General features: G+C 44.2%; 1 long non-coding RNA gene across 1 annotated transcript; it reads right to left on the bottom strand.

Annotated features, from left to right (window-relative positions):
• Window positions 1-31800: 31800 nt before the first annotated feature.
• Window positions 31801-61579, bottom strand: LOC148514867 (uncharacterized). Its single transcript, XR_015879447.1, has 6 exons — window positions 61532-61579; window positions 58106-58173; window positions 50684-50738; window positions 50388-50451; window positions 50250-50311; window positions 31801-31873 (listed from the first exon to the last, which is right to left on the bottom strand). It is a non-coding gene; the product is annotated as an uncharacterized LOC148514867 (long non-coding RNA).
• Between the last annotated feature and the right edge of the window lie 10510 nt (window positions 61580-72089).

Raw genomic sequence — 72089 nt, 5'->3', positions numbered from 1 at the left:
TTGTAATAATCTTTGGTAATTCCTGGCAAAGGTGGGTGTTATATCCAGACACTTTGAAGGCTGTAACTTTGAACTGCTTTATAGAAAACATGTGAATGAAACCTTTCCACACTGCAGAACATGATGGAGAAATCCCTTGAAGTTCAGCACCTAGAGCATCTTTTTTTTTCATGTTATCTGAGGCCTCTCCTGACTGTGAAGAAAGATTCTCCACACTGTAGTCTTCCATTGTGACTTTTTAATGGTGATTTCAATATTGTCCACTGGCTGAGATCCATCTCATCTGAGGGTTGGGTTTTCCCCATGCAAATGAGACAATTCACATCCAGAAGGTGACTCTTATGTTTAGCCGTGGTGTCAGTCTCTCTTTTGGCAGAATTAGGCTGTAGTTTTTTACAAATATAGGCTTTAGTTTTTTAGAGCATATATAACTTTATAAGCTGTTATGAGAACATTTCTGCTATGTTTAAGATAAAAAAAAAACTTTTTGTAACCCAATAACTTAAAAAAAATGTTTTCATTGCAATATTCATGCAGCCCCTTGACAGACAGAAGCACAGCACCCCTGCGCAGCAATGCTGATGACAGGTGTGGCTGACATGCACAAATTTTTTTTTTATTTATTATTTTGGGCAGCAGCCCCTCAACAGACAGGAGCACAGCACCCCTGCACAGCTACGCCGATGACAGTGACAGCCAGGTGTAAAATTGATAATAAATTAATTAAAAAGCAATTCATTGGGTGCAGCCCCTGGCTGTTAAATTGATTATAAATTCATTTAAAAACAATTAATTGGGTGCAGCCCCTGGCTGTTAAATTGATCATAAATTAATTTAAAAATAAATCATTGGTTCCTAAACCAACCATAACATTAATTTAAAATGTCAGGCAGCAATGCCCCAACCAGCACATAATGGAAAGGAAAAAGGTGCAAGATGAAATAGTCCTTGGGCCCTCCCACCCACCCTTATGTTGTATATGAAACAGAACAGTTTAACAAACCAATCATTTCAGCAACAATGACTGGCAATTGTGGCTGAAATGATTGGTTTGTTTGGACCCCCCATAAGACAAGCTGTCTTTACATTACAAGTTGTCCTCGTCATCCCCATCAGTACATCCTCTCCTTCACACAATATTAATTCGTCCCCGCTGGAATTCACCATAGGTGCCTCTGTAATTTTTTGATGTAATTGTTGGTAGAGGTCTTCCTCATGGAATTTGTAATTAATTTTAATGAACATCATGTTTTCCACATTTTGAGGAAGTAACATCTTACGCCGATCACTGACAAGGTTGCCAGCTGCACTGAAAACTCTTTCGGAGTACACACTGGAGGGTGGGCAACTTAAGTAATGCAAAGCCAGTTTGTGTATGGGACTCCAAATTGCCTCTTTTTTCTGCCAGTACTGAAAGGGACTGTCTGACATGTCTAATAGGATGTTATCTCTGAAATAGTCCTCCACCATTCTGTGAATGGAAACCGTATCACACATAGTCACGGTAGAAGACATGTCACTAGTAGGCAGTTCTCTCAGGCCCGACCAGATGTAATTTTTTGGTGAACGATCTGCATGAACAACAGGCATTCTGTATGGAAAATTGAGTTTTTTCCTGACAGCTGCAGAAACTGAAGGAGATGATGGCGTTTCATGTGTGGCTGCAGCTGACAATTTTTTTACCAACAGCTCTTTGCATAGTTTTAGATATTGGTCTTTTGGAAAAAAAACTCAAAAGGTAAGACTTAAACCTAGGATCCAGAATGATGGCCAAAATATATTTTTCAGATTTCAATAGATTGATGACTCTTGGATCCTGGTGAAGTGAATCAAGGGCTTGATCCACCAGTCCGACATACTTTGCGCAATCGCTCCGTTTCAGCTCCTTCTTCAGTTTCTCCAGCTGTTTTTGCAAAAGTCTGATGAGGGGAATAACCTGACTCAAGCTGGCAGTGTCTGAACTAACTTCACGTGTGGCAAGTTCAAAGGGTATGAGAACCTTGCACAACACGGAAATTATTCTCCACTGCGCTTGAGTCAGGTGCATTCCCCCTCCACGGCCTATGTCATAGTTCATTGTATAGGCTTGGATGGCCTTTTGCTGTTCCTCCATCTGCTGAAGCATAGAGGGTAGAATTCCACCGAGTTACTACCTCTTGCTTCAGCTGATGGAAGGGCAAATTTAACAGTACCTGCTGGTCATGCAATCTTCGACAAGCGGTCGCCGAATGTCTAAAATGTCCGGATATTTTGCGGGCCACCGAGAGCATCTCCTGCACGACCGTGTCACTTTTTAAAAAACGTTGCACCACCAAATTAATTGTGTGAGCAAAACATGGGACGTGTTGGAATTCGCCCACATGTAATGCTCTAACAATATTGGAGGCATTGTCTGAAATCACAAATCCCGAGGAGAGTGCAGTGGGATAAGCCATTTAGCAATGATTTCCCTGAGTTTTTCTAAGAGGTTCTCAGCGGTATGCCTCTTAGTGAAACCAGATATACAAAGAGTAGCCTGCCTCCGTCTCAGCTGTCTTTTGGGAGATGTTGCTGCTGCTGTTGCTGTTGTAGGCAATACACCTACCCAGTGGGCTGTCACAGTCATGTAATCCTTAATTTGCCCTGTCCCACTTGTCCACATATCAGTGGTCAAGTAGACAGTGGGTACAACGGCATTTCTGAGGACATTAATAAGGTTTTTTTTAATGTCCTTGTACAGACTTGGAATTGCTGCTCTAGCGAAGTGGAATCTAGAAGGGATCTGGTAGCGAGGAAACAGGACCTTAATTAACTGTTGAAAACCCACTGCAGTAATGGCGGATACTGGACGCACATCTAATACCAGCATAGCTGTTATGGCGTCAGTAATCTGCTGTGCAAATGGGTGATTGCTGTCATACTTATTTGCCCTTGCAAACGATTGTTTGACAGTTAATTGGTTTTTGGAGGATACGCTACAAGTAGATTTCTTCCTGGTCCCCTTCTGGGATGAAGATCCACTGACAGCAACAGCAGCAGCAACAGTCATAGTCATCAAGGATCCTTCTGAGGAATCACGGATAGGAGAGGAGTCAATCATGCTTCGAATACCAACATTGGATGCAGCAGGACTACTTCCGATGATGAATGAGGATGTTGATGATGCAGGTGCTGGTGTTGGAGATTGAAGGCACTTGGATCTCACAGAGAGGGAGCAGGTAGGTGACACTGGACTTGTTACGTTTTGAGTTTTGGAACTTGGCGACATACACTTTGATATTTGATGAATGCGCTCCAAGTGACGTAACAAGGAGGAGGTTCCTAGATGGTTTAGGTCCCTCACTCTACTCACTCTTGTATGGCAACGGGCACATATGGCTTGACAACTGTTGTCTGGATCGGGATGAAAATAATTCCACACGTGAGAAGTAGGTTTTTTTGTCTTTTGTTCCGGCATGACAACAATGGGCTTTGCCTTTTTCAAACCATGGGCAACAGCTGTTGCCTTACTTACACAAAGGACATCCTCGTCATCAACATCCTCATCACCAACATCTTCTTCATCAACATCCTCATCATCCTTAGCGCCTTCAACTACCAAAATATCCTCCTCCTCCATGTGCAATTCCACAGAAGTATCCTCAATGACTACGTGTGCAAGATGTTGACTGCCTTTCCCCACATTTACAGAGAGCACACAAATGTTAGAACTTGGAGGATCCTCCAGTACACTAGTATTTAGGTCAGGCTTGCACTCTCCTTGGGGATTTGTGATTTCGATTTCTCAGGGCACAAAGTTGGTTTTCCCGGAGCTGTCTTAACAACTTTCATATTTTTAATTGGACCACCACCACGGGAGAAGCAGAAGGGCTATCAGCAATCTTCATAAAGAAAGGCCAAGGTCTTATCCTTTCCTTGCCACTTCGTGTAGTGAATGGCATATTGCCAATTTTTTGTTAATCTAAAGGCAAATATCCTTTCAATTTTTTTTTCTTAACTTCAGTAAAACTTGCTTTACCATATCGATGGCGTGACTTAAGCCCGGGGGCATGGGCCTTCATAAAGGACGAGGAAGTTGATGTCCTTGCACTGCTGGTGGCAGCTACATCATGTGTTTCTTGGCCTTGCTCTCCTGTCATGTGACAGCCCTCCATATTTTGTGCAGTCTTGGAGCAGTGTCACAATCACCAATAGTGTAGCCAAGGTGCGGTTACAAAATTCATACACGTGCAGTCGTGCGCACACACAAAAATATTAGAAAAAAAGACAAATGATGATTTTTATTTTTGTCAGCTCCAGAAGAACTTGGGCCCAGAGCACCGATTGATCACGACTGGAGTCGGGAAGCACAAGGTTGCAACTTGCGTTGCTGGCTGGCTCTTGTGCGCTACTGCAGTTAAGCCTAACACCCACTAGCACACACAGAAGAAAAAAATATAAGACACTTTTATTGGTTTTCTTTTGGAGCACGACTGTAGTCGGGCAGCACAAGGTTGTTGCAACGTGCGATGCTGGCTGGCTCCTGTGCACTACTGCGGTTAAGCCTAACACCCACGAGCACACACAGAAAAATATTAAAGACACTTTGATTTTTTTTTCTTACTTTTTTTTTTGTTTTGGAGTCCAGAACTTGGGCTCAGAGATGGACACAGCACAAGCTCAGGACACAGCAGACAGCCAAGATGGATTAGCAGACAGCACAGTGACAGCGACAGCACCGTGACCAGAGACCAGAATGGATCAGCAGAGAGCACAGTGATAGTGACAGCACCGTTACCAGAGACCAGAATGGATCAGCAGACAGCACAGTGACAGTGACAGCACCGTGACCAGAGACCAGAATGGATCAGCACCCAGAGCCGTAACTATACATTTTGGTGCCCTGTGCCAGAAAGAGCATTGGCGCCCCCCTCATTTTTCAAAGGGACATAATGCACCCAAAAAAGGCTTCATGGGGAAGGGCCTCTTATTTCATCCCCAGGAGATGCTGGGGATGAAATAAGAGGAAGCTACAAGCAATAATGATAATAAACAGGAATTTGACAGGCCCAAACAGCGCCCCCTGACCTGTGGTGCCCTGTGCGATAGCACCGGCCGCACTACCCTAGCTACGGCCCTGTCAGCACCAGCCCGGGACACAGCAGATAACACCAGCAGCTCTACCAGCCCTACACTACCCACCCTCCCTGTTCAGTGTCCACAGCTGGAGTGAAATGGCATCCGTCGCATGGTCCCTTATATACTAAATTGATCATAGAGACGAAAGCTTGCGAACGTTGAGATTTCAAACTCTATCGTTTTGACTTGGTTTCGAGATCCGAGTAAGGCGCGAAACTCTGAGTCTGCTTGGATCCGTCTCAGTTATGCTAAATTCGGGTGGGTTCGGAACTCTGGCTCATCTTTAACCCCTAGTAATAATGTTATGGTTATTCAATGAGGGTTTAAATTCTAAGCAATTCTCAGTTCCTATGATAATGAATAGGAATGTTATTACCCATTCCAACGTGAGGTAGGTCCACAGTCATGGTTGGGTGAACAATCGCAGTTTAATCAAATTGAGCTTTCTCCTAAAGATTACAAGTGTGAAGTGGCCACTTCATGTGGTCCTGATGTGCCAATATTTGAGACAAGGAGCCATCCGGCTGGACCAGAAAAAATGGGAGCCTGCATGGTATACAGCTACGTTATGATTTCAGGTCATACTTGCCGACAAACTGGCTGTCTCTTCCGTGAGGCAGCCAGCTCGGCACTGCAGTGGGGGGGAAAGGGGGGCGTGACCCGTTTTGGGGGGATGGAACAGGGGGCGTGGCAGTGTCTTCGTGTCATCGCAGCCCCGCCCCCACTTCACAACGCATATATTATTGGTGTTGTGTAGCCGGGGGCGGGGCCATGATGACACGATTCAGCTCAAATCGCGTCATCAGCTCTCCCGACCCAGCCACTTTAACCAGGTAAGTGGTGACGCCGGCGGGGGGGGGAGCGGACAGAAGCGGGGGGTGCAGGCAGGCTGCACCGACCGGGAGACTTTCCCCCTCTTCCGGGGGGTCAGGAGCAACACCCGATTTTCGGGAGGGTCCCGACCATTTCAGGAGGGAAGGCAGGTATGTTCCAGATACATGCCCTCTTGTAATGGTGCCAGTCTGGTGATTTCCTGCATGGTGCAACCTTGTGCTGATTCCACATTCTTGCCCACATGTGAAAGTGTAAGTTGGTATTGCAGAAGTACAACAGCAAATGAACTGCAGCAAATGTCTGGGATATTTGCACCTGTACCCTCATAATAATAATAATAATAATAATAATAATAATAATAATAATAATAAACAATGCGACAAGCCTCTGAAAAATGTTTTAATGCAAATATGGTTTGATAAATAGACCTCTAGGTCTGGACTCAGATTTCTTAAAACCTAGTTGTTGTTTCATGTAAATATCTTTCTTCAGCTCACCATGCAGGGAAGGTGTTTTGACTTCAAAATGTTTCACTTCCTTTTTTTTTGCTGCTGCAGCTACTGTATAAGCAAGACTTACAGCAAAATTTACTAAGTGGAAGGTTTTAAACCCCAACAGTTTGGTGGCGGTTTTGCTATCCACAGATTTACTAGGCCAAAACTACCGTCAAAGCACACTTTAGAATAGAACATAATTGAGTGCCTCATTTATCAACAAGTTTTGTTATTTACAACGAGTGATAAAACTGTTGCGTATGATAATGGTGCTCCAGCCAATTAGCTCCCAACATGATTAGCCTTAGACAGCATGATTTGCTGAAACAGTAAACAAATTAATTGAATTTGACAGGCAACAATTCAATTGACAGGACATAATCTAATTGGGCTATGGAAAACTAGGATGTATCTCACCAGACATAACTGGTCTTTGGAGATGTACTAAGCTCTAAAAAGTGATAAAGTGGAGAGTGACAAACCACCAGTCACTCAGCTGCTAACTGTCATGTTGGAGGTTGTGTTTAAAAAAATGACGGCATGTGGCGCGCTCCAGGTCATCGTGAACCGGATCACGCCATTTGCACTGCAGGGTTTCACGGGTTACTCCCGTGTTAAACCCTGCAAGTTACCTGGGTTGGATTGCTGGGTCACTAGACCCAGGAATCCAACCCTGTCCCCTTTTACACCAAGGAGCTACCCGGGTTAACCCTGCAATAACCCGGGTTTTAGCTCTGGTGTAAAAGGGGTATTACACTCCTCAAAAACCCACAAAGTGAGAGTAGCTGTCTGCCTGTTTCTATTATGTCAGGTGAATGTTATTTCTGTAAAAGCACCATTTAATGAATGTGAACAGAATTGCATCTGTTCCACAGTGGTCTATTTCTATGGTATTGGTTGAATACTGCTTTCTATAACAAATAGAGTAGAACAAGTAAATGAATATAAATAGAATAGCTTCTAATCTGTTTATATGATGTCAATTGAATGTTGTTTCTATGATAGCACTATTAAATGAATATGAATAGAAGAATAGCTTCTAATCTTCAGTGGTTTCAATAGAGAAACCACAGTGAAATAGAATAGAAACCACTTCCAAATAGAACACCCCACGGTGGGTTGTCATTTAAAAACCATCGGGGATCGATGGGGGTTCAGTTTAGACATCAAAACTGACCTTTAGTAAATGCTGTCCATTAGAAATAGATACCGCCGTCAATTGAGGGTGGTTTATGGTGACACCAAAACCGCCACTTAGTAAATGTAGCCCTATGTATTTGTTGCTTCCTGGTGCGGGTAATTTCTAAGAACCACACACGTTATTGTGCAGGAAATCAAGTGGTCTTAAAGCTCTGCTCTTACTTTTATTGAAAATAATGCAGCACTAACTTTTCATAAAGTAATTCCTGGATTAACTGGCACAGTAGTATATGATCCTTTGTCAGGTGAATGCAATTATTGTATCTGGGTGAGTGTTATCTATATATCTGTTCCTTTGTAGTGCTGAGATGATTCAGGCAGATGGCGCCGCACAGGGCAGAATCTGCCATGTTCTTCGGCCGCCGCTCAGGAAGTGTGTGTAGAGAGCCCTGCACAGCTGCTCGCAGTGCAAGAGAACCCCACCCTCCACCGACACCCTGGAGGTAATTGTATGCACTCCGTGGGCGGGGAGGGAGAGGAGGAGGCAGGCAGCGGCTATGCGGAACATGGTGCACTACCGTCCTGATACGGCGCTGGATTCAGATATTCATACCTTTTGATAATGGCTATCACCTTTCTTCTGTGAACCCTCTAGTATGCTATGCCGATGTTTTTGCAGTTGAGTGATTATCGGTCGTATACGCATGCATCAAGAAATATTACCGTAGTCGCTTGCAGCGAGTATTTATTCACAGTGTTATTGACAGTCAGGGAGCGTTTGGGGGTGGTAAAGGGAGTGTCGGCTAAAAATGCAGGTGTGTCACAACAATGTCTCAGACATGTCACATTCTGCGTCTGCGATCCCTTATGCAGTAAACATGGCTCTGGCGTCTCAATACCCATGGCCATTCTGTGCGACCATAGAGTTACCCTGGACTGCTAACATGGAATTGTCACAACTCTCGGATGGATAGTGGATGCGTCCTGTATTTAGGGAATTGGCTAGACCTATGCCTGAGACGCGGAGTCTAATGTGCCGGCGGTATTCACCAGGGACCCTCGCAAGAAGGTATGGACTTGGCTGCGTCCGACGCACAGGTCGCGGCCCTCAGGTTTGGCTCCCCTATACAGGTGCTGGTGAGTACTAGATGTAGCATAGAAGAATAACGTAGTCGACAGGCTAGGTCAATACCAAACAGATGAGACGGTACCAGGCAGCAGACGTGAATGGGTCACAGGGAGTAGCCGAGGTCAGAACCAGATATCAGGAGCAGTACAAGGGGCCAGACGAAATCGGGAGTCACAAACAAGCCAGGGTCAAGATCAGGATAACAGGTAAGTACTGGAACGCTGGAGTATGGTATGGAGCCTATACTCTGGCACCTGTCTGGTGCCAGAGACTCCCTCTTATAGGGAGAAGTACAAATCATGTTTGGCGTGCCTGTCCCTTTAAATTTCTTGCAGGTCAGCGCACACGCTTCTAGGAGAGCCACGGCCGCCTGTACTTGTGAGGGGGACCCGGAGCTGACCTCACGGCAGCGGGCGCCGGGGACTCTCTGCCCGCTCCCCACCGCCGTCGGAGGTTCCAGTGCTGCTGGACCCGGTAAGTAATAGCCGGTGTCCGGTGCACTGTGACAGGAATGGTCTGTGACCGATGCTGCATTTTTGTACGCAAATACTTGGATTTGCAAAGACGCTGGTGGGTGTCTCAATAAATATATCCCGGAGGTGTCTTGGGCATTTGCATATTTTCGCACAGCAGCTACGTACATGATCGCAGCTGCGGTGGCAATAGTATATAACTCTGAATCATGCCCCATGTGACAGACCCTTTCTCATAAGCTCCCACTGTGGGTGAAGCATACTAGATCTTAGGAATTCTGGATACATGGGTATACATGAGAGGGTATATTTACTAAAGTACAGGTTTTTATAAGTGGAGATGTTGCCCATAGCAACCAATCAGATTCTAGCTACTACCTCCTAGAAGGTGCTAGATGACTGTTAAGTAGACTCTGATTGGTTGCTATGGGCAACATCGTCATTTATAAAAACCAGCACTTTAGTAAATATACCCCGGAAGTGTACACAGGTGTTGTCCCGAGGTACAGTGCAATTGTTACAAAAAATGTTCGGTATCCATTTTGTGCAAAAATAAACTAATTTTATTTGTATTCCTTCCCCTCCAACACAGAAACCTTGACAGTTGCATAAAACAAGTTCAATATTAATGCTAAATTATAAATGTTACCTGCAGATTTAAATTTCTCAGATTAGTTCAGCACAATCCTTTAGTAGATAATAAATAATATTCCCTTAAAGCTCAGGGCCTGATTCAGAGCCGCATGTAAGCGGCCGCTCGTTCGCTCCGAGCGATGTTCGCACATCTGCGCATGCGTATGGGTTGTAATACGCATGCGCCAATCAGTCAGTGCGGTCGGAAATTGTGTGCTCACAAAATAGCGAATGCCTGCTAATTTGAGTGACAGGATGAGGCGTTTGTGGGTGGTAACAGGGGAAGGTGCTTGAAAACGGGGAGTGGAGATCCAAACGCAGGTGTGCCAAACGGTCAAAACGGGCGTTTTAAGGGTGTGCATAATTAACAAAGCAGCGTCATCAACCACGTCACTTTTTTGTCTTTTAGGCTGAACTGCTCGCATGATTGCGGTAGGAAAATGCTACCACAAGAATAGCGAGCAGTTCATACGCCGTTCGATGTACTCGATTAATCTAATAAATAGCGGAGATGACGTATGATGTGAGCGGCCAGGAGGCGTTTTTTCAAAATAGCGAGCGCATGTTTCGTTCGCACATTCAGGCATAGAGGCGTCAACAGACCGCAAAGAGCGAGCGCTTAATTTAAATAGCCGGCCCCTTTTTCAGAACGAGTGTCCGCAAATAGGGTCCGGCTCTGAATCAGGCCCTCAGTCTCCTCACCTAAAGCTGGGGACACACTAGACAATTTTTTCAGCACTTTGCCCGATTCCGACGGATCTGAACGACAAATCATCAAAATAGTCTAGTGTTTTTGGGTCCCGGTGAACCGGAGGCTGCCTCACTCCTGACTCCCTCTCACCTTCAATTTACCTTCTGTATATGGGATTACTGTGCCACAATGTTTGGATTACTTAATAACCTACCCCTCATGCCCCCTCTTTGAAATAACACTGTCATGCCCCCAGGCCAGGATCTCAAAGCCTATGCTCCGTGAATTATACACAAAGTTAAATTTCTATATTTTGGCCATAGCTGGCAGTGGAGACTAGCAAAGCTTTTCTGGCTAAAGATGGTGCTTGGAAATCGCTTGGTAAATCTGGCAGTTTCATGGTCCCCATAGACACCCAAATGCTTTTGAGATCAATAGCAGAGTGACCATAACAGATATCTACTGCTGCGGTACTCTCTTAACACATAGGTGTGAAACTTAATTCAGAAATCCTATGAAAATTACAGCATGGGGAGAACTTTTTGCAATTATTCTTTAATAAATAGTAGAGATGTGCAATTCGGTTTCCGTGGAAACCAAACACAACTGAACTCAGGGGTTCCAGGTTGAATCTAGCCCTGGCTCATGAATTCCCGCAAAGCTCGGATCCCAGAATGAGGTAAAACGTTGCCTTCCTGGTGCCGGATCTTGTGTGTTTTGGATTGCATATAAAAGTCCCTTCCTCGTAATCGGGCGCCAATTCACACAGGAGATCCAATGGAGAGGGTGTGGGAATGAAGCACTATGATGTGTTGTGATTTACTTAACTAACTTAGGGGCACTGTGTCATTTTGTGACTGTAGGCTGCAGCACTCAGATGCACTAAATGCCATTAGGAGGAGTGGACTAGTCGGACTTGAGCTGGAGCACTGTATGGTGTTTGTGAGACCAGTAAAGGCAGGGGACTGTGTTAATATGCCATTAGCAGCATTGGGGCACTGTGTGGGCACTGTAAATGAAAGAAAAATGCCATTTAGGTGCACTGTGTAACTTAAATGGGCATGGTGTCTTAAAAAAAAATCCCATAGAAGCACTGTGGACTGTGGGCTTTAGAACTGTAGTAAATGCCACCATTACTAGAAGCTCTGTGAATCGCAGTGTATTAACTAAAATAAATAAAACTTGTGTGTATTCAAGTTCAGGCACTGTGTTAAAAAAGTAACATTCAATATATGTTGTGCCACCATTACTAAGGAGAAAATAACACTTGTATGTGTTCAGCTTCAGGTACTGTGATAAAAAATAACGTTCAGTAAGTGTGCCACTATTATTAGAAGTGCTGTGAGTCGCAATGTGCTAAAATATATTGATATAACTTGTGTATGTTCAGGCACTTCTTTGTTAAAAAAATATAACATCATTAGGCTGCCACCCTTATACTAGGGGCATCCTGAGCTACTGTGTTATGTGTCCAGGCACTGTTATCAAAATAATGCAATTTTAAGACTTTTGTGGTAAAATATATAACATCATTAGGTTGTCACCCTTATACTAGCACTGTGAGTTTATATGGATCAGTTGATAGAAGAGCAGGAGCAGCAACCCAGTGCTAGTGCTGTGGCTGCTGCCAGCAGTCATGATAGTACTTCAACATTTACTAAAGGTGGTGCATTTAAGAAAGAGCAACTGAAATCTAAACAATATTTTGCAATGTAACAGAAAACATCACCTCTAATAATAAAAAGAAAATCTACTGTGGAAAAGTGTAAAATTGCCAAAATTCCATATACCACACATAGTGGCAAGGAAAAATTCAGGCCATGGCCTTCCTTTGCGAGAGGTGGTTCTGCTACTGCTATTTCATGCACTAGAATACCTATGGCAGAAGCCAGGGCAAAACACAGTTGGGCATCTTCTGAAACCTCACATGCATCTCCTTCTCACTTTAAGTCTACATGTGTCACCTATAAAATAGGCAAATCAGTTCACTAAAATAAAACTAAGGCTGAAGAACATACTGTGAGTTCACAAGCTTTACAAATCCATGAGGAGAGTCTAAGCATGTCCATAAGTGCTATATGTGAGTCTGACATTTCTGACACTGTGCTCCTAGTGAAGCCTCCTTCCACCATTTCCACACCCTCTGCAAATGTGGTGACGAGCAGCAGTAAAAGTAAAGCTTGTGACTTATAAATTGAGGATGATACTGTGGAAGTGCAACAGGATGAGCTGGATATTTGCGCATCTGACACTATTGAATATGTTTAATGATGAGGATGATTGTTTAAAAGTAAGTCAGCCACCAGTGGCAGCAGTTCTTACCCATGATAACAAGAAAGTCATTGTCATGCCTGGGCATAAGACCAAAAAAGCCAACTCTTTCATGTGGAATTTTTTTACCCAAATCTTGACATTTGTCAAGCAATCTGTATCATTTGTGAAGCTAAAGAAAATAGAGGTAGAGACGTTAACCATATAGGAACCTCCTCCCTGTTTCATTATTTGCAGCGAGTTCATGCAAATTATTTGGGAAACTCTGAAAAATACTGTAAAAAACACAAGCCGATCAGTATCAGCTCCCATAAGCATGGATAGATCACAGCACATGCAATCTCCATTGCCAAAACCTTCATCATCAAGCTCCACATTAATGATTGGAGGTAGTCCTCCTGCATCTAATTAGCAGAAGCTAACTAACTCCTTCTCTATACAGGATTCCAGAGAAGTATCCTTGTGCACTAGGCCTGCTGCTGCTGTAGTTTCAAACAACAACAATTGACTGTGATACAAACCTGTCAGGACCAGGGAGATTTTTGTACCCGGGATGGAATCAGGACTCGAGACAGGAACGGTCTTGTTAAACTGAAAGGCAACTGGTTTAATGGGAGTATTTGGATTCATGGGATTAACAAATATATAATACCGTAACAAATGTCCAAGGGTGAACTGAGGATAAATGTTTATTAACAAGTGTCTGATAATAAATCAACTCCAATTGATGAGAAGCAGAGAAACAGGTGTCTGGTAATGAAACAAATTCAATTGATGTGAGGTAGAGAAACAGGTGCCTGGTAATGAACTGACAGGAAAACAGTCCAATAGAGGTATGCTGAGGAGCAGAGGTCTGTAACCTGTGGTGGGTTCTGAGTGCATGCGGCTGGTCAGTTACAAGCGGAAGGTGAGATGTGGGGTATAGCTGATAGGTGCAGGAATCCTGGGAACTGCCTGGAATGCTAAAAGGAAGCCAGTGAGACACTGCTGAAACTGCAATATACCAAGGCCAGGGAGCACAGAGATCTCTCACACAGCAAGGCTGAGTACACGTTGCACTGGCAACTAGAGGGTGTGCTGAACACCCTTAAGTACCATGGGAAGGTGCAAGTTAGGCTGCTGAGAGTCACATGCAGAGGTTCCAACTTGATTGGCCCATTCAGGTCACATGCCCAAAACCAAGATGGCAGCACCCAGCAGTGTACAGCATGGAGAAGCTGCCAATCTAACCTGTACCAGCATGGCCTGTTCCCCCCGGGACCTCCTCGCACACCTTGCACCAACCTCCAGGAACCAGCACCCCCACCGGTAGGACCGCACAGGCAGAGACCGCGAGCCAGCAGGTAAGGACACTCTGGTCGTGACAAAACCTTTGCAAGAGGAAACAAGTATGAAAGCTGCCATCCAGTTGCACAGCGGACCACTCAAGCCATGACGGCTATGTTAGCATTAGATCTGCATCCAATAACTGGCATCAATGCATGTGATTTTAGACAGTTAATTGAAGTCCTGTGTCCCAGCTACCAAATTCCATCTCGATTCCATTTTACCAGAATAGCAATTCCTCGTCTGTACCGGGACATTTAAAAAAAAATATAGAAAATGTAATTGTACTCACTATCCACTAAACCACAGATATGTGGACAAGCTGTACTGGGCAAATTAAAGATTACATGATTGTGACAGCCCACTGGATGGGTGAATCACCTTTAGCAACACCAGCAGCATCTAACACACAATGGCAGCTCATTCACAGGCAGGCTACTCTCTGTATCACTGACTTCACTAAGAGGCATATCAGTGTCAACCTGTTAGAAAAACTCAGGGATGCCATAGGAAAATGGCTTACTTCTCTAGGACTGTCCTCAGGATTTGTCATTTCAGATACTGTAACATTGTGAGAGCATTACAAATGGGTGAACATGGACACACCTATGTTTTGCCCACATGATAAGCTTAGTACGTAAAATAAATAAATAAAAGGGACGTGCAGGAGCAAAAAATTTGGACAATTTCGCCATTCAGCAACTACATGTAGAAGATTGCAGTGGCTGCAAAAACAGTTCAATTTGCCATGCCACCAACTGAAATGAGCAGGTAAAATTACATCCTTTACATGCTTAAACGAAAGGAGTAACAGCAAGAAGCAATCCAAACCTACACAATAAGCCATGACATAGGGAGAGGAGGGGGAATATACCTTAGTCCAGCACACTTGTTTTATGCAAGCTACTGAAACCATTTGAAGTAGTAACTAATGAAGTGAGTTCAGACACTGCCAGCTTAAGTCAGGAGATTTACTTACTAAAACTACTGGAAAAGAAGCTAGAGAAATAGAAGGAAGAAATTAAACAAAGTGATTCTGCTAAGTATGTTGAACTTGTAGATTAACTTCTTTATTCGCTTCACCAGGATCAAATGGCTGTCAAACTATTGCAATTGGATCACTAAATTTTGGCAACCATTTTTGATCCGAGGTTTAAGACGTATGTAATATCTTTCCAACTGACACAGATCTTAAGAGAGGCAAAGAGCTCTTTGGCACATGACACGATGACATCTCCTGCTTCAGTTTCTCCTGCAAATGCTGCTACTAGGAAAAAACTGACCTTTTCCAAGAGACACACTGGGGGGTGTGGATGATGAGTCAACTCAGCGCACTAAAGTGAAATACCATTTTGACATCTGGTCAGGCTTAATAGATTTGCCTTCAATTATGACACCTTTACCGTGATCAATCTTATACACTTAGCAGCAATAGAATGGTGGAGGATTATTTTAATGACAATGTACAAATTAGCATGTCACACAGTCCTTTCCGCTACTGGGAGGAAAAAAAGGTGATTTACAGCCCCTTATACAAACTGGCTTTCATGTACGTAAGCTGCCCACCCTCTAGTGTATACTCAGAAAGAACAGTCGGGAACCTTCTGAGCAATTGGTGTAGGAGGCTACTTTCTCAAAATGTGGAATAGCTCATTAATAAAAATTAACTACAAATTCTATGAATAAGCCACCAAATGCAACAAAGTATAGAGACTTCTGTAACAGTGGATTCCAGTGGGGTTAGCTAATACTAATGAAGGTGAGGAGGATGTGGATGATAAAGACATCTTCCCAGTGTAGAGATGATTAAGAATGTTGTTAGCCACCTTATTAGTAGTTTGTTTTGTGGGGGCCCAAATAAACCATGCACTTCAGCCATAAAAGTGTCAGTCCCTGTTGCTAAAGTGATTGGTTTGTTAAACTGTGCATGTCCTTTTTAATATGCAACATAAGGGTGGGTGGAAGGGCCCAAGGACAATTCCATCATATCCTGTTTTCTTTTCATTTGCTGCAGAATATAATAACATCACTGAGGAAATGCCTTTCCTCCACTAACTCAAGCAAGAGGTAGTAACAAGGTGTAATTCCACCCTTTATATGCTTCTGCAAATGGAGGAACAGCAATAAGCCATACGAAACCTACACAACAAGCCATAATATAGGGAGATGAGGGGGAATGTACTTTAGACCAGCATAGTGGAGAATACTTTCTGTTTTATGCAATGTACATAAACCATTTGAAGTAGTAACCTATGAAGTGAGTTCAGACATTGCCAACTTGAGTCAGGTGATTCTCTTAATTAGAATAATGGAAAAGCAGCTTGAAAAACTGAAGGAGGAGATGAAACTTAGGTCCTGATTCAGAGGCGCTCATTATTTGGGAGCACTCGCTCTGAATCAGGGTGGATTTAAAAAAAAAAAAAATCCGCCTCCAGGCCGCTCGCATAGCTGTGGGTGACCCATCGGGCTTGCGACGAGACCCTTGTGGTAGGGTCTCATCCACCGCAAGCCCCAGTGAACTTCCTGCTCTAGTAGAGCAGGAAGTTCACTACTGACATCACATGTTATGTCAGTAGGGCCGCCCACAAGTGGCAGGCATTCCTTTGGGAATGCCTCCGTTTGTGCAGCCACCCCCCCGACACACCTACAAAATGGGGTGAGCTGTCGATCAACATCGACAGGTGCCCTGTTTTGCTGTGAGCCCCGAGCGAGTGAACTTCTCACTCGCTCCGGGGCTCGCACACGTGCAGTGCACACGCCGCGCATGCACACTGCCCAACCATCAACCCACTTGCAAGTGCTATGCACTCACGAGCGGGTCTGAAGTTTGTTGGTGAAGCAAATAAGATCAAGTTCTTAGTATTTGCTTTACCAGGACCAAATTTTGTCACTTGAACTTGAAATTCTATCACTACATTTTGGTGACCATACTTGATTTTAGGTTTAAGTCTTACATAATGTCTCTATTTCTTACTGACAGATTTTAAGATGCAAAGAGCTCCTTTTGAGCAAGTTGGCAGCTCAAGTAGCATATGAGGTTATGACGTCTCCTCCTTCAGTTTCTCCTGCAATTGTTGCTGCCAGGAAAAAACTGAGTTTTCTCAAGAGACCCACTGGTGATGAGGATGAGTCAACTCAACACACCTGAGTGACACAACATTTTGACATCTGATCAGTTTTGAAAGTATTGCTCAACATTATTTACACCTCTACCATGACTCAATCTGATATGGTAACCATCCATAGAATGGTGGAGGATTATTTAATGACAGTGTAAAAATATGCTTGCCTGAAAGAACCCCTCGACTACTAGGAGAAAACAAAGGCAATTTGGATCCCCATGTACCAACTTGCTATGCTTTACTTAGACTGCCCACTCTCCAGTTGGTACTCAAAAAGAGTGTTTAGCACAGTCGGGAAGCTTGTGAGCGATAGGAAGAATTTTTCCACCAATTACATCAAAGTACAAATATTGTAGTTCTATAATGGTGGATTCCAGCGGGGATGAGTTAATATTGTGTGATGATGATAATGAGATTATGTTAGCACTGATGATGATGAGAATGATAATGACATCATCTTCCCACTGTAGAGAAGAGATAATTTATAAAACAACACTGTTATCTATCTTAAGACCATTGGTAGTTTGTTTTGTGAGGGCCCAAACAAACCAAGCACTTCAACCACAAAAGTGGCAGTCCCTGTCGTTGAAGTGATTGGTTTGTTAAACTGTGCATGTCTTTTTTTTAATATACAACATAAGGGTGGGTCAGAGGCCCGAGGACAATCCCGCCATGTTCTTTTCTCTTCTCATTTGCTGCAATATATAATGTTGATTTTAATATAGTCCATGTCACAATTTTATTGTTTTACATTTATTGATTTGTTAATCAATCAATATTGTATTGTTTATACTTCATATTGTTTACTGTAAAATGTATAATGCTGTTTTTTGGGGGGTGCATTTGTGACGGTCTGCTGTCTCTTGCAAGGCCATTTCAATCTCTTGTACTGTCCGTACTCCTGAGGACTATGATTTGCTGCATGGACCAGTTTGCAATTGCATTAAATGAAAAGTAAACTCACAATTAGATGCTTGGTTTTTAAAAGTTTGCTCGACATCTCAAATTTAATTTTCTCAATCAATCAATCAATTATTTTCCTGCCTTCCACTAAATATGCCACCTCCATTTCCATGTACTGCCCTGAGGCCTCTGATCTAGATCTTGATTAATGAAAACATGCTTGGTTTCTATGGGGTCATATAGTATATTAAATGAATAAAAGAACTATGGGAGTGCGCCAAAAGGTGTGGGTACAAATATTATGACTAAGTAGTGTGTACAGGACTGCTGCTACCAAAGAGGTGCTGAACCTCACATTGGTAACTGGTAGAAAAAGAAAAAGAAAGGAAGCGCAGTACAACTGACAGGATGGATAGTAAAAGGATATTGAATAATATAAATTAAATAGGTGATCATATGGAGTCAGGTTCAGAAACCTATCAACAGTATTAAAAAATAATTAAAAATAAATAATAATAATATGGGAACAAATCAGGAAAAAAATAGATAGGTAGATAAACATACACAGCTCAAATAACCAAGGGTCAAAACCCTACACAAACAATAATATTGTAAATAACAGTATAACTGTGAAGACTGTGGAAATGCAGTATGAGTAATATAGATACTATGTAACTTGCAGTCTGACAGATAAAACGTGAAATAGATAACCACTGAATGTTACACTGAATCAAAATGTAGTCCCAGACACTGTTTGTGACAGATGGATAGTGTATAGCAGTCAGCACTGAATAACTGGCAATGTAGCAGCTCCCAGGACCTTCAATAAGTGGACCAGGTTCCTCTCATTGTAATAGTCTCAATGAGGAATAAACACATGTAATCGTCATGTGGTGTACTAAGTAAGGTACCTTACAACCGGGGGGTATCCGGACTTGACCGCCGGGGGTGGGGGATATTGCTGACGGCTTTTGTTGCCTCACTTTCCCCAATTGAGTGTGGAATACACCGCAAGTGTAGCCAAAAAACGTGGAGGTGTACAATAGTGTGTTGGCGCCGGAGCCAATAATATAATCTATCTCCAAATGGACAAGGGAGCAGGTAAGTGGATGGAATCCAAATGACACTGTTGAGACAGCCATGTCCCGGGGAAGTTAGCTGGAGGCTCTCCGCAGTATGTGGAGCCAGAGGCAGGGTGGCCACCGGAACTGATGTTAGAGCTGGTCGGCGTGTCTCGCTCTCAACAGTGTCATTTGGATTCCATCCACTTACCTGCTCCCGTGTCCATTTGGAGATAGATGATATTATCGGCGCTGGCGCCAACACACTATTGTACACCTCCACGTTTTTTGGCTACACTTGCGGTGTCCACCCACACTCAATTAGGGAAAGTGAGGTAACAAAAGCCGTCAGCAATATCCCCCACCCACGGCGGTCAAGTCTGGATACCCCCCGGTTGTAAGGTACATTACTTAGTACACCACTTGACAATTACATGTGTTTATTCCTCATTGAGACTATTACAATGAGAGGAACCCGGTCCACTTATTGAAGGTCCTGGGAGCTGCTACATTGCCAGTTATTCAGTGCTGACTGCTATACACTATCCATCTGTCACAAACAGTGTCTGGGACTACATTTTGATTCACTGTAACATTCAGTGGTTATCTATTTCAAGTTTTATCTGTCAGACTGCAAGTTATCTAGTATCTACAGTATATTACTCATACTGCATTTCCACAGTCTTCACAGTTATACTGTTATTTACAATATTATTGTTTGTGTAGTATATTATACTGCCATCCTGTCTGCCACTGCTGTGTGGCAATGTTTCATAGAGGTCCTATATTCTTTTAAACTGCACTGCATTTGTGCTGCTGCTCTGCCGCTTACTGTAATTTAGCCAGCCAGTTCGCTGGAGCCTTTGACCAATATTGGTGAAAACAATATGGTGAGCTGTAAGGTGGTCAAAATTTACAAGAAATTACTGCAAATTAATGTTATTGAAATTAACAATACTGTAGGAACAAAAACAGGCACAAATTACATGATTTTAGCTGTTTTTATTAAAAAAACAAAAACAAAATACAGATCCAAAACTAAAAGACGTGAGGGTGGTTTTGGCAAAATACAACTATGAATTAAAACCAAAACATGGAGGTCGGCGCACATTTCTAGTACTAATGCAGTGCAAGCACCCCTTAGGATTATATTTTTAGCCAGTTAAGTGGGTATTATAGGAAATGGGATTTATAGATTTGCACAGTTACTGCAGAATTTGGCAGATTTACATATATTGTAGCACGTTATAAAATCCACATACACATTAAGCTTGGGGACATCTGCTACTGTTCACTGTATAAATATTTGTCTGTGAGTTTCCTTTACTTCCTTTAATGTTCTTCCAGTAATTTTTTTTTAATATAAGTAACTTGTTTGTTCTTTTCTTAATCCAGGATTTTGGTTGCTCTAATGGAAAATACCAGTAATTGTCACATTTTGTTTGTATTTTATATGTAGGTCCAAATGTAATAGGGTGAGAGTTTAGAAAATTTTAGAGTTTTCTCTCACTTTTTAAACTCGGCCAATGTAATAGAGTCCAAGTACAAAGATACAGAGCAAACTCGCATGTTTTTCAGACTCAATAAACTCTCACTATTGAAACTCTCATAAAGATGTTTTCCCATTTTGAAGATAAAATTCGGCCAATGTGTGAGTTTACTGCTAAACTCTCACATTTTCTAAATTCTCACCCTACTACATTTGGCCCATTATCTTTAATACAGTTGTTACTAACATTATCATATTTTTCTTTAATTTAAATTTTTTCAGGGAAAATAATATTTCAAGCTATACGTAGGGAAGCTACAGTACTGGCACTACTGCCGTGGTCACAAATGCCGAAAAAGGCTATATTGCACTAACTCTCATATTAAAACACATGTTCACCTATGCCCCATTTTTACATTAATGAAAACAGCCAGGTATTGAGGTTTAACAATTTACAGTATAATAATAAGCAGTCTCAAACTCTGATGAAATCTGCTGTTTAAGAACACCCCCTCTTTTCTATAACCACAGTCACGGGCAGGGCTGCCATCATAAATTGTGGGGCCCGGTACTGACAAGATAGGCAGGGCCCCCCCCCCATCCCCCGGGGTTGGAGGGGTCAGAGGTGGGCGGAGCTACACTGGAGGGGTGGGATATCAATTGGTACCTTTATAAATTGTCAAACTTTGCGCTGTGGTTGTTGTTCGATCGACATGCTGGATCAATTATATATATATATATATATATATATAATTTTTTTTTATTTTTTTATTATTACACTGAAAAAGCTGGATCCACAGAGAAAGCCAGGGAAGGCTGGCTGGATGGGAGGGCAGGGAAGGCTGGCTAGACTAGAGGGGGAAGCACAGGGCAGAGAAGGCTGACTGACTAGGGGGAGGGACAAAGATGGCTGGTTGGACTACGGGGTAGGCACAGGGAAGGCTGGCTGACTGTGGGGGACAGGGAAGGTTGGCTGGACCAAGGGAGAGGCACAAGGCCTCAGTGTCAGTACAACTAAGTCTGAGTGGGGGGACAGGGAAGGTTGGCTGATTTAGGGGGTAGGCACAGGACAGGGAAGGCTGGCTAACTAGCGGGGGTACAGGGAAGGCTCAGCTGGCTTGATGGGGTAAGCACAGGGGAGAAAAGGCTGTAACATTGGGAGGCAGGGCAGGGAATTCTGGCTGAAACAGCGGGGTGGACAGGGAAGGCTGGCTGGAACAGGGGGAAGAGCACAGGGCAAGGTCAGGGAGTACCTGTCTTTTCAGCTGGCTATGCTGGTGCTGCCAGCCAGGTAGCATTAGCGCTGACTCCTTTTCAGATATGGGGGCCCGGGTGGCAGTGGTGCTGCACCGGCAACCAGGAACGGCAAGCCAGGAGCATTCACAAAGCAGTTCTGACGGCATTTCAAAAGGCAGCCGCGAGCCAATCACAGCTCGCGGACCTGCAGCCAATCAGGTGCGGCCGCTCCTGATTGACTGCAATCAGGAGTGGCCGCTCCTGATTGGCTGCTGTTCCGCAATCTCGGCTGGCTTGTGGCCGCAGGCATGGATTGTATGAATTCTCCCTGCATCCCTGTCTGCTGGTGTGGTGTAGCACCGCTGCAGCTCGGGCCCCCCCCTCTCTCCCTTCCCTCTGGGCCCGGGACTTGAGGGGCGGCGGTACCCGCCTGATGGCGGCCATGGTCACGGGTATAAAATTGGGTATCATAGGACCCAACTGCTAAGCTTCACCCAGAGCTCATGTCATCTATCAAATGTGTCTACTGTATTACCATACTTAATCAATGTAATGTTGCAAAGTCTGTGTGGCTGCATGATAGTGTGTCTGAACTGTTCTGCTACAAGTGTTTTAACATTTTATAGAGTTATACAGGACTCAAACAGGACATGAACAGGAGGAGAACACTTTATCTGAAATCACTGCTACAGTACCATTACATTCAACACACTTCTGTGGGTACACTCACCTTCACCTGGAGCACCCGATTTGTGCATGGCCTGTGCATCCCATAACTGCGCTCTTTGCTTTACCATTTTGCTTTCTGCACATAGTGACTACAGTATTTTGCTTTTCTGTATCTTACAGCCATCTTACCACTGTGATTATTGTGGATTTATATGCTTATAAAATACAACCCCCGATGCCACTATGGTTATTCCTGCCAATCCTGTGTAATATCACTTTGGAGTCATGAGTACTGGATAGGCTTCATTATCTCTCTTACATTATTACCTGCTCATCTGTTACCTGTATCACCCATGGCTTACGACACAATAGTTGTCAATGCCCATGCATCCACTGCACTTCCTATTGTTAAATTATTCTTTAGCCTTCTTTTCTCTACCTCCATCACTTACTATGTTATCTATTGTTTAATTTAGTATGTTTACTAGTCTATTGTTTGTTTGTTTTAGTATGTCTCACCTATTGTTTAATATAGTCTGCTGCCTTTCTATTATTTTAAATACTCTAATGCCACCTACTGCTAGTTATCACAATCTCCCATCTATGGGAAATAGTGTACTGCCTTTTTGTTGCCACTTTGTACAGTTATATTGTGCTACCAATTTACTCTCCTACTACAGTATGTCTCTTTCATCCTTTAAGCATGCCCCTATCTCACCCATCCTTAAAAAAAAAACTAATTTGACCCAGACTCCCTAACTATTGTGATCTCTCTCTCTCTCTGGGGTTTATGTATCAAGCAGGGAAAAGTGTGGAGAAGTGGACCAGTGGGGAAGTTGCCCATAGCAACCAATCAGCTCCTACCTATTATTTTATAAACTGTACTTGATAAATGCTAATTTAAAGCTGATTGGTTGCTATGGGCCACTTCTCTACTGGTCCACTTCTCCATGCTCTTCACTGCTTGATACATAAACCCTCTATTCCCTATGCCCCTAAGCTCCAATAGAAAATTGTCTATCTCTGGATCACTACACTCCCCTTCTCCAACTCCTTTCTTCACCATCTTCAATCTAGTTTCTGTCCTTTCCATTCCACAGAAATAGCCCTCACCAAGACCATCAATTACCTACTTACTCCCAAAGCCAGTTGTCACTTATCACTTCTCTCCTCTTAGAGCTGTCTGCTATCTTTGACACTGTTTATAACCCCATTCTTCAAACTATACATGCCATTAGTCTCCATGAGCTTGTTCTGTCAGGGTTCACTTCCCTCACTCATCATTTATTTTCTGTCTCTACCTCTGATTCTACACCCTTCCTCTACTGTCAAAGTCCGTCCTTGGCCCACTTCTCTTCTCTATTTACACTTGCAAAGCTCATCAGCGGGGCAGCACAGATGGTGTAATGGTAGCATTACTGCCTCACAGCACTGAGGTCGTGGGTTCAATTCCCACCACGGCCCTAACTGTGTAGAGTTTGTATATTCTCCCTGTGCTTGCGTGGGTTTCCTCCGGGTGCTCCGGTTTCCTCCCACATTCCAAAAATATACTGGTAGGTTAATTGGCTCCCAACAAAAATTAACCCTAGTGTGTATGTGTGTTCATGTGATAGGGAATATAGAGTGTAAGCTCCACTGGGGCAGGGACTGATGTGAATGGCCAACTATTCTCTGTAAAGCGCTATGGAATATGTGTGCGCTATATAAATAACTGGTAATAAATAAATAAATAAATCATCAGCTCCTTCAATCTCCATTACCATCTCTAAACAGATGATACTAAAATATAGGTCTCCTCCAATTACCTCTCTCCCTTCATCCTCTCTTGTTACTCTTCCTACCTCTCTGCCATCTCTTCCCCCATTTCAGTAATTCGCACCATCCCCTGCCCTAGGGGAGCTTACAATTCCCTATCACATTGACATTCATACACACTGTGAAACAACGAGGTGCGATTAAAGCATGAAGGCACCTGTGGTCCAGCGCCTATTTCTGTGTACCCTGAACTGTCATTGTTTTGATGCCTTTCAGTTTATAATTACACTGGGGAACAAAAAAAAATATTTTTTTTCTTGCCAAGGATTTAAGATCGGTTTGAAAGTACTCATAGGTCCTATTTACACATTAGATCTTCGCTATAGCTGAATTGGCTCCAGTTTTCAAATTAATGAAAAATTATAAAATTCAATTATTTTCTCCATTTGCAGTACCTTACTAGTCTAAAAGGAGCTTAAAATGCATATTACTGCACAATGGGAATACATTTGCGTCGATTCCTATCAGTCATTCAACAAAACTTAAAGAACAGTATGAAAATATCAAGTTAGTCTTAGAAAAAATTGCTTATTCTCAGCATCAGTGGTCTGTTTGTGTCAATTTAAAAAAGGTAAACTTTCTTCTTGGACAGCAAAGTAGATATACTAAATATCCTTATCACATATGCTTATGGGATAGTCATGCAAAACAAAAGCACTGTCAGCAAACCGTACGGCCTCCAAGAGAAGTTATAACTGTAGGAGAAGCCAACATCATTCATAAGTCCTTAATTGACAGGAAAAAAAAATCATACTGCCGCCTCTCCATATCAAACTGGATTTACTTAAACAATTTTAAAAGCATTGGACAAGTCAGGCAATTGTTTCACATATATTTGTCGAACATTTCCATCCCTTAGTATTGCAAAAATTAAAGGCAGGAATTTTTGACGGCCCACAGATACTAAAACTGGTGAAGGATCCAAATTTGACCACATCTATTACTGAAACAGAATCTGAAGCATTGCTGAGTTATCTGTCTGTCATTCAAAAAATTTTAGGCAATCACAAGGCTGATAACTATTATGAATTAGTCCACAACATTCTAAAATGTTTAGAGAAAGTAGGTGCCAAAATGAGTATTATAGTACATTTTTTTACAGCCATTTAGATCACTTCCCATCCAATCTAGGAGATTTAAGCGAAGAACAGGGTGAACGGTTCCACCAGGATATTCAGATAATGGAAGAAAGATATAAAGGAAGGTGGGATCGTCACATGATGGCCAATTACTGTTGGAGTCTGCAGAGGGACTGCCTGCAACAAGAATACAAAAGAAAATCCTACAAAAAACGGTTCTCATAGCTTCCTAACACTTATGTATGTAATTATCCTGTGTCTTTTTATAACATTTTATGAATCAAATTTAATCAAAATAAAAAAAAATATCTTTTTAACTATTTTTAAGATTGTTTAATTTATTTTTTCATAAATATTAAAGACATATGCATATCTCAAAAACTAGAGCCCATTGAAAAATAAGCATGGCATATTCATGATCAGGAGCACAAAATTAATAGAAATCGACTCTTAAATCCCTGGCAACAGATTGACTGTTCCCCAGTGTTATTTATTGTTTCTATTTGTGCATATTATTTTACGAAGTGCATATTTATGTTAGTTGTTGTACAAGTTAGATAAGTTATTCTTAAATGTTGCCAGGAGGCGTGTTTTATTCAGATATGGGTTAAAGCAAAGTCATTGTGTGCTGATGGCCTGGATTGGACTCCTGGGCACCTGCACCACAGGAAGTCAACTGTCACAAATTGCCATGGGGGGAAGACACTCAGCACCAACCACCATGAGGGAAGGACACACACAGAGTTAAGACATCATTTTTTCCTACATATAACAATCTGGATACTGCCCTTAATCTGTCCGACACTAGCTACAACACGGTGGGAATATTTAAAGGGATATAATCTATGTTTCCAACTGTTCATGGATTAGGGATTAGGAACTGCACTTCCATCACTTGTGTATGCTGTACCTGCAAAGAAGCGCATCTGTCTGGTGATTATATGTCCACATGTCTGTATTGCCATCTATAGAATAAACCGCTTTTTGATAACAACAATCTGCCTAGGTGATTTTAAAAAAACTTACTAGGACTTACGGCCCTCATACACACTAGGGTTCAAGTTTTTGTCACCAGCCAATTAACTTAGGGGTCTATTTACTAAGCAGTGTTAGGAGACAGAGTGAAAAGTGATAAGTCTGTGATAAGGTGTCAGGCAATCAGCTCCCAACTGTTATTTTTCAAACACAGCCTGTGAGATGGCAGTTGGGAGCTGATTGGCTGGCACCTTATCACAGACTTATCACTTTTCACTCTTAGGGGAATTCAATATGGAGCGAAAACTCAGTTTTTGCGTTAATATCGCACCTATGACGTCATGTGTTTTACACCGTATTCAATTTCAAAGACTTTTCGAAGATTCGAAAAGTCTTTGATACAAAACGGGGATAACTTTTCACCATTGAATAGGTGTCGAAAAAAAGTGCAGAATTGGGGTTTAGGGGTGCAGGCTTAAAAAAAATAGCCTGCACCCCTGGGAATGACATTTTAAAAATAACTTTGTCAAAAAAAGTAAAAAAAAAAAATAGGGACACCCCAAAAAATTGATTTAAAAATTGCAGTGAAAAAAAAAATGGGAAAAAATTGTTTAAAACTAGGGAAATAGGTTCAGAGCTGTTCTGCAAGTATGCGGCAGGTGTTTTCTAGAATAGATTTATAGCGGCAGGTGCACAATTGCAGAATTTTTAAAAACTTACTTTAGGGACATCAAAATATGCTAGTACCCATTTTCATGTACCCCAAATTTGATGGGACCACTTAAAAAAATGAAAAAAATAACCTAAGTGCTCTTCTTCAATGTCGGGAAAAAAACACCTGCCGCAGTTATTTAAATCCCCGACTTTCATTTGCAGGCTAAAACGAGGGGACCCATAGTGATCCCCCATGTTTTTATAACTTTAGGGGGGTCCTACAATTTTTTCAAGGAAAAATTAGTTTTTTTACGCAAATCCCACTTCGCCAGGTCCCATTTCAGAGGTTTTATATTGAATACGGGGATAAAGCGGGCGCACGCCCGATACTTTATCCCAGAAAAATCTCCGAAGTGGAGCGAAAAGTAGAGCACGGACTTTTTGCTCCCATATTGAATAACTCTCTCTGTCTCCTAACACTGCTTAGTAAATAGATCCCCTAGTTTGGAATATGTGCGGAAATCTAAGCACCTGGAGGAAACTCACGCATACTCAGGGAGGACATACAAATTCCACGTAGAGAGCCCATGACTAGGAATTGAACTCATGACTTCAGTGTTGTGAAGGTGTAATGCTGACCACTACACCAGCCATCTGGTAATGGATTATAGTTGGGGAATCCACTGGAATCAGTTTGGTTGAATTAAGAAGAGGGGGTAAAATCAAATTTGTTTTGCTGATTCTTTTGTGGGCATGTTACAGTTATCTGTAAACTACTCACAATTGTTGAGCATGGGCATCCTGTAGACATACATTCACATATGAAAACCTGAAAACAGCCTTTCAATAGTTGCAATAAAGTCCACACAAGCTTACATATAATTTACCAATTTACCAAATCGAAAGTAAAGGGTTAGTTGAATAAAACACCTCTAGATAAGACAATGGGGTGCATGTAGGCCAGACCTTTTTGATGGTGCCAGAACCTAATTAGGAAATAAATAACAAGAGACTTGCTTGGCATTTTAATATTGCATTTATTGAATTTTTTTTTTATCTTGTTACAAAGATTGCAACAGTAATATTCACATAACTCTATTATTTATGTGGACACAAGCTTTGCATTCACCTGTGAATTTTGGTTGCATTTGTGTTACGTGCAAGAGCGTAGCTATAGTGGATACAGTTGGTGCCATTGCTATGGGGCCCAGAGGCTTTGGGGGCCCCGGAACCAGCTCACATTGGCCCTCATTCAGAGCCATACGCTCTGAGCAGAGCGCACGCTCTGAATGAGGGCCGGGCTCCATTTTCATGGAGCGTCCTCCTGGACGCTCGTATAGCTGTGGGTCACCACCCACAGGCTATACGAGCGTGCTTTGTGATGGCCGCGATGGTCGAGACCATCGCGACCATCGAAATTGCGAGCCGGAGCCTGCGGTTGAGGTTTTCAACCGCAAGCTCCGGAGTGATTTTGGCTCTATCAGAGCCAAAATCACTCCCACTGACATCACTAGTGATGTCAGTGGGCCGGCTTCTGACGGGAGGCGTTCCCGTGGGAACGCCCCCGTCAGGGAGGCACGCCCCCGGCACGCCCACCAAAGGGGGCGTGCTGTCAATCAACATTGACAGCACGCCCCCTTTGATCGGACACAACGAGCGAAGGACTTTCCTTCGCTCGTCGCGTCTGGCGCATGCGCACGACGGAGCTCCCTCCGTCGTGCACATGCTCAGTGCATAACATCGACCCACTTGCGCGCGGACAGCCGCTCGCGAGTGGGTCTGAATCAGGCCCATAGTTGTCTAATCAACTTTCTGAAATTGCTGACTAAGAAATTGGGTCCAGCCCATTACCTGGGCCAGAAAAGGGGGACTTGTTAGTGACAATCGCCATCTCTCCCTCTCAGTAAAGCTCCACACTGATATGATCCATCTCCCACACTCCTGTTTCATGCTCACAGACACAGCTGAGCTAATCGGTAAGACCAGCCCTGTCGGAGATTAGGCTTCTCATTGTTTACAGCCTTTGTGAAGCTTGGGGGCGTGAATTGAGTTCCGAGATTAGGACTGTCCCAGAAAGTGACAGTGTGCCTAAATTAAGATCTCCACTCAAAATGGAATGTCCTGCATTAGTAAGTATCCTCCTCAGGTTGGAGCTGGTTTATCCATGGCCCCTGTGTGGTCTAATGTGAACTGAAGGCACTGTGGGGCATAATGTGTTTTGACAGCACCACAATGTGGCATAATATAAACTGGTGGCACTGTGCGGTATCATGTGAACTAAGGAACTTCTATGAGTCACAAAATGAACTAGGGCACTATTACAGTATAGTGCATAAAATTAACTAGCGCACTGCTATGGGGCCTACAAAGTTCTGACTATGCCCCTGGTTATGTGTAGAATATACAGTATTGCTGTAAATGAGCAGAATAAATACACTGAGTTATTTACTTTATAAATATTTAAGTTGTGCTAACTTAGCATAAGTGTATTTTTAGTTTTAACACCAGTAAAAGTGTTCTAGGAGTATAAATGTGCTTTGAGTTGTATTATCATTATTTATACTATCAACTGCTTTAGTTACTGTATATATAAAAGTTTATCTCTCAACATTGGGAGATTTCCAAATCATGATGTTGGCATGGCTGATGCATTCTGATTTGAGTATTTTTTTCTACTTTTTTTAAGCCATGTATTTTCATTCCAATTGAAGTGGGGACACCTGCCTTCAGTGTGTTTTTGGTTATAATATACCACCAAACCCCCCCTAAATTCGGGACTGTCCCTACAAAATTGAGATGGCTGGAGGTATGATATAAGTGTGTTTTCACTTGAAATGGTATAAATTTGCTTTTCTATTATGTATCAATAAAAGTGTACTAACAGTAAAAAGGCATACTTATTACCTGTATTTTTCCATGAACTGTTCTGAAAAAAGATGTTTTCGGATGGTTCCCCCAAGAATTAAGTATCCCCCAAAAAGTATGAAGGGGTAACCACAGTAGATATCAGAAATATTTGCTGCAATCCATCTGTTTTCGATTGCAAAAGCAGCCCCCATAGGTTTCTATGGGGGCTACTAACTGATGTAATGCTCCAAAAAAGCTACAGTATGCATTCCTCAGCTTGGCCGCGATAGATAACACCATCGTGGTTTATGGGCTACATTTCACATTTTCCATTAGATACATCTAAAGGATCCCTCTCTGTTAAGTGCCACATTCACGAGCATGACCTTAAGACAGCACTTGCCCAGAAAGAATGCCAGGTCCAAGCCCAGAAGTAAAGTGTCCACATAAGCAATATCCAACGATAATAAATGATAATTATTGAGGCTAAGAACCTGGTTCTGAAGTGACACAAATGCCATCATGGCTGCGACTCTGGGCCTGATTCAGACCCGCTCGCGAGCGCACAGCGCTCGCAAGTGGGTCGATGGTCCCCCACTGTGCATGCGCACGCTGGAGCCGGTTCCCCACTGTGCATGCGCGAGATCCGGCTAGCGACGGTCGCTCTGCTGCTACGGGTCTCACACCAAAAAGGGGCTCCCTCCTTCCGGGAGGGAGCCGAATGTCGGTCTCCAGGCTTCTCCTGGAGGGAAAGGGGGCATGGCGTGGCAGAAGAAGGCATGGCGCAGCAATGATTTAGCATTGGGGGTAGAGCAGGGGGCGTGACCACGCGAGCGCATCAATGTGTCGCTACCCCCTTTTCACAATACCAAACTTAATGGCATTGTGAAGCAGTGGAAGGGGCCACGATGACATGATTCAACTGCGGGGATGTATGTATGAGGATGCGGGGGCTCCAGGGCAATGCGGGGGGATGCAGGGGGGACGCAGCGGCCAGGAGCTTTGCCTACTTTTCCAGTGGGGGGGGGGCAGGAGCACCCACCTGCTTTTTGGGAGACTCCCAGCCATCCCGGGTGAGTATACATGTATGTTTTCTATCCGTATAGGGAAGTTCTATTGCCATGCAACTGGTGTCATATAACAAGGCATTTACCAAGTATGGTCTTATTTCTATCTATCTATCTATATAAATGTGTTATTAGTTCTATAGTTAGCGAGTGTTGTATAAGTATCAATAGTACTATCTGCGTAAAGCCCCGTACACACTGGACGATTTATTTGAATGATATAAATGATAACGATGTCTTTGAATGATATATTGTTCAAATCGTCCAGTGTGTATGCACTTACCGACTAACGATGTGTGCTCCCACGGGTCGTTAATGATATCCCTAGTCTTCTTTACATGCAGTCCAATCTGGGGATATCGTTAGCAAATGCAGCATGACCATGCTCCCCCCCTCGCCGATGTTAGTCGTTGCTGGCATCGGCACATGTGTATGCATTTGCCTATGCCGGGCCCGCCACTTCCGACATCGCTCCGTACACACATCGTCCAGTGTGTACGGGGCCTTAAGGGAGATTTCAGTTCTACTATCAGTTTTCTAAGATTGCAAGCATGTTTTCAGTTGTATATCAATATTATGAATTACTTTCAGTTGTATTACCAATACAAGTGTATTTTAAGTTGTACCATGAGTGAAGTGTATTATAAATAACAACAGTTGAAAAATCATTATAACGTGCTATTAGTTGCATTAATAGTTTACTACCAGTATAAGCTTCTTTCAATTTTGCTGTCAATAAAAGTTTGCAATCAGCTGAATTGCGATTTTATGTTTCAATGACTGAAGTCTCCTGGTTTTGTCTTTTGATGAAGTCCACGAGACAACTGTCTTAAACTTGGTTTTCCTATGGAAGCAGCTGAACAGACTCCTAAGGAAGAGAAACAGCATGTTAGATTGGCAGATTTATTTAAAGAATCTATTCTCTGTTAGTGGAAATTATATCAATACTTTATATCTACAGTATATTTCCAAGTTGGTGCAAAAAGTACTGAAATGATTTTCGTAAAAACTGCATCATTTTGTAGTGGAAACTTCTATAAATAACCTGCACTTTGTTTCATCACGATCTGTCAAGCTAAGGTTGAGTAATAACAAAAACAAAATTTATTGACATTATCAATGCAAGAGGTAGGTAAGGGGTAGGGGGAGAAGTGCTTTGGGCCCGCAATCACTTGAAGAGGATAGGCTACATAGCTTTCTGTGCAGAGGGCACACAGTGACATTGGTGAGAGGCTGTATGGTGCTGCTGATCACCTTCCCCACCGCGACCAGTTGGAGTTGCCCATGTGGGCAGGGGCACCGAGAGTGGGGGTACTTATTACCCGGATTTGCTGGAGGGGCCCAGGTACGGCACTGCTTCCTCCCCCTCTTACGTCACAGCAGCCCAGCACACACTGCTGTGTGCTGGGCTGCACTGGGAGACTGCTCGCGGCTGCTAAAGCACCAGTCGGAACAGTCTACTATGCCTATGGGGGGAGCGATCGCGCTGATCGTGCCCCCCATTGGCTGTGCGCCGGGCTAAGGGGCACACAACGCCCCCTCCTCTCTAAAATTGCAGAGCCGTAACTAGGGTGGTGTGACCTGTCACAGCCCAGGGCACCGCAGGGCAGGGGGCACTATTCGGGCCTGTCAATTTTCTGTTTATAATCATTCTCACTTGTAGTTTACTTTTCTTTTATCCCCAGCATCTCCTGACCATGCTTATCTCCTTCCTGGCCGACTCCCCCATCCTTCTGGCCACCTATACAAGCGCCTTCAGTTACATACTCTTTTATTTAAACACACACATTTTAAAATACTGCATACTTGCCTACTTTTAATTTTTCCTCCCCGAGAAAAGCATAGGGACGAGAAGGTGGTGGGCGGCGATGGAGATGGGGCATGATGTTTTGCATCATTAAGCCTTGCTTTGCATCATTAAGCCCTCTTGGTAAATTGCTGCAAAAAGCGCATATTTAAATAGGGGTGAGACCAAATCACTCGATTCTTGTAGAATCGCTTCATTAAACCCCCGCCCCCTACTCGGGGACCCCCAATCTCCAAAAAAATTGTGAGCCTCACGCAACTTCCGAGAGAGTATGGATGTATGAAATACTGTCATAACCGGGACTCAAACTCATCACCTCTCACATTACATCTGCCCCACAATTTCTGATGGCAGCCAGAGAGGCCACACCTCTATTTCAGCTGTGCGTTTTATATCCCTATTTGAAATATAGGGTGGGGAGGCGACACTACTTTTTCAGGCCCATATCTGAGTATTTCCGAGCCCAGGTCAGTTTCTCCAGCCAGACTTGGAATTCAAAATGAGACAAAATATAATCTTCCCGGTTTCAGTTCTCACGTGTTTTGGATTGCATATGAAAGTCCATCCGATGTGTTTGCCCATTTTATGTGTTTGTTTATTTATTAATTTGGCCAAGGGCGCCTATAAATATGCTTAAACACCTACTGTGTGTGCAATTAATAGGAGATAATAAACTACAGCTCGGAGCTGGTGCAAAAATCAAATCTTTTTACTCTATGGATAGGACTGTTACCCCTTGTTATTATTAATACATTAGAAAAAACAGAGCATATATTATATAAAATAGGTGTAGGTTTGTAAATTCACCAATATTTTGTGAATTGACAAAATTGTGCTTGAAAAATCTCTTCTTTAGACTCATTTATATGAGCGCTCAGTGGACAATTGGGGTGGTAGCTCCAGCATTTGAGAAGGAGAGATTGGGATTGTACACAAGATTCTCAAATACTTTGAGGCAAAGGGGAGGAGCAAAATAGGAAGATAGTTGGAGAGTGTGGGCTGGGTTGAAATGTCTCATGTCTTGGCCTATTCATCATTACATAATTATCACTAGTATATTATCACTAGAGATGAGCGGGTCAAGTTCCCTGAGAACCGGACCCACCCGAATTTCGGGGATCCGGGGTGATCCGAGTGCAGCTCGGATCTCTCTTCTTGCCCCGGATCCCTGACCCGAGCCAAAACCTCGCGACCCCTCTGTTGAGTTGCGAGGTTTTGTTTTCAGCGTGCTTAACGCTGATTGGCTGAGACGTCTGTCACGGCAGCGTTAAGCCCACTGAAAACACTACAAAATAGGGAAAAGAAGATGGCGCCCGCCATCCCCCGCCGCCTGACACAGCCGGCACCCCCCGCTGCCGACACCACCAGCACCCCCACTTTCAGCATCCCCTTACTGCCAACACAGTCAGCAAACCTGCACTGAGGACATCGCTGGCACCCCCGCTCTGCCGACACCGCCGGCACCCTGCATTGAGAAGACCCCTGCACTGCCGACACAGTTAGCAAACCTGCACTGAGGGCACCCCCGCACCTCAGACACACCCAGCAAACCTGCTCTAAAGACACCGCTGGCACCCCCGCACTGCCGACACAGCCAGCAAACGTGCACTAAAGACACCACTGGCACCCCTGCACTGCTGACACAGTCGGCAAACCTGCACTAAAGACACCGCTGGCACCCCCGCACTGCTGACACAGCCAGCAAACCTGCACTAAAGACACCGCCTGCACCCCCGCACTGTCGACACAGCCAGCAAACCTGCACTAAAGACACCGCTGGCACCCCCGCACTGCCGACACAGCCAGCAAACCTGCACTAAGACACCGCTGGCACTCCTGCACTGCCGACACAGCCAGCAAACCTGCACTAAAGACACCGCTGGCACTCCCGCACTGCCGACACAGCCAGCAAACCTGCACTAAAGACACCGCTGGCACTCCCGCACTGCCGACATCACTGGTACCCTTCATTGAGGACACTGCCAGTACCGCAGGACTGCCATTCCATGTACTGAGGAGGACACCATCAGCAACCCACTCTGCCAACACTGTTGTCACAGTAAGTGCACTATTGGTGTATCCAACCCACACTGTATAACACATTGTATCCGTGTTGGAAATTAGAAACTGAACTGCCACATGTTAGTGCCGCCCACTGTGTCACTTAGCTTAGTCAGCCAGCTAGCTGGATGCAACCTTTTGGCCTCAACTAGATTAAGCAAATAATATTGTGAGGTGGTCAAAATTGATAGGAAATTACTGGAAATAAATGTTATTGAGGTTAATTATACTGTAGGAACAAAAACAGGCCCATTCTATGTGATTTTAGCTGTTTTTATGATTTTTTAAGAAAAAAATCCAGATCCAAACCAAAACACAAATACAAAACACGGAGGTGAGGTTTTGGCAAAACCTATCCAGATCCAAAACCAGGGTAGATCCAGATCCAAAACCAAAACATGGGGGTCGGCGCACATCTCTAATTATCACTAGGGGTGAGCGGGTTCGGATTTCTGAAATCCGAACCCCCCCGAGCCCCCCCGATCCGAGGCCGATCCGAGTCAGGCTCGACTTTTCCCGCCTGACTCGGATCTGAAATCGAGGCAAAACGTCATCATCCCGCCTTCCGGGTCTCGCGGGTTTTGTATCCTATATAAGGTACCCGCGTTGGCGCCATTTTCTCACTCAGCTGTGGACAGTGAAGAGGGAGGGTGGGAGTTAGGGCTGGCTGGGCTGTGTAGTGCAGTGTAGTGTTGTGCTGTGCTGCTGTTGTCCATAGGGGCTGTATCCACTCCTTTAAAGTCCATAGGGGCTGGCTGGACTGTGTTGTGCAGTCAGTTGTCCATAGGGGCTGTGTCCACTCCAAAGTTCTGTGCAGTGTCCCAGTCCTAAAGGGGTGCTGTAGTGTTGTCCAGGGGGTGCTCTGTCCATCAGGGGTGCTCCCCCCAAGTGCAAAAAAAATTTTTTTTTTTTCTGTGTTTGTGAATTGTGTGCACTGTGGCTGCACGTGCATCAACAAAGGAGCAGCGCCAAGCGTGCGCCTGTGTCCCATAAGTAAAGGGCCGGCTGGCTCATTTCTTAAAGGGTGGTGTAACCCACAAAGTGCACTAGTCTCCAAAAAAAATAAAAAATTATTTTTAGCCGCACGTATATATCAATATAACATAAATGGAGGACCAAACTTTCTCCGATAAAAATAAAATAGGGAAAGATCAAGAACCACTTCCTCCTAGTGCTGAAGCTGCTGCCACTAATCATGACATAGACGATAACATGCCATCAACGTCGTCTGCCAAGGCCGATGCCCAATGTCATAGTAGAGGGCACATACAATCCCAAATGACAAAGTTCAGGAAAATGACCTTGAAAAAAACATTTAAATCATCTGAAGAGAAACGTAAACTTGCCAATATGCCATTTACGACACGGAGTGGCAAGGAATGGCTAAGGTCTTTCCCTATGTTCATGACTAGTGGTTCAGCTTCACATGACGATGGAAGCCCTCCTCCCGCTAAAAAAATCAAACGAGTTAAGCTGGCAAAAGCACAGCGAAGAACTTTGCGTTCTAAGAAGAAATCACAAATCCCCAAGGAGAGTCCAAGTGTGGTGGCGGTTGCGATGCCTGACCTTCCCAGCACTGGACGGGAAGAGGTAGCTCTTTCCACCATTTGCACGCCCCCTGCAAGTGCTGAAAGGAGCACCCACAGTCCACTTGCTGATATGCAAATTGAAGATGTCACTGTTGAAGTACAACAGGATGAGGATACTGGTGTAGCTGGCACTGAGGAGGAAGTTGGCGAGGAGGATTCTGATGGTGATGTGGTATGTTTAAATCAGGCTCCGGGGGAGACAGTTGTTGTCCGTGGGATGAAAAAGCCCATCACGGTCATGCCTGGGCAGAAGACCAAACATTCCACCTCTTTGGTCTGGCAATATTTCTATCCAAATCCGGACAACAACTGTCTTGCCATATGTACCATATGTAAAGGTGAAATAAGTAGGGGTAGGGACGTTAACCACCTAGGAAGATCCTCCCTTATACGGCACCTGCAGCGCGTTCATAAAAAGTTACTGTCAAGTTCAGAAACTTTGGCTAAGACCTTAAGCAGTCCAGGGACACCTAAATCCCTTTTTCCTGTTTTATCCAAGGAATCGGTGGATGAGGAGGATGAGGACGACATCTTGCCTCCGTAGAGCCAGTTTGTGCAGGGATACATTAACTGCCAGCTTGTTTTGTGGGGGCCCAAACGAACCAATCATTTCAGCCACAGTCATTTGGCAGACCCTGGCGCTGAAATGATTGGTTTGTTAAAGTGTGCATGTCCTATTTATACAACATAAGGGTGGGTGGGAGGGCCCAAGGACAATTCCATCTTGCACCACTTTTTTTTCTTTGCAGTATGTACTGTTTGGGGCCTAGTTTTTCAAACTGCCATCCTGTCTGCCACTGCAGTGTCACTCCTAGATGGGCCACGTGTTTGTGCCGCCCACTCTTGTCGCTTAGCATAGTCATCCAGCTACCTCGGTGCAATCTTTTGGCCATAAAAACAATATTGTGAGGTGTGAGGTGTTCAGAATAGACTGGAAATTAGTGGAAATGAAGGTTATTGAGGTTAATAATTGCATAGGAGCAGAAAAACTCACAAATTCTGTGATTTAAGCTGTTTTTATGCTTTTTTTTCAAAAAAATACAGATCCAAAACACAAAACCCAGAACCCAAAACACGGAAGGGTGGTTTTGGCAAAATCAATCCAGATCCAAAACACGAAGGAAGATCCAGATCCAAAACCAAAACACAAAACACGAAAAGTGGCCGGTGCACACCCCTAATTATCACTAATATATATTAAACTTGCTGCGAGTTTAAAATATATTTTGGAGGCATTCATCAGGCCTTACTAACAAAAGTATCACTTCCAAAAAGCTGCTCTTTTTGCGGAGTAAGCATTTCAGAATTGTGATACTTTTGTCCCTACAGTTGAGGTATCCATAAGGATTCCTCACTGTGCCCCCCCCTCCCTCTAACATTGTCACCTCCCCTACACTCCCCCCGCTCAGAATGGCAGCCTCCCCGCTGTCGCCAGTGCTTGTCCCCCACTAAGCTCGCCACGGCCTTAACCAACTACCCCCGCTGCTGCTGGTGTCTGTCACAGCTCCCTGCCGCTGCCTGTCAACACCTCCCCCTCCTGCTGCCGCAGGTCTGGTTTCTGTCACAACCCACTGTAACTACCTATTCTCCGCCGCTGCCTATACCAGCACAGGTGGGCAGAAAAGTGAATTAAAGGTGGTAAAGAGGAATGAAGTATTAGGAGACTATATACAGTAGATATAAGAGAAATGAAAAAGGCATGCTTGACCAAGAAAGTGCAGCATTGTAAGATGAAAAGACGACCTCTCATTGATGCAGGACAGTGAAGCTGTAGTGAGAGAAGTGTTTTTGATGAAAAGAAAGAGCATTATGTGTGTGTGGATTTGTGAATGTTCACTACATTGAGTGGGAGCCTGATTCAGTTTTGGGAATAGAGAAAGAACAAGTAACTTTGCACATTGGTTTCACCATGCTGCACTGCAGGTGGGGCAGATGTACAATTTGCAGGGAGATTCTAGGTGCATACACACGTAAAGATTTACTGTCCAACCATCCAACTAGTTGATTGGTTGGAATGAAAATCTGGTAAGGTATGAAAGCAAATGACAATCAGCAATTTGCTCCCAAACGCCGGCAAATGGACAAAAACTGTTGTTTGAAAAAATTGTTTAGATCAAACATTTAACAAACTTGTCTGAACAACCATTTTCATCTGTTTTCTGGCATTTAGGAGCAATTTGCTGATCATCATTTACTCCCATACGTTACCAGATTTTCATTCCAACCAATCAACTAGTTGGATGGTTGGACAGAAAATCTTTACGTGTGTACCCAGCTTTAGATTTGTAAATTGTAGTGTAAAATTAAAGCTGTCCAGCATTTGTGGGCTACATTCAAAAGCAGCCAGTATTTACCCTGTAAATATGTATGTATTTGCACCCCTTGCATTACACCATGGTTTGTCCAGGTACACAGTTCATTGCAGTCCCTTATGGTGCATACACACGTAGCGATCAGCCAGCGATACGATATTGCTGGCTGATCGTCAGGCACCCTCCCTGGTGTGTTGGGTGATTGATATCGATCACCCACGACACCACATACTTACTGGCGACTATTGCGACCCGCGATCAACGATCGCAGGACCCTATAGTAACTTGCTTGATATCGAGCAAGTTGACCGGCATGCACGGCTGATGGATGATATCGCTATCGTCTATACGTGGGCAGGCATCGCTGGTCACAGCTTAGTTGGTAGGGTCCTTTTAAATGAGCGATTTGAAGATAACGGTAACGATAACAATATCGATATCGCTATCATTCAAATCGTTCCTTAAAATCGGTATGTGTGTACGCACCATAACTCTATTCCCAACTCTGAATCAGTCCACTAGGATTATCGATGGCAGCAAAGTTGTCAAGTAATTGGGAGACTATACCTGCAGGATGATAAAAGACAGCAAAATGAAGAAGGAATGGACAGAAGAGCTGGACAGTGTGGACTTCAAATGAAGATAACGGTGCTTATGTAATATGGTGTGAGCTTGTACCGCCACGGGAATACAAGCGAGTATTCAAGTATTCTAAAGCAGTAATCAATTTAAAGGCAAAACCAAGCTGGTTTTGCCTTTAAAATAATTGGAGCTTCAAAAATGCAGGAACACTTGCATGTATTCCCGCAGGGGTACAAGCTCACACCCTATTACATAAGATCCATGGGTGAATTAAGTAAGACACAGAGGTCCTGATTCTGAGATGGGAGTAAAGCAAAAAATTGCAAGTAAATCTGCACATGGGTAAAACCATGTTGCACTGCAGGGCTGTTGATTAACAGATAGACAGTAAAAAGGTTAACAGTGTCTAGATGGACACCAGATGTTAGATAGTCAATGTGTCGACTGGGACAAATAGTGGTCAGGAACAAAAGGTCGACACAAAAAATTGTCGAACACAAATGGTGGACATGATTTTTTTTTGTTTTTTTAGCCCTAATCTTCATCCCAACCATCCCCTTGGTGCCTCACTCTAGCCCTCCTTCCTGGTACCTAACCCTAACCGTCAGGGTAGGTGCCTGACCCAAACCCTCCAGTAATTGTCTAACCCTAACCCTCCTTTCTTGGTGCCCAACCTTAACCATCGGGGTAAGTGCCTTACTCTATCCCTCTGATAAGTGCCGAACCCGAACTTTAAAACCTAACCGTAAAAAAAAAAAAATCCCAAAAAAAATCATGGGGTCGGACATTTTTGTATCGACCATTTTCATGTTGACCTTTTGACATGTCAACCATTTGTACATGTCGACCTTTACTGTGTCGACCTTTTGTCCCAGTCGACCAATTGACTGTCTAACATCTGGTGTCTATGTAGACACTGTCGACCTTTTTACTGTCTATCCATAGTTCAGAACCTGCACTGCAGGTGGCGCAGATGTTAAATGTGCAGAAAGATTTAGGTTTGGGATGTAAACATAAAGCTGTCCAGCATTTGTAAGCTACAGTACATGCAAAAGCAGCCAGAGTTTACCCTGCATGCAAAAATAAGTGAATGTGCACCCCTTGCATTGCAACAGTTTATCCAGGTGCACAGTTACTTGCTCTTTTTTGTTTTACACTTAACTCAAGCTCAGAAGGTGCAAACTGGAGAGAGTAGGATGGCTGCTCCAACACCTAACTTGCGTCCAGCTCTGGTATTGTGGCTGAAGGACCTCACAGAGAGTTTTTTCCAAGATGTATAGGGGTATTCAATATGGAGCGAAAAGTCATTTTTTGCGATAAGTTCGCAAAAAAATAATGTTATTTTTGCTGGTTTTGGTTTTACACTGTATTCAATTTCAAAGACTTTTCGCAGGTTCGAAAAGTCTTTGGAAAAAAACGGGGATAACTTTTCACCACTGAATAGGTGGCGAAAAAAGTGCAGAATTGGGGTTTAGGGGTGCAGGCTTAAAAAAAATAGCCTGCACCCCTGGGAATGACATTTTAAAAATAACTGTGTCAAAAAAAAGTTTTACAACAAAAAATAGGGACACCCCAAAAAATTCATTTAAAAATTGGGGTGAAAAAAAAAAATGGGAAAAAGTGTTTAAAAATAGGGAAATAGGTTCAGGGCTATTCTGCAAGTATGCGGCAGGTGTTTTCTAGAATAGGCTATTAGCGGCAGGTGCATAGTTGCAGAATTTTTAAAAACTTACTTTAGGGACATAAAAATATGCTAGTACCCATTTTCATGTACCCCAAATTTCATGGGACCACTTAAAAAAATGAAAAAAATAACCTAAGTGCTCTTCTGCAACACTTCTTCAATGTCGGGAAAAAAACACCTGCTGTGGCTATTTAAATCCCCGACTTTCATTTGCAGGCTAAAACGGGGGTACCCATAGTGATCCCCCATGTTTTTACAACTTTAGGGGGGTCCTACAATTTATTCAAGGAAAAATTTGTTTTTTTACGCAGATCCCACTTCACAGTTTCCCGTTTTCATAGCTTTTATATTGAATACTTGGATAAAGCGGGCGCGCACTCGATACTTTATCCCAGGGAAATCTCCGATGTGGAGCGAAAAGTTCAGCACAGACTTTTCGCTCCCATATTGAATACCCCTCGTAGTGTTATAAAAGATAAGATAGTAAAGGCAATTTCAAAATGAATAGATCATGGATGAATGTGAGTTTATTACAAACATATCTCACCTTCCATAAAGCATAGGTAAAGTGAGGGAGGGTATCAGAAATATGTAGAAAACACTGGAAGGTTTGGAAGTTTTGGGTTGAAAGTGGGGCTTAATAAGCTAGTGGGGATTGCACTAGGCCCATGTTGAAAAGGAACACATTGGAAGATGGTTTCTTGGTGTAAGGTTTATTTCGGGTGCAGAAAAGCAAAGAGGTAAGTTGTGAGGATGAAATAATGATGGGAGAAAGATAAATAGGATGCTGGAGAGAGAAGTTTTGAGAGCAGTGTGGTAGAAATGAGTAGCAGGAATAGAGAAGGTAAACTGGGTGAATTGATATGAGAGATGTAGATGAATGTGGATTAGTTGAGGTAGAAATACTGTAGAAGCAATTAATCTAGGTACAGTAGTGTGGGGCACTGGAGGAAGTTGAGTGTCCCTTACCAACCCCTGGCTTGGATAATGGTGTAGGTAACTGTCTCCATAGCTGGATGCTGACAGTTGGGCTTGATGGGTCCAGCAGTTGAGCAGAAATGGTAGTCTAGTAGATCCTTGAAACAACTTTTGTTTTTGATGTAATGACACTCTCGATTGTTACTGTGTCATTAGTAACCATTAAATATTGTAATTGATTCATATTTGCAAAATTTAGATTACGTGGGAGATGGGGTGAAGAGTTGTACTAATGTGCAGTGATCTCTATCTGCTATCTGCATACCTTTCTTGTATCTACCATAGAAATCCAAACCATTATCTCATTTAAATAGTCCCACTCCACAAAAATAAATTCCTTTTTTTGTGCACTGCTTCACAGTACTAGGCTCACTATTGCTCTCTCTGTGTACCTTGCACTGAATGCTCAAACGCCTTCAATTTGGCCCATGCAAATTTCTGTCCCTCTGCAAACAATGCTATGACACAGGAGTAGGGACAAATGTGCACATCAGCACCCTTGGAAGGAATCATGGTCATACATCCCTATCCCTGACCCTTTTGAGTATGGAATATGGAGGTATTGAAGTGTGTACTGTATAAACAAGTGTTATAGGGGGTATATTTACTAAAGGTTGATTTTAATCTATTTGAAATCAATCTAATCAATCAACATCAATGTTGGGTTTCTGGGGCTAAATCAAATATTTACTAATACTTAAAATACTAAAACAAAAATTGTTTGCTAGTAACTGTGTGATTTAGAATACAACATGAATATTGATCAATTTAGATTGATTTCAAAGCGATTAACATCAACCTTTAGTAAATATACCTCTGCTAGTGGTTAGGTATGTTTTAAAATGAACATCTTAGTGAAAGGGGATAGGTACGGGCATCCCCTGTGTTGGGATACTGAACGTTAGGGTCATACTTGCCAACTCTCCCTCATTGTCAGGGAGACTCCCTGAAATAGTAGCAATCTCCCTGTCTCCCTGAAGAGTCTAGCAATCTCCCTAATTTCATCCTTACCCCCATTATGAAGCTGTTATATTAAAAAACAGAGATAAATACATCCAAATGGGATCATTAGTGTCATTTCCTTGCATTGGTTATTATAAGGCACAATGATCCCTATGAATTTCTGAAAAGTATTAGTGTGTTTTCATCAACAAACAGATCTTACTAACTACTTTTGGGCTGGTTACATGTGGATGTAAGTCAGGTTTAGGACACGCCTCTCAGATTTATCAGTACACGCCCACTGTCACACGCGCTCATAGGTGCTGCTTTCACATTCTCCCTGAAATGCTTTTTCAAAAGTAGGCAAGTATGCGTTACGGTGGGTCGAGAAAACAAAATTTCCAATAGTGCAGAAAAGTTGTTCGTCCATAACAGTAACTTCTGTGCAATATGTCAGAATGTTGTTGATATTGCAGCTTGCTAGTGTCAGCCCGTGGAACCATGCACTTGTGAGAAGTCGAGAAAGGTTCACCTTCTGAAGGGGAGTTTTTGAACAACCAACGAACTTCTAGGCTTATGTTTATAGGAGGAATAGATATTAAGGCGACTGAAGCATTCAGAATGCATCTAAACAGTAAAGCCACACGTGTGCCAGCGCAGACTGGTGATTTAGCTCCTGGTCCTTTGCCGCATTCATCTGTTCTTTAAGCTGCACGTGCACACATAGGCTATGACACAAAACATTCTTCTAGTGAATCTAAAAGTGATTCAGCCACCGGTGAAAATGATCTTAAGCCATCAAAGCTTGGAAACTCCTCATCACAAATGCGCATTACTCCTCCAAACACTGCTCTTGTTAGTGATCGATATGGTATGTCAAATAGGGAAGCTGCTGCTATATCAACTGCAGTTTTGCAAGACTTAGGTCTCATCACTCCCAATGACACCTCATCAGTCATTGATCACTCCAAAGTGAAGAAAACTTTATGACTGTCTCAGACAGCCACTCAGAGCACAGCCCTCGCTCAGTAGCAGTCACTCACACAGCACAGAGAAACACTGTCAGTGTCAGCTGTGTCTTTGCTCCTCACTGCCTGGCTGTAACACACTGGACTCACTTTAGTGGATTCCCCACTAGTGCCGGGCATGATGGAGTGTGGAGCCGGACTGTATATGTAAATATTAGGGGTGAGCGGGTTCGGATTTCTGAAATCCGAACCCCCCCGAGCCCCCCCGATCCGAGGCAGATCCGAGTCAGGCTCGACTTTTCCCGCCTGACTCGGATCTGAAATCGAGGCAAAACGTCATCATCCCGCCTTCCGAGCCTCGCGGGTTTTGGAACCTATGTAAGGTACCCGCGTCGGCGCCATTTTCTCACTCGGCTGAGGACAGTGAAGAGGGATGGTGGGAGTTAGGGCTGGCTGGGCTGTGTAGTGTAGTGTAGTGCAGAGTAGTGTTGTGCTGTGCTGTGCTGCGCTGTGCTGCTGTTGTCCACTACTTCAAAGTCCATAGGGGCTGGCTGTGTTGTGCTGTGCTGCTATTGTTAATAGGGGCTGTGTCCACTACTTCAAAGTCCATAGGGGCTGGCTGGACTGTGTTGTGCAGTCAGTTCTCCATAGGGGCTGTGTCCACTCCAAAGTCCTGTGCAGTGTCCCAGTCCTAAAGGGGTGCTGTAGTGTTGCCCAGGGGGTGCTCTGTCCATCAGGGGTGCTCCCCCCAAGTGCTAAAAAAATAATATTTTTTGTGTGTTTGTGAATTGTGTGCGCAGTAGCCGCACGTGCATCAACAAAGTAGTGCCAAGCGTGCGCCTGTGTCATAAGTAAAGGGCCGGCTGGCTTGACCGTTAAAGGGTGCTGTAACCCCCAAAGTACACTCCAGTCCAAACCAAAAAAAAAATTATTTTCTGTGTTTGTGAATTGTGTGCGCAGTAGCCGCACGTGCATCAACAAAGTAGTGCCAAGCGTGCGCCTGTGTCATAAGTAAAGGGCCGGCTGGCTTGACCGTTAAAGGGTGCTGTAACCCCCAAAATACACTCCAAACCAAAAAAATATATATTTTCTGTGTTTGTGAATTGTGTGCGCAGTAGCCGCACGTGCATCAACAAAGGAGCAGCGCCAAGCGTGCGCCTGTGTCCCATAAGTAAAGAGCCGGCTGGCTCATTTCTTAAAGGCTGGTGTAACCCACAAAGTGCACTACTCTCCAGCAAAAATAAAAAAATATTTTCTGTGTTTAGCCGCACGTATATATCAAATCGATATAACATAAATGGAGGACCAAACTTTCTCCGATAAAAATAAAATAGAGAAAGATCAAGAACCACTTCCTCCTAGTGCAACATTTAAATCAGCTGAAGAGAAACATAAACTTGCCAATATGCCATTTACGACACGGAATGGCAAGGAACGGCTAAGGTCAATCCCTAGTATGTTCATGACTAGTGGTTCAGCTTCACATGACGATGGAAGCCCTCCTCCCACTAAAAAAATCAAAAGAGTTAAGCTGGCAAAAGCACAGCGAAGAACTGTGCTTTCTAAGAAGATATCACAAATCCCCAAGGAGAGTCCAAGTGTGGTGGTGGTTGCGATGCCTGACCTTCCCAGCACTGGACGGGAAGAGGTGGCTCTTTCCACCATTTGCACACCCCCTGCAAGTGCTGAAAGGAGCACCAACAGTCCACTTGCTGATATGCAAATTGAAGATGTCACTGTTGAAGTACAACAGGATGAGGATACTGGTGTAACTGGCGCTGAGGAGGAAGTTGGCGAAGAGGATTCTGATGGTGATGTGGTATGTTTAAATCAGGCTCCGGGGGAGACAGTTGTTGTCCGTGGGATGAAAAAGCCCATCACGGTCATGCCTGGGCAGAAGACCAAACATTCCACCTCTTTGGTCTGGCAATATTTCTATCCAAATCCGGACAACAACTGTCTTGCCATATGTACCTTATGTAAAGGTGGAATAAGTAGGGGTAGGGACGTTAACCACCTAGGAACATCCTCCCTTATACGGCACCTGCAGCGCGTTCATAATAAGTTACTGTCAAGTTCAGAAACTTTGGCTAAGACCGTAAGCAGTCCAGGGACACCTAAATCCCGTTGTCCTGTTGTATCCAAGCGCCTGCAAACCACACCGTCAACTCCCTCCTCGTCAATTTCCTACTTAGTCAGGATCGGAAGTAGTCCTGCAGGCCATGTCACTGGCATGACTGACTCTCCTATCCCGGAATCCTCCGGAGGATCCTGCATTGCTACGCCTCCTGCTGCCGCTGCTGCTGTTGCTGCTGCTGGGAGTCGTTCATCATCCCAGAGAGGAAGTAGGAACACCACTACTTTTACTAAACAATTGACCCTCCAACAGTCCTTAGCGAGGAGGATGAAGTACGACAGCAGTCATCCTGAAGCAAAACGTATAACTGAGGCCTTGACAGCTATGTTGGTGTTAGACATGCGTCCGGTATCCGCCATTAGTGCAGTGGGATTTAGACAATTGATGGAGGTAGTGTGTCCCCGGTTCCAAATCCCATCTAGATTCCACTTCACTAGGCAGGCGATACCGAGACTGTACAGAAACGTCAGAAAAAGTGTCCTCAGTGTCCTGAAAAATGCCGTTGTAACCAATGTCCACTTAACCACGGACATGTGGACAAGTGGAACACGGCAGACTAAGGACTATATGACTGTGACAGCCCACTGGGTAGATGTATCACCTTACGCATTAACAGCAGCAGCATCACCAGTCGCAGCATCTCAGAAACGCCAGCTCGTTCCAAGGCAGGCTACGCTGTGTATCACCGGTTTCAGTAAGAGGCACACTGCCGACAACCTCTTAGAGAAACTGAGGGAAATCATCGCCCAGTGGCTTACCCCACTTAGACTCTCCTGGGGATTTGTGATATCTGACAACGCCACCAATATTGTGCGGGCATTACATCTGGACAAATTCCAGCACGTCCCATGTTTTGCTCACACAATAAACTTGGTGGTGCAGAATTTTCTGAAAAGCGACAGGGGCGTGCAGGAGACGCTTTGGGTGGCCCGAAAAATTTCTGCTCACTTTCGCCATTCAGCGACTGCGTGCCGAAGACTGGAGCGCCAGCAAACACTCTTGAACCTGCCCCGCCATCACCTGAAGCAAGAGGTTGTGACGCGGTGGAACTCAACCCTCTATATGCTTCAGAGGATGGAGGAGCAGCAAAAGGCCATTCAAGCCTATACATCCACCTATGACATAGGCAAAGGAGGGGGTATGCACCTGACTCAAGCGCAGTGGAGAATGATTTCCATGTTGTGCAAGGTTCTCCAGCCCTTCGAACTTGCCACACGTGAAGTCAGTTCAGACACTGCCAGCTTGAGTCAGGTCATTCCCCTCATCAGGCTTTTGCAGAAGCAGCTAGAGAAAGTGAAGGAGGAGCTAAGACGGAGCGATTCCGCTCGGCATGTGGGACTTGTGGATGAAACCGTTCATTCGCTTTGCCAGGATTCCAGGGTGGTCAATCTGTTGAAATCAGACCACTACATTTTGGCCACCGTGCTCGATCCTAGATTTAAAGCCTATGTGGTGTCTCTCTTTCCGGCCGACACAAGCCTGCAGAGGTTCAAAGACCTGCTGGTGAACACACTGTCAGCTGAAGCGGAACGTGATACGTCAACAGCTCCTTCTTCATTTTCTCCCGCAACTGGGGCTGCCAGGAAAAAACTTAGGTATCCTAGGCAACCCGCTGGCGGTGATGCAGGGCAGGCAGGACCAAGTTTGGACATCTGGTCCGGACTGAAGGACCTGGCAACAATTTCTGACATGTCTACTGTCACTGCATATGATACTGTCACCATTGACAGAATGGTGGAGGATTACATCGGTGACAGCATCCAAGTAGGCATGTCAGACAGTCCATACCTGTACTGGCAGGAAAAAGAGGCAATTTGGAGGCCCCTGTACAAACTGGCTCTATTTTACCTGAGTTGCCCCCCCTCCAGTGTTTACTCCGAAAGAGTGTTTAGTGCAGCCGGGAACCTTGTCAGCGAAAGGCGTAGGAGGTTGCTTCCACAGAATGTGGAGAAGATGATGTTCATCAAAATGAATTATCAGCTCTTCCAGGGAGACCAGCCTCCAGAACGTACAGAGGGACCTGTGGTGGTGGATTCAAGTGGGGACGAGTTAATACTTTGTGAGGATGAGGATGTACACAACACTGAAGAGGGTGAGGAATCGGTGGATGAGGAGGATGAGGATGACATCTTGCCTCCGTAGAGCCAGTTTGTGCAGGGACAGATTAATTGCCAGCTTGTTTTGTGGGGGCCCAAACGAACCAATCATTTCAGCCACAGTCGTGTGGCAGACCCTGGCGCTGAAATGATTGGTTTGTTAAAGTGTGCATGTCCTGTTTATACAACATAAGGGTGGGTGGGAGGGCCCAAGGACAATTCCATCTTGCACCTCTTTTTTTTCTTTGCATTATGTACAGTTTGGGGCCTAGTTTTTCAAACTGCCATCCTGTCTGCCACTGCAGTATCACACCTAGATGGGTCACGTGTTTGTGCCGCCCACTCGTGTCGCTAAGCATAGTCATCCAGCTACCTCGGTGCAACCTTTTGGACATAAAAACACTATTGTGAGGTGTGAGGTGTTCAGAATAGACTGGAAATGAGTGGAAATTAAGGTTATTGAGGTTAATAATAGCATAGGGGCAGAAAAACCTGCAGATTCTGTGATTTTAGCTGTTTTTATGCTTTTTTTCAAAAAAATACAGATCCAAAACACAAAACCCAGAACCCAAAACACGGAAGGGTGGTTTTGGCAAAACCAATCCAGATCCAAAACATGAAGAAAGATCCAGATCCAAAACCAAAACACGAAAAGTGGCCGGTGCACACCCCTAGTAAATATAGTGTACTCTCCAGTCCCCACAGCACAGCAGCGGTGCTAGCTACACTAGAGAGGACACAGTATGTATGTTGCTCTGGGACCTGCCGCTAGCCACACCCAAATCCCGCCCTCTGCCAACTGAGCTGCAGGGTGTATTGCGCATGTGCAAATCACAGTTTTACCATCGAATACTTTTGATGCGGTGGTTAGTTACCATCGCATCAAAATTTTCAATGGTGGAAGTACAGCCAGCATTTGATGGTGGGCTTCCGATGTCCATCCCTACTTCCTACCTCTTAGAAAAAAGTATTTTATAAGTCAGAATACCTGAAAATAGTGTCAGTTGATCTCAAGAGCACACGCAGCAAAGATGGCATTTCATGGAACATTGCAACATTTTGAACTTTTTTTTGTTTGGGGGGGTTTGTTCCTAACTGAGGGCCTGATTCAGACCCGGTCGCAAGCACTGAGCGCTCGCAACCAGGTCGATGGTGGCCCAGAGCCCATGCACACGACGGAGCCGGCTCCGTCGTGCGCATGCGCGAGACCCGGATAGCGACGGGCAATCCGTCGCTCCGGGTCTCGCACCAAAGGGGGTGTGCTGTCGATGTTGAGTGACAGCATGCCCCCTTTGGTGGGTGGGCCAGGGGGGTGGCTGCCCAGACGGAGGCGTTCCCACGAGAACGCCTACCGTCTGGGGGCGGCCCCACTGACATCACAAGTGATGTCAGTGGGAGAGCTTTCGGCTCTATTTGAGCCGAAAGCTCTCTGGGGCTTGCGGCCATGAGACCCTACCACAAGGGTCTCGTCGCAAGCCCGATGTTCGCGATGGTCTTGACCATCGCGACCATCATCCTGGCCACTCGCATTAGCTGTGGGTGGCAACCCACAGCAATGCGAGCAGCCAGGAGACCGCTCCATTAAGAAAAAAAAGACGCCCTGATTCAGAGCGAGCGCTCTGTCAGAGCGTCCGGCTCTGAATCAGGGCCTGTGTTCAACTGAAACATTTTCACATAAAAACAACTTCCAACTCCATTGCCAAAATATATGCCCCAAAACCGCGCCTTCACCTGATTACAAAATATTCTCATTTGTGTCAAATTTTCAAAACTTCAAGTGCCCGCTGGGTATAGTAAAAATTATCCGACCGAGCTGAAATTTTGCACATGCATTACTGTTATGGACCCACAACTTTTCCGCACTATTGGAATTTCGAACTCGCAATTTTGTTTTTTTTAACCCACCCTACTGAACGTATCCTTGATGAAAGTTATTGTTATCTCTGTCACTCTGATAGTTGTTTCACACCACTCATATATAAAAGAAGAAAGTCAGAATGAATTTTCTTTTCTCATTATAAAGGAACATCTAAACATTTATTTTTACAAAGTTATAGATATATAGACATACAGTAACAGAACTCTTACCTGTTTAACTGCTACTTGTGACAGAATATTCCAAAAAGGTATTCTGATACGTAAACCTAGATCTGTGCAAATAAATCAATCATATTATTTTAGAACAAATAAGACACAACTTTCGTAGTAAACTGCTTGTAAACTTACCATTTAAGGCTTGCAACATGTGTGTATTGCTTATGTTCTCTAAGACTTTCTGAAGGTATTTAGACTGCAAACATACAATTTTAGAATACAAATCAGAATATACTGTAAATATAAAATGACAGAAAAAATATATAATTCAAAATTGTTTAAAAAATGCATAGGCTTAGCCAGATAATGACAGAATTTAATAGCAATTCATTTTTTCAAAATAAATTTTGATTCATTTTTAAAAGGATTCCAGAGTGGTTTAAATAAAGTCACACATTCATTGGATGGTTTCAGCAATTTTGACTTACATCTAGATCACCAGTCTTTCCAATATTGCATTCCCAGGAATGTATTTCTTGAGTTCTAGAATAGAAAAAAGTAAATTATTTCAAGTAACAATTCTGGTGAAGCTGTATATTATGTATTTGGCCTGAGGCAGCGTTCTACAAAGAGTTATTATTATTATTATTATATCCTGTATTTATATGGCGCCACAAGGGTTGCGTAGTGCCTTACAAAGTACATGAACAAGTGAGCAAACAAGAAAACAGTGACTTGCAGGGCAATGGTTTATAAACATTGCTGCGTTAGCGATCATAGAACTCATCAAGCAGCAGGGTAAGAGCAACCGAGTGTTACAGTAGGTGCCCTTGTGCGGAGTTAGGAGCAGATGATAGCATGAGTAAGGGAAGGAGAAGCTCATGAGGGAAGAGGGCACCCTGCCCATGAGAGCTTACATTCTATAAGAGTTATACACAAATGCATATATACAGCTACAGTATATGCTGAGACAAAGGGATCTACTGCATCTGTGTGAATCAACATATAGGAGTAAATGCAAACATCAGCATGGATATTTGCACCAGCTCTCATACTGTATATACAGTTCACCTGACCTTTGGGTGGCAGAAACAGGGACTTGAACAGGAGTACCTGGTGGTATCGCAGAATAAAAAAACACAAAACCATTTAACTGCCTTGCCTGTATATTGACATTTCCTGCCTGTGTTACCATTGCTGCTCCGAGTGACCGTACTGATACAACAACAGGCGGTGTTGGCATTAGTGGATTCGGGCAGTAAAATCACCTTGGTATCCAGCAGCATAGTTCCAGAAAACTTGATGACTCGGCTACTGTCAGTAAAAGTCTTATGCATCCATGGGGCCACCGAGGAATATGACTATGTCTGTCTTCCCAGGGGACAAAAGGTGCAAGTGGTGGCAGCAATAGCACCAGGGATGCCATACCCCCTTATTCTGGGGTGAGACTTCCCTGTTCCAGGAAATTATAGTTGACCAGATTGGTCCGGAAATGCAAACAACTGAGTCACCAGCCGAACGTCTGACCCCACTTGATCCTGTTATTCATACCCGGAATCAGGTATAAGAGACTAAGATGCAGCAATATCTGGAGCCTGGGTATCAGACTTTGGCTTTAACTAGACCAGTGTCGCATCCCAGAAGATAGGAGGAAGAAGTCTTGGCCGGAGGAAGTTGGGAGAAAACAGAAACCTTGCCAGCTGGTGGAGAAGATTGGTCTCCAGGACTGTATCTCTCAGGACTTTTCTGGAGACTAGCTTAATGATAGTGCATTAGAAAATGCCTACAGATGTGTGGTGAAAGTGAATAGATTATGGAAGGCTGAGAGACCAGCTGAGGAAGAACCATACTTTATAGTAGAAGAGGATCTGCAATATATGGTAGCGGTGGTACAGAATAAAATAATTAATCAGCTCTTGGTACTACAGGTACACATCCCTTTGGTATTGGCAGCGGCCCATACACACCTTATAGGGGGGCACTTGGGAGAGGAAAAGACTCTAAATCGGATGTTTCAGAGATTTTACTGACCAGGAATCCACATGGCGGTCAAGAGATACTGCCAAGCATGCGCCGTGTGCCAGCAGGCTGCCCCTAAACCAGATTACCAAGCTTCCCTGGTACCTTTTCCTATAATCCCAATTGCATTTGAACGGATTGCCATGGATCTAGTGGGCCCTTTAGAGAAGTTGGCCCAAGGACATAAATATGTCCTGGCAGTTCTTTATTATGCTACACAATATCTACGGAATATTAAATCAAGTACAATTGCCAAAGAGTTATTAGTGATGTTCACTTGACTATGAGTCCCAAAAGAAATCCTAACGGATCAGGGCACTCCTTTCATATTGGACTTAATGAAGGAATTGTGTAAATTGTTAGGGGTACAGAGGCTACAGACCTCGGTCTATCACCGGTAATCCAGCAGGGTGGTTGAGAGGTTCAATTGGACTCTTAAGCAAATGATTAGGCGAACCGTAGCTCAAGATAACTGGAATACCCTATTGCTTTACCTCATGTTTGCAGTACAGGAGGTACCCCAGGCGTCAACAGGGTTATGTTCCTTTGATCTTATGTTTGGGAGACAACCCTGTGGAAGTTTGGATATTCTCATAGAGGGGTGGGAACAACAGGATCCCAAGGAACCAAATATGGGACAGTTTTTGGCACAGTTGTATGATCAATTACAACAGATTGGTCCATTGGTAAAGCAACACCTAGGGAAGCACAGAGGCAACAAATGATGGCGAGGGGTAACGACACCCAAGCCACCATACATGTCATCAAACCATGTGACAAGGTGTTTTTCCTGGTGCCCACCCAAGAGAGCAAAATGTGCATTGGCAAGGCCCTTATAAAGTGATAGAGGCCATATGCAATCTGGTATGGCAGCTGGGTAGAAGGCGGATTGGACAAGTCTATCATGTCAACTTGTTAAAGCCATGGGTGGAGGAAAGCCTGACGCTAACATTGGGAGCAGTGAAAACCGAGGACTGCATAGTTCCCATGGAGTCTTCCCTGACACCGACTCAGAGACGACAAGTGTTACAAATGGTAGCTCGAACTACAGATGTTTTCTTGGCTATTCCAGGGCGTGTCTAGATAATTGAACGTGATAGTGTCACCCCACCGGAAGTTATAGTTAAGCAATGATCGTATAGCATACCTAAGACAAGAAGGACTGCAGTGAAGGGAGAGGTGGAGGACATGTTGCAACTTGGAGTAGTTGAGGAGTCCACTAGTGGGTAGAATAACCCGATAGTCCTCATACCAAACCTTCGGGAGCCACCCACTTCTGTAAAGATTTTAATAAGTTAAACAAGGTGTCCAGGTTTGACACATATCTGATTCCACATGTGGATGAGCCAGTGGAGAAGCTGGCCAATAGTCAGTATCTGACCACCCTAGATTTAACAAAGGGATACTGGCAGATACCACTCACTACTTCAGCCAAACCAACAACAGCCTTTGCAACACAGGAAGAGCTATTCCAGTACAGGATGCTGCCATTTCAGCGGCAATGGATAAATTGCTGAAACCTCAATGAGAATATACCACTGTTTTACTCGATGACATATTCATCCATAGTCAATGCTGGGAATCCCATCTTCCCAAGGTTGAAGCGGTTTTAAAATCGTTGAGATGTCACATATATATGGCAAATTCTGCCAAATGTGCACTAGCAATGTCAGAGGTCAAGTACCTTGGCTATGTGGTTGGTCAGGGGAACGTAAAACACCAGGTGGATAAGGTAGAGGCTGCAAGGGACTGGCCTAAGCCAGAGAGGAAGTCTCAGAAATGGACTTTCCTGGGTTTGGTCGGTTACTACAGGGGGCTTGTTTGTGGAAACTTTACTACCTGAGCCGCTTCACTGACAGTACTTAAAACAAACAATCCAGACAGGTTAAATTGATCAGAATCCCAGGAGGCTGCATTATTGTGTACGGCACCGGTGCTACAGGCATCTAATTTTGAGAAGTGTTTTTTCTGCAAACAGATGCCTCCGGGATGGGTCTGGGGCCAGGATTGTCCCAGCAAGTGAAGACCGGTACTTTTCTTCAGCCATAAATTCCACCAAAGAGAAAATAAATATGCTACAGTGGAGCAGGAGTGTTTGGCCATTAAGTGGGCAGTAGAGGCCCTCCAGTACTACATTCACCTTGGTCACTGACCACGCACTGTTACAATGATGCACACAAATAAAGAGCTCTCAGGGTAGTGGTGAGTACTCTCATCTCTAGTGCGCAGCTGCTAGACTTACATAAGGCTGTTTATTATTAATTATAGATAGGGTCTTATTCAAAATTAAATCAAGCTAGAAGGTGTACATTTTCCACCTTGATAAATGATATTGTGCTGTAGATGAGACAAGTTTAATTACGAGACCAAATTTAGATAAAGGATGTGGCCTTCTTAGATGTAATTTAAATGGTGGTGTAAAACTAAAACTGTCCCATAAAATCTATTCTATATGCAAAAGTATCCTGCATGCAAAAAATAGATTTCCTTTGCACACCTTGCATCGCAACATGATTTGTCCAAATTTGCAACATTTAGCTAAATTTGCTCATGACCCTAAAGGAGACTCATAAGATATAACTGTCAAAAGCAATCATTGGCTAATATAATAAACTCCTGCTACTATATGCGGAGAGTTTAAAACCTATGCATTGACAGAGGTTGCACTGCAGCAGCCCTTCCTCAACCTGCTCTCTGTAGATGTTGCCCATAGTAACCAATCAGATTCTAGCTATTATCTTCTAGAAGCTGCTAGATAAATGTTAAGGAGAATCTGATTGGTGGTTGCTATGGGCAACATCTCCACTTCTAAAAACTTACACTTTAGTAAATATACCCCTGAGAGAGCTGATGGGAGCGGAAAGATTCAAATGGATCCCTCTCCGCTCTCTGGATCTCCTCATAGGAAGGATCAGGGCTCTGGTAGCTAACACCATCTCAAGACTGTATCAGTTCCTGCAATCAAGGTCCAAAACTTTCAGTTTGATGAAGTTATGTCACCATGTGTACCTTTATAGATGTTACAATGGATAGACAAGACAGCCCCAATTTTACATTGGTTGAGGCTGGATATGAGGGATCAGTTTTATTCTCAGCACCACTATTTAGCAGCACACTCAATTCCTCTCTTCTCCACACCACAGCAGAGAGGCAAGGACTCCCACCCCCAAACACAGCAAAGGCACAGCAGGGTTTTAAAGGTTTTACAGTTATTCTACTTTTTTTTCAAGGTTATATTGAAAATGCAGAACAGTCTATCACAATAATAATTGCACATGTTACAATATTAAACATAACATTTGGTGATATATGAATATATTATTCAATCCTTGTTACTAAGAAATGTTTTACACTATTAACAGCTTATCAAGGTTATCTCCACAAATAGAATAATAGCTTTACTTCAATAACAATACCTAATTTTGTAATCATGCAGACCTATAATTAAATAACTATACTTATTTGGTTCTTAATCTTCAACCGTATCACAATGAAATCCAGTGTCTCCAGATCTAATAGTTCTGGACACTGATGTAAATGGTTTGAATTCACTTCATTTGAATCAGTATATTTATAATGTTATCACTTTATCTGAATGCTGGCAGCTCAGACTATATCTGAATATACTTGAATGCATGGGTGGGGCCTTTCAATAATAAACACAGGTTTAACATTACAGCATTAATGTTAGACAAGCAATGTCTAGGCCAGTGATTATCAACCTTTTTCAACTTGAGGCACACTACGCAAGATTTTAAAATTGTTAAGGCACACCATCCGGCATGCGTGACCTATGAAAAAACATATATATTGGCTCCCACATATAAAAACACACTACATTGGCCTACACAGGAATAAAACACACTACTTTGGCCCCAGAAAAATAAAACACACATACATTGGCCCCCACAGGAATAAAACAGCCATACTTTGGCCCCAGAGAAATAAAACACACAAACACTGGCCCCCACAGGAATAAAACACACATACTTTGGCCCCAGAGAAGTAAAAAACACATACATTGGCCCCCACAGAAAAAAAATTACATTGGTTGGCCCCCACAGAAACAAAAAAATAAACAAACACATTTCTCCCCACAAAAAAAAATACATTGCTTCCCACAGAAAAAAAAACATGGCTGGCTCCCACAGAAACAAAAAACAAACAAACAAACAAACACATTGCTCCCCACAAAAAAAAGTATTTGGCTAGCCCACACATAAATATATCAACCACCAAAAAACAAAAACCTGTCCCTCACACAGTGCAGAGCTGGCAGCTGCGTGCGGGCGTGCAGGCAGTCAGTCAGTCAGGCGGGCGTGACTCGGGAGGGAGACCGGGCTGTCTTGCTGGCAGAGCAGGCGGGCGGCCTGGCTGGCTTGCAACGTGGCGTGCGTGACCTGTTACTGTATGTCACGCCGCTGTGTCTAGGCAGGTCATGGCCAGGGCGCACCTCCGAGAGGAGATCAGCGGTAGCCCGGTCTGCACTCTGCTGAACTATAATGTGTGACTGGCGGCTCTGTCCGCCGCGGCACACTTCACAACCGCCCGCGGCACTCTAGTGTGCCGCAGCACAGCGGGTAAAAGCCGCTGATCTAGGTAATATGGCTTGTTAGCAATTACAGGTAAACTGGTATTATCTCAACAATTCTGATGACCAGAGGCTGAATGAAGCTCTCTCTTCCATATAAACCAACAAAATATACCTAGGCACTGATATTACAATGTAATAAAATCTGACTCACTGCAGCTTCAAAAAGAGGGGTTACTGCAACCTTCAAAGTGTAAGACAAGAAATGTATAACGGAAGAGCTATTGGTCAGACTGATATGATTTATTTAACAACACTGATTACAATATTAGCATACATTATTCAAATAAAATAATCTATTTAAACCAAATCCTAATATACACATTATTGATAGATAGATAGATAGTCTCCTTATATTTATACTTGAACATAGGCTAGAGTTCATAAATTAAGTAGTTAGTATATTGTCTGATGTGTTAGTAGATACCATACACACAAGCCAAAATTTATTTCAATCCAGGAAAAGGACCCAACTCGAGCATGTATTTTGTAGCAAGCATTTTGAGCCATCCATATATATAAGGAAAATGTTCAGTCTCTCCAGATTGGTAAAGTGGCCTCAAGGTTTAGAGCCAGGATTGATATGCAAGCAGGAAATGTCACTTACCTCCCGGCTGTGCCAAATAAAGCTCAGCATATTATACATATTCTTGGTCAAAAATGACCAAATTATTTGATTTAATTGCTCCATATAGGGACATTTTTATAATAGATTGATGAGGATATAAGGCCTGATTCAGCAAGAAACGCAGTTGCTAATAGGCACGCAATCGGCCGATTGTTGCGTACTGCGCATGTGTATGCATCGCAGAGGGTGTTCGCAAGCTAGCTGTTGTGATTGGAACTGCGATCGCAGAGGCTACGCAGACCTCTGGCAGATCAATTGACTGGAAGCACCGTATGTGGGTAGTGACGGGGTTGCGGTCAGGGAAACGCAGGCGTGCCAGTGCGTTTGCACGCCATTGCAGGGACATGCATAAATTAGCCACTGTGATGCCATATGCAGTCTGAGGCCTCATAGCGTGCGTGGTTGTTAGCAATTTCTGAGTAAAGTCAGGGCTTGTGCAAGTGTGCGTGAGGCTGCGATGGTACTCGATTGTACCGATGGTTTTGCTATTCTGCTAAGTATTACGGATGTGTGCAATGTAAACTGGGCGTCCTTATGTAGTGCGGAGTTTGTATTGTGATCGTAATGGATTAGCATACTATTGCAGTTGAACTGCGTGCGTATGCAATATTGCGTACCATAGTGAATCAGGCCCATAAACCGAAGAAAATACAGCATAGAAAATATACCAACCCAGTTGCTGACATCCAGACTTTTAGTTTGTTCTTCTGTAACTGAAAGTATACATAGGTTTGTATGTTCTGTAAAACAATAGTTGGTAGAAAAAAAAATAAGTTGACCAATATGTTTATTGTATTTACTAAGTATCAACATTATGGCTAATTTAGAGTTGGTTGCAAATTTTCCAATATGTGGGAATGCAAATATTTTTATTAAATGCGGGGCAAAAACTGGGCTAGGCTACAACCCTGCAAATCAGGGTATTTTCAGGGCCGACACTACCATTAGGCAGCTGCATAGGGCGCCTGCCACTAGGGGGCACCGCTGAGGCTGCCTACAACAAAAGTAAAGGATGTCTCTAAAGGACCCCCTCCCAGTCATTATGTCAGCTAAACTGACTTATAAGTAGAAGGAACGAGTAGAAAGATGTGGCAGTGTCCCAGCAGGGGGCAGGGCTACTCAGCAGAGGATACAACACTGACTCCTGCAATGTAGATAGGAAGGATGGAACTGTAACAGTCCACTATCAGTGACAACTCCCAATCTGTAAGGTATGAGGGACATTAAATTATATAGTATTGCCCCAGTCTGTGTCTGTTTAGATATGTCTGTATAACTGTATATGCGTGTCTGTGTAACTCTGTCTACATGTGTCAGGATTGTGTTATGCTCGTACGACCTGAAGAAACTCCAGTACTGGGAACTAGGTTTGCTAGAGATGCATTTTTTTTGAGTGTGCATATGTGTATTTTCTCACGACTTTACAAAGCCGCAAGTCTGACTTGTGATTGTGTACGGCTGAAGTGGGCAGGGGAGAGCTAGGCTAGGATATTGGGGGAAGCAAGGGCGGTATTTACGTAGCTTTGCCTAGGGCGACTAGAAACCTTGCACCAGCCCTTGGTATTTTACACATACTTGCTTACTCTCCCTGAAGGTGATATAATTATTTTCCCTGATTAGTCTAGCAAACTCCCTGAGACTGGGCTGGAAAAGTGCAACAGTAATGATGTCATCAATCTCCACCCAATGGAAGAGATGAAGGATGTGTTCTACAAGATAATGGTCACAGCTCTCTACCACACTGATGGCTACATGAGAGGCTGTGTGCCCAAAGGTGCGTGATAATTTACATGAGATTTGTCCCCAAGGAAGTAAGTTGATTTACTAGAGGCATGTGCTTTATTATAGGGGATGTGTGCTACAGAGAACTATGCACAAGAATGTGTGCTACAATACAGGGGATGTGTGATGAATTGCATAACCCCAGTGATGTCACAAGGGGAGTGCAGGCTGCACCCGGGTGTAGAATTACGTGCAGCACTCGGCTCCTGACACAGTGAGGGAGCCTGCACTTCAGACAGTCTGGTCCCCGGGGGCAGTCCGCACCTCCGGCACCCCCAGGGTGACAAAATTGGGACTCGGACCACGAGGCCATGCCCCCTCTCATGAAGCCATGCCCGCTTCTACCCGGCGCGACTTGCGAACTCACCCATCTCTGCTCCCCGCACCAGGTGCCTGATGAGGTAGGGACAGCACTGCAGGAACGTGGTATAAGGGAGAGAGTTAGGTGTAAATTTATTTTGGTTCGTGAAAAAGTGCTCAGGATGGGATGTACTAAGCATCTCATCCACGATGCTGTACATCCCGCCTTTCTTCAGGTATATACCGCAGTTGATTATCGTGGTATGTACTTAGAAATGCTTTGTATATTGCAAAGAACAGCTCTTCCGATAGGAGCTGTCCTTCGCGACGCCCTCGGACAGAGGGACTTCCGGGTTTAATATCCAGAAGTCCCACGGGCTGCGCTGTCGGCGCTACCGGGTAACACGGCACTATTGCATTATGTGTAACGCGAATTGTAGTGTGCGGAAGATAGATGTATGGGGACACATCTGTACAGCGCTTCACCAAGAATGACTTTTAGCCATGATTGGTTAAGAAACAGACTACTCTTAGCCAATCAGCAGAATGGCGAGGCAAATAGCAAGGTAAAACCATGGGCATACCTGGGCGTTGGCCTGAAGTGAATGTAAACAAATACTGTTTCATGGGCGTGTTATGGGAGTACAGCGGGCGTGTCAGTTATATGCAGTAGTTACCAGTGATACAACCAAACTCTGTCTTCCATAGATATTGTGCTATCACTCAGCAAATAGATGTGAGCTAGTGGCAGATAGATTTCTGATGTGTTTCGGTCCGGTTTAGGGAGCTTTATCAAAGAGGGATGATTTTATCACTGGCAACTACTGCATTTCATTCAAGCCAGGATCCAGAAGGACGGCTGCCTGCCCTCAGATGGTGTGATTGTGTACTAGAGCAGCTCCGCTCATGACCGGAGCCCTGATCGGGCAGAATTTATTCCCACACAGTAACCAGGAGAACCTATCCACGGCGTGTGCAATAGGAGGTATATCCGTCCAACACCGTAGGATTTGTACTGGACTCCATGATCGTTGTTATTAATGTGGTGAGACTGTTGACAATATATTCACTAACTTCGTTACACATTCATACTAGCAGCCATACCAGACCTTAATTAAGAGCTCTGATCTCTGCCAAGAGACTGTGGGGTCTGTTTACTAAGCAGCGTTAGGAGACAGAGTGAAAAGTGATAAGGTGCCAGCCAATCAGCTCTCAACTGTCATTTTTCAAAAACCGCCTGTGAGATGGCAGTTGGAAGCTGATTGGCTGGCACCTTATCACTTTTCACTCTGTCTCCTAATACTGCTTAGTAAATAGGCCCCTATGTCAATTCTGAATATTCAGTTATTGAAGCAGTAGATTGTTGCAGTTTATTGTGCCACATCAGTCACTTTCCATTATTATGTAATTAATACTTTTAATGTATTAGTGTAAGTTTTTACATGTTTTAGAATATAAACTTGATTATTATACATCATTTGGTGTCCTGAATTTTCATTCCTGCCATCTCAAGAAGGTTTAAGTGTATCATACACATATTGTTATATATCTTATATAATTTGTAGATTAGCGCATGACCATCATTTGTGTTGTAGAGATGTGTATTAAAATCACGTGCATAATACATTATTAATACAAATCAACTGTACTAGCTCTTGTAAATCCAATACTAATAATGGTGTTAAGCTATGTCAGCATTTATTAGGAAAACATATCATTAAATGTATAAAAGACCCAATCCCTGTATAACACACAGGGGTCTATTTACTAAGCAGTGTTAGGAGACAGAGTGAGAAGTGATAAGGTGCCAGCCAATCAGCTCCCAACTGCCATCTCACAGGCTCTGTTTTAAAAATGACAGTTGGGAGCTGATTGGCTGGCACCTCATCACTATCTTATCACTTTTCACTCTGTCTCCTAACACTGCTTAATAAATAGACCCCACAGTACTGTATGATGAAATTTACAAGCAAAATTTGAATACAATTAGTTAGGCAATGAAGGTACCATACTTACAAACCGTACTCTGAATACAGATTTGTCTGATTTAGAAGAAAATCCTTGTAGCTCTGCTTGTACATTCAATGTAGCATTTTTATTACCAAGATTCAGCTGTAGTCGTCCTTTAATATACATTTTCAGGCTAGTGGGCTCGGATTCAGACACCTGTAAACACAAACACATATGCATCAAGTTAGTAAAACCAGTATATTTATAATGCTATCTAATATAAATGAGGTACAAATTTATTTTGGCATTAAAAATGTGGCTTGCATTTACAAACTTACATCATGAACTAAAAGCTGAAGCTCAGCAGGAGTGAGCTGCAAGTTCATTTTGTCCTGTGTAGAAGACATATAAAACATAGGTGTTACTTTTTAAACTGACCATTACAGATAAAATCTTCAGATCTTATGTTTGAGATATTTCATTTTGAGAGGATCATTTATGAATGCAGAATATTGCAGTACACATACAGTAGAAAGACCTTGTTTTCTTTAGTGATACCCAGAGACTGCAGCCCAGGGCCTCCACATAAAAATAGGCAAATCATCAGGCTGGGGGCGTCGGTGAGGTCAGGCATGTACTATTCTGACTGTCAGTCTGTATAATTCTCTCCAGGGCAGGCTGCAATGTGAGCCCTCAATCCAGATTATCCCCCAGCACATGACCACAGTGCGGTCGCTTAAACCAATTGAAAAAGGCAGTAAACATTTGTTGCTGGCTATCAAATTCATCATCTCCTCTACTGCAAAACTGTTAGAATATAGAAATCGTCCCTCTTGACAAACAGGTGTACTGTATATAGCTTATGTTATTTCACTAATCTATACCTAGAGGTCTGTGTAGTAACAAACGCGGAACTGCAGCGATTATCTATCTATATCACAGCTATGTACAAAAATATCCCTGCTATGTACAAAGGGGAACTTGCAGGGACAGCTGTTGCGGTAACCGCTGTCCCTGCGAGTTATATCCCCGGTAAATTGTAGAAGTCTATCACAGTTGTGGCACACTTTTCCTATGGAAGCTGACACTGGCCCTGATTCAGAGCCGGACGCTATTTGCGGTCGTTCGTTCACAAAAAAGGGGTGGCTATTCAAATGAACCGTTCGCTCTTTGCGGTCTGTTCACGCCTCTAAGTCTGAACGAGCGAACAAAACTTGCGGCCGTAATTTTGAAAAAAACGCCCCTTGGCCGCTCGCACTATACGTCATGTCCGCTGTTTATTAGATTAATCGAGTACATCGAACAGCGTATGAACTGCTCGCTATTCTTGTGGCTGGTTTTTCCTACCGCTATTTTGCGAGCAGTTCTGGCTATAAAAAAACCAAGTGACGTGGTCAATGACGCTGCTGTTTTAATTATGCATACCCTTAAAACGCCGTTTTGACCTTTAAGCACGCCTTCATTCTGATCTCCACTCCCTGTTTTCAAGCACCTTCCCCTGTTACCACCCACATACGCCTCCTCCTGTCACTCAAAATAGCAGGCATTCGCTATTTAGCGAACAAACGATATTGGGCCGCACTGACTGGTTCGCACATGCGTATTACAAACCATACGCATGCGCAGATGTGCGAACATCGCTCGGAACGAACGAGCGGCCGCTTACGAGCGGTTCTGAATGAGACCCACTGTGCATGTGCATAGAGTCAGCTTCTGGAGCCGGCCGGAGGCTGCAAGAGAGAGATTGAAATATCGCTCTCCTGCTCCTGGAGCCTCCATAATCTTAAAGCAGTTTACACCATCTGCAGATGGTGTAAAGTACTGGGACATAGGGGTCAGATCATAGTCCCCATTGATAATGATGGGAACTTAGATCTGCAGCGCTGAAATCTCCTGCATTGTGCCACTGGTACACAGCTACAATGCATAAAACAAAATGGTTGGGGGGTGGGGGTGGGGGGTGATTCTCATCCATGAAATGTGCTGCTGGGCACTGGCCAATTACAGTAGTGCTGACATCACAAGTATCCCTACATACATCTATGGGTGCAAGTAAAAACTTTAGATGCTTGTGGAAATGATATGCCTGTCACCCCTGAGGGTTGGAGTTGGCATGACAGGCATGTGAGGCTGAAGTGGAGGCTTGGGAGGTGTGGATGAAGTTGGGAGGCTTCAGCCAAGACTTCCTCATGTATGAGGTGAGGAGCTGTAGAGGATGATGGGCCCGAAGGCGAGGACAGGAATGCAATGTCTCTATTAACTTCGAGCAGGGCTGCCAAGAGCCGTGCCGAGCCCGGGTGAAAGGGTGTGTGGCCTAATTGCGGGGAGGCGTGGCCACGCCACCTTAGGGGAAAAAACACAGAAAAAAAAACATTTTAGCAGCGCCGCGAAGCGGCTCTGCGTGCTGGGAGGGGGCGGTGCACAGCCAATGGGCGGCACGATCAGTGTGATTGCTCCCCCCATAGGAATAGGAGACTGCTCCTGCTGCTGCTTAGCAGCTGCGAGCAGTCTCCCACTGCAGCCGAGCACACAGCAACGTGTGCTGGGCTGCTGTGATGTAGAAGGGAGGGGGGGGGGTGCCGGGCCCCTCCAGCAAGCCCGGGCCTGGGTAATTTGTACCCGCTGCCCCCCCGACAGCGAGTAGGAATGAGACAGAGGTTTTGTACTGTATAGATGAGCAGAATTGGGTTAGGACCTATGATGCTGCATTGTTGAGTAGGACCAGAATAACTGGTAATGCTGAACTGAAGAGCTGGATCGGTTTGAGACCGATAGTGATGAACTGGAGTTCTGAATTGGTTGGAGACCGGAGAAGATGTTTTGAAGTTCAGAGTCGGTTTGAAACAGACGATGATGGGTTCAGATCCTGCAGTGGTTTAAGAACGATGATGATGAATTACATTTCTGAATCGATTTGGTGCCGATGATGAATGTATCGGATGGGGCCGATATTTGGAGATGACAGATGCAATTGATGATTGGAGATATTGAATGAGACCGATGATGGAAGGTATTGGATGGGACCGATGATTGGAGGTGTTGGATGCAAACGATGATTGGAGGTATTGAATGAGACCAATGATTGAAGGTATTGAATGAGACCGATGATTGAAGATATCAGATGGGACCGATGATTGGAGATATTGGATGGGACCGATGATTGGAGATATCGTCTGGGACCGATGGAGGCAGTTAAGAATAATGGTGTGTACACACTGGGCGTTATCGTTCAGTCGTCCACTTTATCGTCCATTTTTAACCCCAAAACGATGAACGATAATGACGACGCGCGTTCCTGCGGGTCGTTCGTCATCATCGTTCAACGGGCTGACATGCAGGCCAACCTGACGATCTCGTCAGGTTGCTGCATGTTGGGGAATGGGGGAGAGAGCCCGGCGCTGAACGATATCGTTAATGATATCGTTCAGCTGCTGTGCTCAATGTCATGAACGACATTGAGCACAGTCTTCCGGGGACACACTACACGATATCGCTCAGGGAGCATATCGTGTAGTGTGTATGCACCATAAGTCTCAGTGGTAAAACTGGACTGGAGTGCAAGATGGTATTGGAGACTTGTTTACCAGACTTTGGAACTTGATATAATGGACTGGGGGCCTTAGTCAGCAGTGTGATGATCGGGAATTTGCGCAGGCGCCTGACCCGTTCTGTGCATGTACAGAACGGGTCTGCGATCCCGCACGCAGACTGGCAACAGACTGTAAGTGACTTGCCATTGTGACCTGAGACCAGAAAGCTGTTGATCAGCTATAGACCGCAGCTATACCACTCCGGCCATTAGCACGAGGAAACTGCCTTGCGAGCCCATCTAGTAATATTCAATCTGGGACCTCTGAGCTGCTGCAGCGCTGGGAGACATAGGCTAGTTTCGCACCTGCCGCTTTTGACCGGGCGGCAAAAAGCAGCCCAGTTTATTCTGGGTGTGAAAAAAAGTTAAACAGGGAAGAAGTGGATCCTTTCACACGGCCTGGGAACGGCACGGTTGGCGTGTAACAGCCGGGAGTATCCACTGAGAAGGACGGCTGCCGTGCCGTGCCCGTGCAGTCCCTGCACACCAGTGGTGTATAGGAAACAATTTCCATTCATACACACTGGCTCGTGCCACCCGGGCTCGTGCAGCAGCAGCTGCTGCACATGTCCAATAATTTAAATAAAAAAAAAACACATTAAAAGTGACTCAAAGCTGCTTGTGAAGTGCCTGAAAAAAGTTGTCCAGCTACCACCAGGTTTTTGCCCAGCCGGCCAAAACCGACAGGGAGCTTATCAGCCAGACAGCTAATACTGTGGACAGGACTTTGGGAGACACTGATTCATTACAGGTGACACTCGGATTTATTGCAGTGCAGAGCTCACACAGTCAGCTTTTTCACCAGCAGCTGACTTTGATGTGGATTCCATAGGCAAATGCAGGGGGGGGTTCCGTCTGCCTGGAGCCCCCCTCCCCTGCCCACACCATTACCACAATAGAAATAGTAATATAATAGAATTTTACTAGTGCTGTATATTCTTCTCAGTATCACAAATGAAATAATTAGCATCACCTGTGTATCTTTTAACTAGGGGTGTGCACCGGACACTTTTCGTGTTTTGTGTTTTGGTTTTGGATCTGGATCTTTCTTCGTGTTTTGGATCTGGATTGGTTTTGCCAAAACCACCCTTCCGTGTTTTGGGTTCTGGGTTTTGTGTTTTGGATCTGGATTTTTTCTTAAAAAATAAAAAAAAAACGCTAAAATCACATAAATGGGCCTTTTTTTGTTCCTACGCTATTAATAACCCCAATAACATTAATTTCCACTCATTTCCACTCTATTCTGAACACCTCACACCTCACAATATTGTTTTTAGGCCAAAAGGTTGTACCGAGGAAGCTGGATGACTATGCTAAGCGACACAAGGGGGCGGCACAAACACGTGGCCCATCTAGGAGTGGCACTGCAGTGGCAGACAGGAAGCCAATCAGCGTTATGGTGCCCATTTGCATGTAGCACGAACCCGGGAGATCCGTGCTACATGCATCTGTGTGATTGGCACAGAGCAATGACAGGTCCGTGAGACCCGTCTGTGCTGCTGTGGTAAAAAAAAAAAAAAAAACCTGTGTAAAAAAAGAAAAAAATGGCGTGCACCCCCCCAAAAAAGAGCAACCAGCCCCGGGCATTAGTAACCCAGTGCTGGGTGTGCTTAAATACAGGGGACAAACGACGTAGGGGTCCCCTGTACTTAAGCACAACCAGCACCGGGCTAGTCAGAACCAGCGCTGGTTGCCAAAATACGGGGGACAAACGACGTAGGGGTCCCCTGTATTCTGCGCAACCAGCTCTGGGCTCTGATCCGGTCCTGGTTCTGGAAATATAGGGGACAAAAAATGAGTAGGGTTCCCCTGTATGTTCCAGAACCAGCACTGGACTTTTTCTAGCGGGGGGCTGATGCCACAGCCAGGGGAGCCCTTTCACCGGGCCCCCCAGCCGCAGCATCAACCCTGACCGCTAGTCAGCCCAGGCCGGGGATCCCTGGAGAGCTGGGGACCCCCCCAATAAAGGGGTCACCCTCTCCAGGGCACCCCAGGCCCAGGCTGATAGCCCGGGGCTATCCCCGCCACCCCTGGTGGCGGTGGGTGGCGGGTTGATTGTGTGGTGTGGTGTAAATAAAGAATATCAAACATTGTCTTTACAAGTAGAACTGCAAGTCCCAGCTAGCCTGCCCCGCATGCTGGTACTTGGAGAACCACAAGTACCAGCATGCAGGGCATTAAGGGCCCACTAGTACCTGTAGTTCACCTGTAAAAAAAATGTTTAAAAAAACACAGGACACACACACCGTGACAGTATAAGTTTATTAAACATACATACACACACACACATGTACACATACTCACCTATGTAACCTGTAGCATCGGTCCACTTGTCCGGTAAAGTATCCCTAGGGGACCTGTGAAAAAAAACATACTCACCATCTCCTATGCGAGGTTCTGTCCTCTTCGTTCCAAAGTAGGCATCCCCGGACTTGGCAAAAAAAAAAAACGAAAACGCGATCCACGAACTTAGTACCGTTCTATAGAACGGTACTTCCCGAATGAGAGCTTAGCGGCGGGGTATCACCATGGAAACCCCGCTGCTAAGCGTTCATTGGCTGAGAGAGGTCATCTCCCGTCTCTCAGCCAATGAACGGCTCCCTCCATTGTAGTCAATGGTGGGAACCGCAGGGTAAACTTTAATAACCTTGCGGCTCCCAGCATTGACTACCAGGGCTCCCCTGGCTGTGGCATCAGCCCCCCGCTAGAAAAAGTCCAGTGCTGGTTCTGGAACATACAGGGGAACCCTACTCATTTTTTTCCCCTGTATTTCCAGAACCAGGACCGGATCAGAGCCCAGAGCTGGTTGCGCAGAATACGGGGGACCCCTACGTCGTTTGTCCCCCGTATTTTGGCAACCAGCTCTGGTTCTGACTAGCCCGGTGCTGGTTGTGTTTAAGTACAGGGGACCCCTATGTCGTTTGTCCCCTGTATTTAAGCACACCCAGCACTGGGTCACTAATGCCCGGGGCTGGTTGCTCTTTTTTTGGGGGGGGGGCACGCCATTTTTTTCTCTTTTTACACAGGTTTTTTTTTTTTTATTTACCACAGCAGCACAGACGGGTCTCACGGACCCGTTAGTGCTCTGTGTCAATGACACAGATGCAAGTAGCACGGATCTCCTGGTCCGTGCGTGCATCTGTGTCATTGAAATACACAGCAGCACAGACGGGTCTCACTGACCCATCTGTGCTCTGTGTCACTGTCAATCACACAGATGCATGTAGCACGGATCTCACGAGTCCGTGCTACATGCAAATGAGCACCATAATGCTGATTGGCTGAGAGCCGTGACAGACGGCTCTGTCAGCCAATCAGCACTTTGCCCATTAAAGGCAAAGGCATTTTTTTTTAAATGGCCGCTCGAGGCAAAACCTCGAGATCCGACAGCAGATCTCGAGGTTTTGCCTCGGGAGAGGGATCCGGGGCAGACAGGGAGATCCGAGCTTGGGCTCGGATCGCCCCGGATCCCCGAAGTTCGGGTGGGTTCGGTTCTCAGGGAACCGAACCCGCTCATCCCTACTTTTAACATGTATCAGCCAATAATAACCTGTGCACCAACTAGGAGATCTGGAAAACATTCACTGTCAAGGATGTGCTGCTTTAGGGCCCAGTATATACATATATGTCCAGGTTAGTGCTAGGTTCCTCTGCTGCTCCCCCAGACTCCCGTACTTGCTCTAATACTCTGGAATGGTGCCCATATCTAAAATAAAAACATTCAGCTCAGGCAGGATGGCCCTACTGCCACATTTAAAGGGTTACACTGATTGCTGGTACTGCTTAACTGACTCTGCCTGCTTAACCCTTTAATCTCCCATGCTGACTGCATTTACTAACAACTAGCACGCTTGGACAGACCTAATCATTGCATCCTTGCACAATCATTTCATGCTTGGACAGATTTAACCATTGCATTACTGCACAGCTATTTAGTCTGCTCATATGCTGTTGAAAAAGACTAAAGTGCTTCTGAATTCATTAGTTTTTATTTTTACCACGGTCTGAGACATGAATGGACTCTCTTTTTTATATTGGTGATATTGTATTATATAATCCATTTATACATTTAGATGATATATTGTGATTGTGCATTTTTTATGTTTATTACATTTTAGACCCTTTCCCAGGCTCTCTCACCCTAATTTTTTCTGTGTTACCTCAGTGGGTACAGTATCCCCTAATTTTCTTGAGATTAACGGCAGGGTAATGGTATAGATTGATATCTAACTATAGTATTATTATTTTTTTGGACACTGTTACTTTGTAGTGCTCAGTTCATATTTTGTGTATTTCATTGTTTCCGGTCTGCTAGGCCACAGCACACATCCAGCCAGCCTGGGAGTACTGCTGTCCCGATCATCTGATCGCGATCCGGCCAATCACTAGTTAGTCTGAGAAAGCCGGTATCATCTGATCCTACAACCAATCCTGGCTAACCCCGGGGTATATTTTCAAGTCTCTGGCTCTCAGTCATTGCCAGTACAATGTCTAGCTTAGTCCCTACTGAGTGAAGCTTACTGAGCTCCTGCTGCTTTCGTTTGTATCCTGCTGGTGCAGTTCTGATTGGGTTTGCTGCACTAAAGGTGCCCACACATATAGCAACATTTTACATGATTTGGCCGATTTCGCCGAATCGTGATGACGAATCGGGTAAAAAAAGTACAAATTGTGAGTTTATACTCACGAGCACGATGCCGATGCGTGTCCCCGCTCGTTGTACATCGCATTTTCTGATCTGCCGTGCTGTAGGGCAGATTAGCCAACCATGAACACGATGGAAGCAGATCGTGAGGGTTTTTTCCCTCTCGATGAATCGTACGATTCATCACACAATGCGGAATTTGACTGACAGAAGCCTGGACACGCCCCATCGCCATCTTGTGCAGCATCGTGTATGGAGCAAGACAGTCGCACTTTGGGAGCCTGCACACTGAAGTCTTGTTTTGTTGGATATTTGGTGAGTATTTGTACAGTTTAAATGCAACCACACTGACCACCAATATGTGCTCCCCACTGCCCACCAATGTGTGCCCCCAGGTAATAAATGCATGACCCAGCCACCGCTCGCCGTATTGAGGCGGGTGGTGGCTGGGTCATGCATTAAGCTCCCACTGCCCACCAATGTGTGCCCCCAGGTAATAAATGCATGACCCAGCCACCGCCCGCGCCGTATTGAGGCGGGCGGTGGCTGGGTCATGCATTAAGCTCCCCCACTGCCCACCAATGTGTGTAATACATCAAAAAAATAAATAAATAAACACGTATTTTACAAAAAAATCACCATACATTACATTTAAAAACACACATTATTTAAAGCTGGGGGTCTTCTACCTTTCGGTCTCCAGCTGTTGTGGAACTACAGATCCCAGGATGACCTGCCACCCACCTTTGAAACTGTTTTTAGGGCATCCTGGGATCTGTAGTTCTACCACAACGACAGGCCCAAAGGTGGAAAACCCATACTGTCAAACAAAGAAAAACATTATATTACCAAGCAATAAACACATAACATTCCTGTAAAAGAAAACATGATTAGAATACCATAACAAACCTTTAAAAACCTGTAAAAAAGAAAATATTAAAACATTAAAAATGTGAACTATAACAACATTACATTTAACAAAACTATATACACAAATATTTAAATGTCCTTTTTTTTTCTTATTCATAGATAATGTCCATGGATTCTGAACGTGAATTCGTTACAGGATTCATTGAAATCCTGCACTCGAAAGAGTGTCTGTGGAAGATCAGTTCTCGGAAGTACCACAATAAGTCGCACAAGTTGGCCGCACTAGAGGAACTGTTGGTGTATTCGAAAAAATACATATCTGATGCAGACCTGAAAACTGTACGGCAAAAGATTCAAAATCTCAGGACAGTGTACATCAAAGAAAAAAAGAAGGTGGATGACTCCAAAAAATCAGGAGCGGCTACAGATGAAATATATACTCCTGCGCTGTGGTACTATCAAATGATGTCATTCATCAGTGAACAAGAGCCTCAAAGGGACTCAATCATCTTGATGTCTGAGCGTGAGGGAGATGAGGAGGTTGCAGAAGTCTTGGTAAGTAGTGACACAGTTTAAACCAAAATCCTTAATGTTTTTGTTGTTAAATCCCAAATGTCCAATTTAGTCAGTAGTTCACAGACAGTCCTCCTGCCATGGTACAGCACCTGGTCCATTGAAATAGGTCATGTACTCCTCCCTCACTTCTTTGGCACGTGCGGTGGATGTTGTTGTAGTTGGTGGTGCAGACACAGATGTCAAATGTTCAGTGTCCTCCAGGAGTCCTACATCTTCTGCTCTAGCTGGGACTGGTCCTCGTTGAGTAGATTTTCTTCGCAGAAAATTGTGCAGCACACAGCACGCCATCACGACCAAGTCTATCTTCTCCACATGTAGATTGATGGTGGTGTGGAAAATGCGGAAGCGGTTGCTCATTATTCCAAACGCATTTTCCACAATGCGCCGTGCCCGGGATAGACGGTAGTTGTATATCCTTTTCTCTCTGGTCAGGCCCCTGTGTGCAAATGGCTTCATCACATGTTCATGTAATGCAAAAGCCTCGTCTGCAACAAAAACGTAATTTAGGCCATGCTTTGTCTGGTCCAGTGAGGGCAGGTTGAGGGTTTTGTTGGTGAGTCTCTGGTAGAAAGCCGTCTTTTTGAAGGACCCACCATCTGAAGCACGCCCATTCTTGCCGACATCCACAAACAGAAATTCGTAGTTGGCATTCACCACTGCCATGAGAACGATGCTGAAGAATCCATTGTAGTTGTAGTAGTATGATCCGGTGTTGGCAGGTGGGTTGATGCGGATGTGTTTCCCATCGATGGCTCCTCCACAGTTAGGGAAATTCCAACGTTGTTCAAAATCTTCCGCGATGCTGGTCCACTCCTCCACGGTGTTAGGAAACTGTAAAAATAGTAAAAAAGGATGTTAAAACATGACTATAATATTTTTTTATATCTTTTTTCCCTATATAGACTCCCACCAAAGACCCTGATTTAGCATCCACACCGGACCTC

Source organism: Taudactylus pleione, unplaced genomic scaffold, assembly GCF_031769625.1.
Source record: "Taudactylus pleione unplaced genomic scaffold, aTauple2 ptg000256l, whole genome shotgun sequence".
NCBI lineage: Eukaryota > Metazoa > Chordata > Amphibia > Anura > Myobatrachidae > Taudactylus > Taudactylus pleione.
This window is presented reverse-complemented; position numbering and strand designations above follow the sequence as displayed.